Source organism: Meles meles, chromosome 11, assembly GCF_922984935.1.
Source record: "Meles meles chromosome 11, mMelMel3.1 paternal haplotype, whole genome shotgun sequence".
Taxonomy (NCBI): Eukaryota; Metazoa; Chordata; class Mammalia; order Carnivora; family Mustelidae; genus Meles; species Meles meles.
The window spans coordinates 43,550,017-43,610,964 of NC_060076.1; the positions used below are offsets into that span (position 1 = coordinate 43,550,017).

Consider the following 60,948-nt stretch of genomic DNA (forward strand, 5'->3'; position numbering starts at 1 on the left):
TTTTTTTTTTAAGATTTTATGTATTTGACCACACGAAAGAGAGAAAGAGAGATCACAAGTAGGCACAGAGGCAGGCAGAGAGAGAGGGGTGGGGAAGCAGTCTCCCCAGCTGAGCAGAGAGCCTAATGCAGGGCTTGATCCCAGGACCCCAAGATCACAACCTGAGCCGAAGGCAGGGGCTTAACCCACTGAGCCACCCAGGCACCCTGTACGTTTATTTCTTAAAATGCCATCCAACATACCCCAAAAGGCTCAAATCTAACAAAACAGAAGTAATATGGTAACTGGACCATAATGTAAGTATGGGGGAAAGAAGGGAAATTCCAAGCATGAGGAAGGTGTAGTGGAAGTAAATATGCTTAAGTGAATATTATTACAGTTACTTACACAGGGGTCACAGAAAAGAATGACATTACCAATCCATCAATAGGCAATTCCTAATAGCTTACTATACACTCAGGAATGAAGTGTGAAGACAGACAAAGTAGAAACACAGCCTTCCAACGTCAAGGAGTTGTTTGCAATTTGGTCCATGTGAAAAGATAAGAAAGACAAAAGTACATGTTTGAGAGCTAGAGAATGTGGTACAGACTCCAAACCCTCACTGTTTAATACAGTGTAGTCACTCACCACATTGAGCACTTGAAATGTGGCTAGCCCAAACTGGGATGGTTTGTAAGTATAAAACATAAACTAGATTTCTAAGGCCTAGAACAAAATAAAAATAACTCGTGAATAGTGTTAAAGTGACTATATGTAGAAATGAAAATATTTTGGAAATAGCAGATGAAATAAAATCTATCACAAAAACTCATTTTACTTTTTCTAGAAAATATAAAATTACATATATGTTTTGTATTTTGTTAGAGAACATGGCTTTAAAACTGTATTTCAGGGGCACCTGGGTGGCTCATTCATTGTCTGCCTTTGGCACAGGTCATGATCCCAGGGTCTTGGGATTTAGTCCTGCATTGGGCTCCTTGCTTAGTGGGAAGTCTGCTTTTCCCTCTCCCTCTCCCTCTGCTCCTCTACTTGTGCTCATTGTCTTTCTCTCGCAAATAAATAAATAAAAACTTTTGTTTTAAAAAATTGTATTTCAGATGAATGGGAGCTTAGTAGAGAATGGATCATCTGGGTTCCCTAGAACCTTAAACAGGTCTTGCTGAACTTGGAGACGCAGTGATAATAAAAGGCATGTCAAATCTGGGAAATGGATTTTGATGGGATGAAAGTGGGGAGAGAAGGTAAGAAAGGGAACAGAGGGAGGAGAAGATACAGTTTGGGGGGATTATAGAGGACAACTCGATGGGGATGGAGGAGGAGGAAGATAGAGGAATTATGAAGAGATTGGGTCTTTAAAGCCAGGCAGAGGTTTGGAGTATCTCAAAAGTAAGGCCAACCTTTAAAAGGGTTTGAGTAAGGGACGTTTTGGATAAAAGCTGAAATTAAAGAAGAAAACTCTAGCAGTGAGTAATATAAACCTCTCATCATATTAGAAGGTTCTTACATTGTCATTAAATTCAGATTCCCAAATAATAACACAAACCAATATCATAATAGCCAATTCAACATGAAATAACAGCACATTCTCACATTTCCAATTAACTATGCCCTTAAGTCTAAGTCTGTTTTTTGTTTTTGTGTTTGTATATGTGTTTTGGGGGGGTGTCATTTTCAAGTGCTATCACACAGAAGCTGCAATTTCTAACAGGGAGAAGAAAAGAAAGGAAAGTAAAGTAAGTAGGAGGCTTAGAAACACTTTCAGATGATGCCATCTGAATTAACAGTCCCCTTTCACTATCTATAAAAGAAGCTGTCTTTTCTTGAAAGCCCTTGGAAATGATGAAGTGTTCATCGATAAACATCAGTTCCTCTTAAATCATAATGTTTGCCAGTCTTCCTCTATCTCACTCTTTATGTTGGTCCAGAATGTGACTGTCGTAAATATCTGGGTGAACAAGATTGTGAAATGTGGTCATAAAATAAGCGATTATTTTTAAACTTATCTTTGTCACATTGTGATGCTCCACAAAGCACCTTTCCCTGGGCTACGATTCATTTTAATTGATCCCATCAGCACCATATCCATATCCTGAATGACTTCACAATACCCTCTATTTCCAGAGAAGCCCATCAGGTTATGGGTTTGTTAGTAATAAAAATTACCAAGGAGCGGCCTGTGGATGATAAGAGCAATACAAATACTAAAAGAGAAGTAATAAGGGAAGTAATGAGCATCCTGCTTGTTCCTTGGAAGTGAACAATTCTGAGCTCCCTGAAGCCACACTTAACCTACTGTATTAAAGAGTAATGGACAAATATTAGAAATGTTGATGTCAGGCTTTTAGAATTCGTTGGCATCAAAACATCATTTAAAAGTTAAGTTCTACTAAGTATTTTTCGTCAAGTTTCCTTCCATACTATTCCTTTCCTCGTAGGATAGAGCCTGAAACCCCAGAAGAATAATTTTCTTCCTGTTTTAATGGTTTACTGGTTCACTTCAGAGTGGAAAAAAGGGAAGTACATAAAGTCTTTTATCTACCATGATTTTCCACGATGTCACTATTGGTAGCACTTCCCATTGTGAAGACTATCTGCAGAGCTGAGTAAATGAGCATCCGGGACTCATTTGATGGGGACATCAACACCAGCCAGAGCGCAGGCCTCAGTTTCACCTTCACCCAGCCTCCCTGGGGTTGTACTTGCTAAACGTTTAAGCTAGATCACAGAGCAAGGAAAGTGATAGAACAGCCCCAATTATCTTGACAGCTCTTTTTCTCTCTCACAAGAATTAGTTGGACTGGAAGGTGAGTTATTCTGTGGGAGTGAGAAACAGGTGAGAAAATCAGAAGAGCCTGAGCGGGGCTTCATTTGAGGTGACTATTAAGTCAGTTGGAAAACTGACTTAATGAGTATAATTTACTTGAAGTGACTCTGAGGGGCTCTTTTTTTTTTTTTTTTAAGATTTTATTTATTTATTTGTCAGAGAGAGAGAGACAGAGAGAGAAAGATCACAAGTAGGCAGAGAGGTAGGCAGAGGCAGAGGGAGAAGCAGGCTCCCTGCCGAGCAAGGAGCCCGATATGGGACTCGATCCCAGGATGCTAGGATCATGACCTGAGCCGAAGGCAGTCGCTTAACCAACTGAGCCACCCAGGCGTCCCCTGAGGGGCTCTTTTAAGGAAGAAGTCCACCCTGAACTGGAGGCACCTTGCAAGAGGCAGATTCTGGCACGCTAAGAGGGCTTGGTGAAAAGGAGGCAGGAGTTAATGTTAAATAAGCAGTGCCCGCCTGCTGGCCTCCCAAGCTCGGGCCAACAGCCAGCATTACCCAATCACAGCACTGCTATCACAGCCCTTGTCAATAAAGGGGACCAGGCACCAACTACTGATGAATGGGCCTTGGCACTTAAGGTGAACTTCATGTATCATCCTTGCTTGACCTTAAGCTTAAAAGTGAAAGAGAGATCGTAAGTGTCATTTCTAATCCCTATATAACACTTTGCAGTGGGCATTATTATCATTTCCCCACCACCACCTCTTCTTTCTATGGAGGAAACTGGGATGCAAAGAAGCGACTTTCCCAAAACCAGAGCAGCAGAGCAGAGGAGAACACTGATGGTCTGGTTCCAAGTCCCAGAAAGACTCTTCTAAGCCATTTCCACAAGGGGGAGGTGGTTTTAAAGGTATGCACCTATTTGAGGCTCCTGGGTGGCTCACTCGGTTGGCATACAACTCTTGATTTTGGCTTGGGTTGTGATCTCACAGTCATGGGTTTGAGTCCTTCACTGGGCTCCACAATGAGCATGGGGCCTGCTTGGGATTCTCTCTCCCTCTGCCTCTGCCTCTACCGCACCCCTTGCTTGCATGCTTTCTCTCTTTCTCTCTCAAAAACAAACAAACAAAAAAATTAAAAACAAAGGTATGCACCTATTTAACATTTACCTTTTATTTATGGGAAGTGATAGTGGTTTTCTATTTACAGAAGTGATATAAAATCTTCCTTTAAAATAAATTACATTTCAAAAACTAACAATGATTTAAAGAAAAATATAAGAAAGTAATCTCAGATATTTCCAAGAATATGGCACTGTTAAATACATCCGTTTACTAGGAAGTCAAAGTGAAACAGCTTAAAATAGTGATTTTTACTGATCACTCCTTAAAGCTCACACCAAAGAGACAGTACTCAAATCTGGACATACAGGGTGAAGAAGGAGCTTACTAGCCTATTGGGCTTCCTCTTCTACATTCTTGGGAAACTCCCTCTATATTAATGAAGCATTCACAGGCCTGCAAGGAGTTTCTATTCTCAGTAAACTGAGCTTCCAGTCAAGAAATTACAGAACTGTCTGTTTTGCAATTTATTCCTGTAAAGTCAGGATCTGTGCTTGTAATAGTGACAACTGGCTAACATACACAAGGCATGAACTAAAGGAAAGCAAAGGGGGACACCCAGGAGCTAGTGTCCTTTTCTAGATATCTTATATAAGCAGTACTCAGAGACTGACCCAAAAGGTGTTTTCTTAAGGTAGCATGGGACAAATGCTTTGGAGGGAAGAAGAGTTTCTGTAGAACTCCTGAAATGACATGATGCACAAATGTCCCCATTACCTCTATAGGGTGACCTACCTGTTCTGACCTCCAATAATAGCTGAAGGACAGCAAGATAAATTTCCAGAGTGACTTCCTGATTTTTCCACTTTTTTTTTATTTTTAGAGAAAACTCTAACAACATCAAATCACCCCCAGCCAACACAATCTACGGAGATCATTAGCAAATGGCACTAATACAGTTCCTGAATCCTAAGATCCACTCCCCCCCCCCCCCACATTTCAACACTTCTGAAATTAGATTGTACCTGCACATCCAGTGTGGTCTTTATTTTTCCTTCTTCATTCCATCTTCCACCTGATTCCCCCTTAGAATTGAGTAAATACAATGCTCACATGTTCTAGTGCGAATTAGGATCAGTCATAATTTTAGAAGTATGTCACCAAATAGAAGCCTCACTACATATTATTGGCTTTGAAGTCATTTCTTTTTTAAAACCATTAAACACTGAAACATGTTGTTAGGGAAAGTGCATTTGAATAATAGACCAAGTGGTAGAAAGAAAAAAAAAAAAGAAAAACCATCAAAAGAATGCTACTGTGTCCCAAAGGTTAGAGTCCCCTTACTATCAAGAGAGAAAGTCTAGAGCAAAAAAAACCAGATAGTTCATAAATTGAAAAATCCAGTGCTCATTTATCTTTATTTTTAACAATTCCATTTGTGCACATGTGTTAGATCACAAGGTCACGATGTTACTCTTCCTGCTGGCTTCTCATGTAAATTACAAATAAGTTTTTATGGTAATGATTTATAGGGTTAGCTATTCATCTTTCCAACAAAGACTCACCTACAAAGAAACAATTATTCTGCCTCTGAGATGGGATGTCATGAAAGGAATGGTTTCCAGAAGCTTTGATTAAAAAAATTCCAACGCAGGCAAAACTCATCTTGTTAATAGTCAAAACAGTGGCTACTTTCGGTAAGAAGGAAGGGGGAAGTGATAGAGAAGGGGCCTGACAGTCCCTTCTGGGGCAGGGAGACTGACAATGTACTTTTTCCTGACCTAGCTGGTGATTACACAGGTGTGTTTTTTTGCACTGAGGTGTGCACCTATGAATTGTACATTCTTCTGTAGATGTGCTATGCTCCTTGAATGAAAAAGAAGTTTACAAAATAAATGCAACAGATACAGGATTTCCTGTAATATACTATTTGTTGACCAGAAAAAAAGGGGGAGGGGATGTATTCTCCCTTCAGGTAAACTGCACTAGGAGCTTTAATATTACATTTACTACGTGGTAAATGTTGACCCAAGGAGCATTAATCTTGATGTTCTCCCAAGTCATTATCTGTTCTCTAGCATTATCAGAATAGAATATATCTCTATGTAGGTAACAATTTCTGGTCAATCTCAAAGAATAACACTAAACATGAAAATCAGAAATATCAATCTTGTGTTTTTATAAAGATGTTTCTATTAAGGAAAACAGTTTCTGTAAAATTGTAGACTTGCTGTCCTAACACCCATAACTGGTCCTGGAATTATACTCTTCAGGAGATACCCACAAGTGAAAATGACCTCTTTCAGCAAGCAGGTTCCAACAGGATAATTTTAGGGTAGGGATGCTGGATTTCTCTATCTCAAGTTATCCAGGTTACTGAGGACTGAGAGAGACTCAATCTACCCTCTTCCTGCCCCCAGGAAGAGGGCAGGATTCCATGAATGGGTACAGCTTTGGACAAAGGTGATGAAAAAAGGATGAAGCAAAAGAGGACTATGTCCCTGGGAACCAGTCAAAAATGGGAGCACTCAAAACATCAGTCTGAAATTCTAACAACCAACAATATGTGTGGGACATTAAACTGACTCACATGCCAAATTTGCTTGTTCCATCACTAAATCTGGATGGTGCCTGTTGGAGAGCAAACAAAAGCATAGAGGTTCTAATATCTTTTCCCACTCCCAGGGTAGACACAGGTCAGAGGGTAAGGGCTGGTATTCCATTTTTCTTAATTAATTAATTTATTTATTTGACAGAGGGAGACACAGAGAGAGAGGGAATACAAGCAGGGGGAGTGGGAGACAGAGAAGCAGGCTTCTTGCCGAGCAGGGAGCCCGGCATGGGGCTGAATCCCAGGACTCTGGGACCATGACCTGAGCCGAAGACAGATGCTTAATGACCGAGCCACCCAGGCGCCCCAGGGCTAGTATTCCTCACAAAGCCTTTGCACTCCTGTTGAATAATGCCCCCGCAAAAGGTATGTCCATTAATAAATCTCTAGAAGCTATGAATGTCACACTATTTGAAAAAAGGGTCTTTGCAGACGTAATTAAATTAAGGATCTTGAAATGAGGTTATTCTGTACTCTGCCAGTGAATGCTAAATTCTTTGATAAATGTCCTAATGACAGAAACAGAGATGGCATGTGAGATTGGAGGAGCAGAGGTGGGAATAATGTGGCCAGGAGTCAAGGAAGCCAAGGAATGCCAACAGTCACTCAAAGCTGGAAGAGGCAGGAAAGGTTTGTTCCCTAGAGCCTTTGGAAAGAGTATAGCCCTGCCAACACCTTGATTTTTGTCTTCTGGCCTCCAGAACTGTGAGAAAATAAAGTTCCGTTACTGTAAGTCATCCAGTTTGTGGTAATTTGTTATAGCAGTCCTAGGAAGCTATTACAACTCCCAAATACACCCTTAGAGACACTGCTCATCAGGAAGCATTCCAATTCCCTACTGACTGAAAAATACTTGTCCTTTGGTAAATGCTAGGCATTTTTTTTTTCCTCTGGGTGGCAAGTGGTAGAATATCTCCCCAGGGGAATACAAGAGACAAAGTATACCAAAAATAAGTCATTGAGCCCACCCTCCTCATACCCAGACCTAACAGGACACACACTTGAACTTTTTTTTATGTCTAAACTATTTCACTGAATAATCATTCTAGAAGTCTGATAGATTCAAACACCCTAAAGTATATGACAACTGGTTTCTGACTGGTGAAAAGAGCCTAACTACTACTGGCAGTTACCAAGTAATGTCTTTCAACTCAGCTTTACTGAAAATATAACTAATTACCAGGAATTATGGTCCTTCCTTTGCCTTTCTTGTTCCTGTATCATTCTTACTCACTTATCTCAGGCAACATCTCCAGTCTCTGCCCCATTTCTTGGCTCACCCAGCTCACTCTAGTCCTTACCACTCACAGAAACCTCTGCATCTGCTGAGGACCTGGAAGGGTTCAGCCTTTTTCTCTCTTTTCTCCCTGCCTGACTAGGCCCATGTCTTTCCCACCCCCTCCTTCAACACTGCCCCGGTCCCACTCATCTCCCTAAGCTACGTTCACAACATAGAATCTTTTCAAAAAGATACATAATCAGCAGGGAAATGCAAATGCAAACAATGAGATATCACCTCACATCCATCAGAATAGCTGCTATCCCCCCAGAAAAACAAAACAAAAGAAAAAGAAAAAAAAAGAAACTAACAAGCCCTGGCAAAAATACAGAGAATTTGGAACCTTTGCCCATTATTAGTAGGACATGAAACAGTCATGGTAGAAAAATTTGACAGTTCCTAAAAACAAAACAAAACAAAAACGTGAAAACAGAATTAACATATGATGCAGCAATTCCACTCTTCCACTTCTGGTATATACCCAGGAGAATTGAAAGCAGGGTCTCAAAGAGATATTTGTACAGCCATGTTAATAGCAGCATTATTCACAGTAGCTCTAAAGAAACAACATCAGTGGATGAATGGATAGACAAGATGCAGTTTATACACACAATGGAGTACTATTCAGTCTTCAAAAGGAAAGGAATTCTACAGGCAACAACATACATCAACCTTGAAGACATGAGGCTAAGTACAATAAGCCAGTCATAAAAAGACAAATACTGTAAGTAGTATCTAGAGTAATAAAATTAATAGAAACAGAAAGTAGAATGGTGGTTTGCCAGGGCTGGGAAGAACAGGAAGTAGCAAGTTGTGGTTTAATGGGTTCGGAGTTGTTTTCAAGATGAAAGTAGTTTTCAAGATGAAGAGATCCTGGAATCTGGCTGCACAACTGTGTGAACAGACTTAATGATACTGTTCTATACACTTGACAAGGTACATTTTTTGGTGAATATTTTACCACAGTTAAAAATAAAAATTGAAGGGGCACCTGGGTGGCTCAGTGGGTTAAGCCTCTGTCTTCGGCTCGGGTCATGATCTCAGGGACCTGGGATTGAGCCCCACATCGGGCTCTCTGCTCAGCAGGAAGCCTGCTTTCCCCACCCCCTCTGCCTGCCTCTCTGCCTACTTGTGATCTATCTCTCTCTCTCTGTGTCAAGTAAATAAATAAATAATTTTTTAATTAAGAAAGACATAAAATATGGAAAATTAATTATTATATAAATATATAAAATATATATTATATAAATATATAAAAATATTAAAAATTAAGAAAGACATAAAATATTTCAAATACATAGAAAAGCACAGAGACTAATACAACCACCTACCCAGACTTAGAGCTTTTCTCCGGCTCTCTGGATCCCTAGCCCCCTCACCTCCCACAGTTGGTGTGCATCTGGGCCATCGTTATTTTTCTACTTTTACTTTCTTTCTGTCTACCCCCAAACAATATGTAGTATTAATCTGATATATCTCAAAAACACAATGTTGCATGGAAAATAGCAAGTTGCAAAATACTGTTAATGTACATTTTAAAGGCACACAAACACAAAAGGCAACTTCGAGAAGTGAGTGTCTTCACACCTATACACTAGGCTCAGCTAAAGTGAACTGTTCTCACATTTAACTTCCTAAAACATCTGAAGTAATCTGCCTGCTTCTTGGTGAGCAGTGTCTGTACCTAACATTTGAGGTTCTACTTATGTTCCCTTGGCTACTTGGTCAGACTGCTCACTGGATGCCGTTCCCATTCCGTCTGCCTAAGACCTTAGTCTTCCCAGTTGTGGCTTCACCTCCTGGCCTGGGCAACACAGTCATGGACAGCTTATTATAGATTCTGGATACCTGGCCCCGGGATTTTCCTGCCTGTGTTCACTGCCATGGGAGCCCCAATACCTGGCGGACAGGCCCCAGAGACTTCAGGGATTAACAGATAATTTTGAATAAATGCATTTTTATTCTAAGTTTATGTTAAAACATAGCTTTATGCATTATGGAAATACATGAACAATTCAACTATCAAAGAAAGAATCTAATAAAACACTAAAACTGAGACACAAACCTGGGATTTTGGACCCTTCTGTGTCAAGAAACTAGCAATTTATCTGGTCATAAATGTTATTTCACTTTTCATATTCATCCTCAAGTCAGTCAATGTGTGACTTGGATTACCCACTCCAGGTGATGGATTTCACTTTTGTATAGACTTGATCTTCAGGGGTTTGTTTGTTTTGGTTTGGGTTTTTTTAGATTTTATTTATTTATTTGACAGGGAGAGAGCACAAGTAAGCAGAGAGGCAGGCAGAGAGAGAGGAGGAAGCAGGCTCCCCGCCAAGCACAGAGCCCAATGCGGGACTCGATCCCAGGACCTTGAGATCATGACCTGAGCAGAAGGCAGAGGCTTCACCCACTGAGCCACCCAGGCGCCCGAGATCTTCAGTTTTTAATGAAGGCTTCATAGTCAAGTAATCTTACCTAAAAGTCAGCAGAAAGACAAAAAGATATGTGACAAGCTTAAATGCCTTTGCTTTTTACTCTTCTGCATTAGGAAAGTAATTTTTACAAGCAACTACAGTGGCAGTCTGTATATAGTCATTCTTAGTTTTATAATTGAACTACATGAATACAATGGCATTGATAAGCAGAAGCAAGGAGGACTATGGTTTTGCATGTGTCTAACAAATACATCATTTTCTTATCAGGTTTCCTTAGTCCCCTTACGTATAACTCAGACAATGAAATTTGCTATCTTCTGAAAATATAAAGACTTTTGACTTTATAACCTTATACCTGGATCAAAACTCTACTCCACCACTCTTTAGTAATGGCCTTGAGCAAACTGCTTCACTTCTTTGAGGCTCAGTCTCTCACGGGTCTAATGAGGTTAGTAAGACCCACCTGACTTGGACTGACTAGATGGGAGGTAACACAGTGCTAGGCATACTATAGTTATGACCAAGATATAACAGAACTCTTTAAACCATTTCATGAAGATCAAATAAAGGTTAAGGATAAACTCAAAGAGCCTGTTGATATGGTTTTTGTTATTTTTGTGTTTGTTCATTGGTTTGTTCCTGTTGTTGCTGATGTGATCAACTTTTTCTCTGGATTAACCAAATCAATCTACTGGTTTGGCTATTAACATGGTCATGGCCACTTACAGTCAATCCATATTTACTGTATAGGGATAGAAAAATTTTCCCTTCTTCCCTTTAAGTTCTTTGGCTGATCTAATAATTAAACTGACACAGACAGATTAACAGGACAAAGACAAATTTAATTTTGTATGTATAGGAGTCACAAAGACATGGGCTCAAGGGCAAATCGGGCAGTGGAGGCTTATATGCCTTCCTGAGCTGAGAAAGACAGGGGCCTGGGACTTCAAAAGGGAGAAGAGTAATTCACAGAACCATAAGAAGAGCAGATGTTTGGTAATTAGATGTTTGCCCTGCCATATAGATAGGTTATTCAGATAAAAATCTATCTCTGGTAATTTAAAAAAAAAAAATCTATCTCTGGTAATAGCTCTCTTTCTGGGTTAGCCCCCCCACCTAAATTCTTTTAGCTAGCTGAGGGAGAAGTCAAAGTTCTTCTGAAGTCTGCTGGCTCTTGGATGACTTCAGCTCAAGATAATCCATATGCCACAGTGGCATATTTTGGGGTGGCAAAACCGCTCCCCTTCAAAGAGTAATAACTGGGTCACTTTCTAGGGAAAAAAAGATGGAAGTTGGACCCCAATTCACACTATACACCAGGATAAACTCCACATGGATCAAACATTTAAAACAAAGCATAAGGGGTGCCTGGGTGGCTCAGTGGGTTAAAGCCTCTGCTTTCGGCTCAGGTCGTGGTCTTGGAGTCCCGAGATCGAGCCCCGGCATCGGGCTCTCTGCTTAGCGGGGAGCCTGTTTCCCCCACCTCTGCCTGCTTCTCTGCCTACTCGTGATCTTTCTCTCTGTGTGTGTCAAATAAATAAATAAATCTTAAAAAAATAAAACAAAACATGAAAACTGTTAAGAAATACGGAAAATTTTTTATAACCTTAGAGTAGGGAACACCTTTCCCACTATGACTCACAATTTAGGTGTCATAAAACGAACATGGGGTGCCTGGGTGGCTCAGTGGGTTACAGCCTCTGCCGTCAGCTCAGGTCATGATCTCAGGGTCCTGGAATCGAGCCCCGCATCAGGCTCTCTGCTTAGCAGGGAGCCTATCTCCCCCTCTCTCTCTGCCTGCCTCTCTGCCTACTTGTGATTTCGTTCTGTCAAATAAATAAATAAAATCTTAAAAATAAAAATTGACCAATACAACTTCACAAAAATAATACTAAAAAAAAAAACTGTGGCAAAATAAAAAATTAAATAAAATACTGGGAAATTAATTATAACTCATTCGGTAGACAAAAGACTAATCTGTACAGGACGCAGTAAGTAGTTAGAAATGTAAAAAAAAAAAAAACTCAGACCAAAAAATACAATAGTAAATAAATGGGCAAAATATAAAACGGGGAAAAGGAAATACAAATGATCTTGAAACATATGATAAGATTTCAATTGTGACCACAATAAAAGCAATGCAACAATATACCACACTAAGTTACAATATTTCACCTATCACATCTTCAGACATTGAAGTCTGATTAAACATAAGGTTGACAAATTTGTGGGCTCTTCATTCACTACCAGCGTGAATGAAATAATATAATACCTACAGAGGGAAATTTGGGAATATATTTTAAAACTGTAATTGGATTTATCCTAGCAATCCTACTTCTGGGAATTTATCTTAAGGATATAACCGTGCACTCGGAAAATCACGTATGTTATCCATTACAAAATAGTTTGTAATAGCATCAACCTGGAAGCAATCCACATGTCCATCGAAAGGTGACTGGTTATATAACTACAGTTCAGCCACATAATGGAATGTCTGGCAGCTCTTACAAATGAAGGAGGAAGACCTCTACACACTGATACAGAAGGAAAACAGATGATTGAATGAAAAAGTACAAAACTGGCCACAGAGTATGAGAATTTTATCTAAGAAGGGTGATATGGATACATACTTATATTTTCTTACATTTTCATAAAGACATACCAAAGAGACACAAAAACATCATCTCAGGAAGCTTTTCTCTTTGACAGCTTTCAGACATTTTCTCTGCATGGGTTGGCCAGAATCAAGAGAGGAATTATAAATTTCCGTTCCAGTCCTACACTTACAAAAGGGTTTCACTTTGTAAATTCTCTTCCCGCTGCAGCAATTAAAACAGGGAACACAAATTTGAAGGAGTCATTTTTCACCTCTCAGGACCGTACTGTCCATCTATTACTTGAATGGCCACTTTGGCACAGTTTATCTTGCCCCTGAATGGTTCCAGGAGGGGAACTCTCTACAACTGTTACCCTGATGCAATTCTTTCAGGAAGTTCTTATGTTGAGATGGAAAGTCTATCTTCAACCCATTGGTTCTACTGCTAGCCTCGGAACCCTGCAGACAAGACTAACTCATCTCACAGAAGTTAATTAAACTAGTCACTCCAGGAGAATCACCCTCCTTACATTAGTCTGGAATCAGGGTTTGGGGGTGAGGTGGGGTGGGGAAGGGAAGTAAATAATGTGTTGTTGTTGATGTTGCTGTTTGATTTTAAACAAGCCCTGACAGGGTTTGCAAAATAGGAATATTACAACATACTACATTGAAGATACAATTTAGTCATCTAGTTGACCAAATTCACTTCAGAAGTGCATCTTAAATGAAAATAAGTAGAATAATTGTCTTCTAACATGCACTCTGAAGTATTTCAGTAGCTCCCATTATTGTAGGTCCAAGGTGCTCAGAGTAACAATTCAAGAATTGATAATCGAGAGACAAGCCTACTTCTCTCCCACCAGAGTTACAGCCACAGAGAAATGAGGTCTTTGAACACATTGCTGGAGAATAAGACTTATTTTGAATAAAGTGCTGTCATCTAAGTTAGTAATACCCCAAGCAAGTTTTATGGCTCTCTGAAGAAAGAATTAGCCTACTCATTTGGGAATTGAGTGGTGTTTGGAATGCAGAAAGTGACAATGAGGTTGGAAATGGATTGGCTTTGGGGCTTGTTCTGCTATATAAATAATAATGAAACTTTTCCAACAGGAAGTAATGTGAAATGGAAAAAAAAAAATCTGTCCCTAGAGTATAAAATTACCTCATAAACCAATTTGCATTTCTCCACTCCAAGCATATTTTCTGGGAGTTCTACTTAGAGAGAGAAAGCTGCTGAATGATAATTAATTTTAACAACCACTTGGCAGACTGAGCTGGACAGTACACAAGCTGCCCTAGAGCAAGTATGAATTTGAACTCAACTTTCTAGCCTGTCTTTTTCCTACCATGACAATATGTAGGCATAAAAATGATCGGGATTTCAACTTCACTTTGTTTTTGTTTTTTTTTCTCTTCATTTGGATTTTTCTTTCTTTTAATTCAACTTCAATACACAAGCAGTTTGTAAACACAGTTAAGAAATGTGGGAGATAATTGGATCTTGGTGTAGCAACACCAGAAGGGTATTAGGTATTTGCTATTCATCAAAGGGACCACCTGTTTTTCTTTTCTTTTTCCCCCGTGTTGGGAAAAGAAATGTACACATCTCCTGGCTTATAATGCACAGTTCATTAGTGGGGAAAGTGCTTTAGAATGAGATCTTTATGTCATTTCCCATGCAGTATTTTCATTCTTTCTTTCTTTTTTTTAATTTGTTTATTTTCAGCATAACAGTGTTCATTATTTTTGCACCACACCCAGTGCTCCATGCAGTACGTGCCCTCCCTATTACCCACCAGCTGGTTCCTCAACCTTCCACCCCCCCCCTTCAAAACCCTCTGGTTGTTTTTCATTCTTTCTTAAAGCACGATTTGGTAAAAGCAAGTGAGAGTCTTGACATGTGATCAGCAATGTGCCAGCACTATTTCTCTTTTATATCCCTGCACATGGAATACAGGCAAGCAAATAATGAATCATTTCTGAAGAGGAAAATAAATTTTGAGAGAACTAATACTATGATTTGATAGTAATAACCTACCTCTCATCCATCCATCTGGTTTATTATTCTATACTAAATTATTTATGCATGTTTATAGCTTTAAAATGTATACAAAAAAGTGCAAAATCTTAATTATGGAAAAAAAAGACATTCTGTAAGTCCCCAGGCAAGCTACTAAAAAGATGAATATCTCTCTACGCATTTTCATATGAAAAACAATGACATGATAATCCATTCCTCCTTATATTTTTGAAAACAGACTTACAACCTGTGACTCAATCACGTGTTCTCACAAAGAACTAATTAACCTTCATGATTAACAACTCATCATATTCCATTACTTCTATAAAGACAATACTTTTTTTATCTTTCATAATCAAATTTAAGCTCATAATTAATGCCATGAGTAAAACTGCAGGTTAAAAATAATGTGTCTGAATTTCTTATCCTCTTCCTTTGGAAATATATGAAATGTTTACTCTATCTAGAAATCTTGATGCTTAAGTGGCCTGTTATTTTTGTCATCTACAAACACAATAATATTCAAATTAAGCTTTCCCTTGTCAGAATCTCTCTTGATCATGTGTCACATTTGGAGCTTAGCAAATTTCTACAAAGTCAAATCTATGTGCCCGCTAAAAGAATTTTCTTAATTTATTCTTGATTCTGATGGGAACTTTCTTAAATTAAATTGCACTCAACATTTACTGAGACTCTAACATATGCAAGGCGCTATGCCTAGAGGTAAGGGGCACACAGGTGAGTAAAATGAGGCCCTCAGGAAGCTTTTAACCTAGGGAGGACAGAAACTATATTTACATTATGTTGATAAAAGGCAAAGAGTTCTCACCTGGTTGCTAGCATACAAAGGTGTTAGTTACAGATCTGCCCCAAACTAAAAGTATAACCTTGAGAAAGCATCTTGTTCTTGCCCTCTCAATCTCTTCTTCATCTATAAACTAGGGATTAGGATTATATTTACTCAACAAACACCAACTGAGCATCTACCATGTCATAATAGTGGCTAACCCTAATGAGCAATTACCCTGGGGCAGGTACCAGGGTAAACATTTTACGTGCATTATCATTTAATCCTCAAAGCAATCCCATTTTCAAGAGGAGGAATGTGAACCTCAAAGATCTTAGGTTAACTTGCCCAAGGATACAAGGTAGCTGAGCCAGGATTCAGATCTAAGTTTAGGCAGACTCCAAAACTGACGCCATTGTTGTTGCTACCACCTCTAATAGTTTCAAATTTATTTACTGTAATGTTTTTTAATTTTAATCCCAGTGCAGTTAATATACAGTGTTATGGTAGTTTCAGGTGTACATATAGTGATTCAACAATTATATACATTACTCAGTGCTCATCATATGTGTATAATACTCAGTGTTCATCATGATATGTGTATAAATAGATTCTAATTTCAGTATTATATGATAATTTACATTATAAAATGTAAATACAGAGAGTTTTGTTTTTATATTAATAGCAGAGGGGTGGAGATTAAGGGTACATAACAAAATGTCACACTGATTCCAACCAGGGAAATTCAAGGAGACTTCCTGGAGGAGGAAGCATGTGGCTGCAGTTAATAAGTTTTCCTCACACACAGTTGGAGGGGTAAGGGCACTCCAGGCTTTGAGAGTGAGGTGAGTGGTCACAAAGCAGTAAACACTCACAGATCTGCAAGAAATTAGTGGAAAGGGCAATAAGAATGAGGTCTTGAAGATTCAGCTCAAGCCAGATTGTGGAGAGCCTTTAATTATGCTAAGGACCCTGCACACCCTGGGAAAGAGGCAGCTACTGGAAGTTGTACATGAAAGTGAAATGATTAGTACCTTTTTGTTTTGAGTTTATTTCTTTGTTTTGTTGTTTCTAATTATTTACAACCAGTGAAAACAGTTAGCAAAGCTGCCAAACACAAGATGAACACAGAAAACTAGTGATACTAAACAATAGCAACAAATAATTTAAATGTCATTTTCAGAAGAAACAATTATTAATAGCAACACAATTAAAATATAACTTGAAAAAATCTCAAAAAATATGTGAAGTGTCTTTTCCACGAAAATTATAAAATCTACAAGGTGCCTGAGTTGCTCAGTTGGTTAAGTGTCTGCCTTTGGCTTAGGTCATGATCCAGGATCTTGGGATCAAGCCCCTCATGGGCTCTTTGCTGAACGGGGAGCCTGTTTCTTCCCTGACCGCTGTTCCCCTGCTTATGCTTGCTCCCTCCCTCTCTTTCTCTTTGTCTGAAATAAATAAATAAAATCTTTTTTTTTAAAGAAGATTTTATTTATTTATTTGATAGAGAGAGAGAGAGAGATCACAAGTAGGCAGAGCAGCAGGCAGAGAGAGAGAGGGAAGCAGGCTCCCTGCTGAGCGGAGAGCCTGATGCGGGACTCCATCCCAGGACCCTGAGATCATGACCTGAGCTGAAGGCAGAGGCTTAACCCACTGAGCCACCCAGGCACTCCAATAAATAAAATCTTTTTAAAAATAATTATAAAACCTAATTTAAAAATACATGAGAAGTTGTAAGTGGAGAAATATGCCATTATAAATGGAAAGACAATAAATTGGCCTGTAAGTTCAATGCAACTCCAATGAAAACATCACAAAGCTTATTTGTGGTAGAGGCCAGTCAGTCCTTACAGTCACGTGGAAAAGAAAGGGTCAGGTTTGTCAAGATAATTTTGAAGAAGAAAAAGGACAGATGTCAAAACCCCACAGATGTTGGATTAAGAGGTACAAATTTTCACCTATAAAACAAGTAAGTCACGAAGATGAAAAGTGCAGCACTGGGAATATAGTCCATAATACTGTGATAACTGTGTGGCAACAGATGGTGACGACACTTACTGTGGTCAGTAAGAGTACTATACAGAATGTCCAATCACTATATTGTACACCTAAAACTAATTTAACATTGTATGTCAAATCTATTTCAATTAAAAAACAAACAAACAGATGTCAAACATTTTCAAACTAGGTGACCTGAGACAGCCCCAAGGACACTTACAATTTTCTATTTCTATTTTGGGCTAAAGAAATAGTGTGGAGAACGGGGTAGGAAAGATGATACTGATGACAAAAAGACAAGAGTTCCTCATCCACTTTAAATCAAAGTGACCCTGAATCTCAGACGCAGGGATTCTGACTCATGAAGTCAAAAGCTATTTTCAAAAGAAGCCCTCGCAAGACCGGGGCCTGGCTGAAGGGTAACAATTCTAAGTTTTTGGAATAAAGTTTCAATCAGCCAGCTGGCATGCACTAATCATCTGATAAGTGTCTTAACAAAAAGGAGTTAGATGATGAAAGTGTAAGCACACCAGCCCGGGTAGAGGCAGAAGTCACATACGAAGTAACGGAAGAACTACCTTTTAAAAGCAACAGATTATTAAGTGTAGTCAAGTACAAACTAGAAATAAACAAGAAAATGCTAAGAGCTGTTTGCGGGGCGGGGTTTGATAACCGCAGGCAGATAGGCTCAGGGACATAGTGTAAAATGGACCTGGGAAGCATGTGGCTATAAAAGGAGTCACTGTATTTGAATGCGGCCACCCTTCTGCCACAGGTCCGCTGTCACTCTCCCATTTTAGTAGGACAGCACCAGAACTATCACTCTGTGCTACCCATTGCATCTAAATTCCATCAAATTATGACAAACTTATCAAGATGTGTCTTCAAAATCTGTCTTCTGTAAGAAATTAGCTAATGATCTTGTCTAAGATTTAAGAAACTGGTAGGCCTGTCTTCCTACTTGTTCTCTTTCTTGTTGTGCATCTTATGATGCTGCAGTTGGCTAGGAATTTCCTTTCCCTGGGGACCCTTTATTCTGGGCCTTAGATCATTCATAACTGTTGCCTGTGAGGTCCCGAGCACCCATATGGAGGAAGAAACAGAGGTTAATACCTGGTGGAGGATGTGCTTCCTCTCAGTGAGAAGCTTGTTGTTTATAGAATGGTGAGTCCCAGAAGGACCTGAAAATATCCATGAGATCCTAATGTTCCCTCACAGGAGTGTTACCTACATTATGCATCATTAGAACAGACATGGACCCACTAGAGCTTTCTAAACCATTTATATCACACTGGCTCACAGAACTAACTTAATATAACCAGTGACCAAGATTCTAACTGCAAGCACCTCAGTTGGGTGCTGGCTCATGCATATTCCAACCAAGAGGTAATATACCATAAAATGCATATTGACAAGTCTCCAATGATTAAGGCAACCACAAAAAAAAGTCTCATTACTTAAAAGAAATTAAACTCACTGTGGTTTATATAGCAATATTCCTCATCCATGTCCAACTGACATCAGATAGTTCGCATGCCAATCACAGTTAAATTTAATTTGCTGTAATCCTGGTAAATGGGAGGTAATCAACGAGTCCTCAGCTCCAGCTCCGAAGCAGCACAGAAGACATTTCTAAAATACATTAATAAAAGGTAGATGGGGAGAAGGTTTCCTGACAATAACTAATATTTGTTATGTACCAATAATGCTTCCTGGGTTCTGGTATTCTATTTATTAGAATTAAAATATGTACACAGTTTAAGAGATCTGATGTTTGTTATTTCTTTTGTTATCCTTGCATAGTTACCAAAATTGAAATTAGAGCCATCATTTCTTGAATGTGCTATTCTAAATCCTTAGTTTACCACAGGCCAGCCTCACAACAACCCCATGAGAAATTATTCTGCTTGCCACTTTGTAGCTAAGGAAACTGAGGCAAAAGAAGTCACATGCTGTCCAAAGTCTCACAACTAATCAAAGGCAAAGATTCCAGAGCCCAACCTCTTACCTATTCACTGCTCCCATAGTTGTAGACACTTTTCATATGATTGTTCATTAATATGTGGATAGGTGGATAACTCAAAAATTGCTAAAGAAATTCTTGGGATTCTGGTTGGAAATGGAGGACTAGGACTCTTGTTTGAAGAAATATTTCAATAGCAAAATTTCTGTTTTCACTAGATGGCAAGTTACTATTTTCACTAGATGGCCTATTTGGGTGGACTGACAGAGTCTGGAGGAGATAAGGGTTAAATCCCTCCCAAGCCATCCTTTGGTGCTGCTAATATGGATCATATTACTATGTATTTAGTAATATGAACCAAATTTTTAGAACCAAATTTTTTCTTTGGTTCCCTGAAGAAGGGGTATCTGTCCTATTTCACACCTCAACTGTAAAATGTTATACATGTAAGTACTATGGATCATAGTACTAAGCCATAATTACTTTTGCCCTATTTTTTGTTTTTTGCTCTGATTCACTGAAAAACATACAAGCTACTGCTTGTGCACAATGCCTAAATAGATGGTTACACGTGCGGGGAAAAATTCACATCCACTAGCCACAAAACATCACATGTAGAGAACCACTTTAATTATTTATCTTATTTCTCATGGTCACACAGAATTTAGAAAACACAGTTGTTCTGAAGTTGATATTGCACAAAACCGAAAATCTGTTGGAAACTAAGGATATTATTCTGTATGTAGGCAAATTTTTGACATACAAAAAACTGTTTTTGGCACTTTACTCCTTTCCCAAGCACTTAACCCGAATCTCAGTTTTACTCTAAACCGGGTTTGTTAGTCTTATCTCCTATAGGTGTTATCTGAGAAGAGCTGTCATTAACTTAGCAGCAGCCTCAAGTCCTCAGGTGTGGGCTCTGAAACCGCACAGAACTGGAGGATGGTATCTGTACCCTAGATAGACTGGGAGAATTAAACACAATTCTTTACTTAGACTAAGGAGCACAGTACCAGACGTACAACAGAAACTAGATAAATGGTAGCTATTTGGTGCTGTAAGAGTATATGGCACTGACTGGGTAAGGTGTCTAATTCTGCAGAGGGTAGAGGTTTGAGGGAGTCATTTGTGTATTTATTCTTCTTTCTTTCCCTCAGTGAGTGATAAAGATGTGCTGTGTGATTTTTAATGTGAAAAATGTTAAGTGCCATTCATCTGCGGCGTGAATATACACCCTTGCAGACCGAAGGCTAAAAACCCCCCAACTCGTTCACACTGTGCAACTAACACGACGTTTGAAAGTCTGAAACTCAAGCTTACGAAAATGTCTACAAGGTAAAGACGACAGACTTGCGTTGACTACGTATTGTGGAAAAAGGAAATTACCTAACCAGACTCGGGGTGGAGTCACAGCCCACTTAATTGTGTCATAAGGAAAAAATAAATCCATTTATTCAACACACACTTGTTGAGCGCCCGCTGCCTGCCAAACACAAACAAAACCATCTCAACTACCAGCTGGGCTTTCTCAGAGCGGGCAGCCCTCGCCACCAAAAACAGCACTACCTCGGCTAACACCTTACTCCACACTTTCAGGAAGCACGTCATGGAACAAAGGGACGGAGCAAGTTTGGCCCGCCCCCTTTCACAGGCCTCGCGCGCTCACGTAACGGCAAATCAAAAACTCCAAGACCAAGCTACGGTGTCTCACGAGGAAACGAAAACAAAGCAGCAACTTCTTCCGCCCACGTAAAAGATGGCGCTTGACGCGTCAACCATCCCTGCTGCCCGGTTGCTTCCCTTCGGGGGCGGGGTCCAGAGAGAGCAAGGAGGCGTGTGCTTAGGAGGTGTGCGCTTTTGTTTTCCTCACTTTTTCTCCCCTCCCTTGCTTTCGTAGTATTCATTGAAGGTGATGGGCGAAAGATTGGGTAAAATGTACCCAGAAGAAGAGTACCAGGCGTGAAACCACCGAGGCGTGAAGCGGGTTCGGGGTCGGGCCGCGCGCTAGGGGTCGGGGCCGGGGGCGGGGCCAGGGGTGGGGCGGGGCGGTGGCCGGGCTGCGGTTGCGGTCCCTGCGCCCGCGGCGCCTGAGTCGCAGGCGGTGGCGACTGGGTGAGTGAGAAGCCGGCGGGCAGGCGACTGCTTGGGGTCGGGATACAGGGACCGTGCGAGAGCCGCGGCGGTGGCAGCAGCTCTCCCCAGGGCTCGGCTTGTGCTCTCAGACTGAAATCCGGCATCGGGTTTTCCAGCTGGTGACTAGTAGTTGTCTCCATCCGGGCCCCCGGCTTCCCGGCAGCGGCGGCACCGAGACCAGGGGCTGGGGACTGGGCCTCTGGCCCCCATTCCCGCCCGCGGTCTACGAGCCGGCCGCTTCCCGGGGACTCGGTGTGAGACCCAGACGGATCCGTCGGACCTCCTGTGCCGCGGGTTCAAGGGAAAGCGCCTCGAGCACTGAGAAGCCCTGGCTCTGGGGAAGGCCAGAGGGCGGGTGGGGCGCGGTGAACCCCAAGCCCGGGTCTGAGCGGAGATAAAGCGGGGTGTAATGGCACGGGGCGGGGGGAGATACACCACATGGCTACGCAGTTTGAATGCACGTTTCTGAAGATTGCCGATTCTCTGTGAATTTGAGGAGCAATTCTAGAGGGGTTGTACTCCCACTGTGTGGGTTCTGACTTGATTGCTTCACGGCAGCGAGGTTACACATAAAGGAAGTGACCATTATGACTTGAGCATCACTGGACTGATAGTATCTGCTGCAGAAAGAAGTGCACTGATTACATGTCTGACATGCCCACACGGCATGTGAGTCACCCCCTACCCCGCCAGGCTACAGTGTTCAGGAGACAGACAGAGGTCATGCACTTGCCCAAGATAGATGACCCTTTCAGAAACAATGGAGATTGCTAGGCCTTAGAAAAGTAATGGTGCTTGTGGCCAGTGGGTAAGTTCCGATAGACTGTCCCCATCCCTCACCTGTGATGAAAAGCAAGGGGACACAACACATCTGGCTGTACATTTAATTTGTACTTTTAATTTGAAAAATACTGTTTGACAGACTTTAGAAAACTTTTAATATATTGGGAACCTTACAGAAGCGAGAATATATGGAAGATTAATAATATGGAGTCAGATACTTGAAATATGATTGTTTTATGTGACATAGATACCTTTGGCCAGCACCTCCGCCAAACCCTGCCACTCTGGGAAAGCCCTGAATTAGTTGGAAGTCGCCTCATGATTGACTACTCTTTATACATCTAAAACAAAAATGAGAGACGTTCTAGACCACATTGCTTATGGTACACAAAACCAGCAGTAACCTGCTCCAGGAAAGTTACATAGGTGTTAAAAAGATTTTTTTCTCTCTTTATAAAGTTGATAAAATAGTCTCTTTATTTGGCTCGGTTAGGAGTCCAAAATTTGCTTTCGGAGAAAAAGCAAAAACAAAAAACAATGAGGACTCCTAGCTTTCAAGCCTGCCCTTGGGCTCTATGTTAATTAAGTAGTTCTAAGGAGTAGTGTGTGTTAGCCTGCCTATTATGTGAGAAACTTGGATCTGTGAGAGATAGACTAACAGTGATATAAATTTTCATCTGCAAATCTTGATAAAAACTTAGAAAATGTTGCAAACAGTCTAGTGTTAACAGTTCACTGTCATTAAAGTTGGCCTGGGCAGCATCTGTTTTTGGAAAGTGGGGTGGCTTAGGACCCTGCTGCTTTTAGGGCTGGGAGAAAATAAACAGAAAGCCTGGTTACAAGAATTGTGAGCCTTATGATGTCTGAATTCTGATTTACAACAGCAGTGGACCAATCAACTTTCTAAATACCAGTGGGAGAAGAGATGCTAGTTTTTAGCAAAGGTTTAAGAAAAAGCAAAGCTTTGAACCTTATACTCTGCTAACAGTTTTAACAGATAGTAATTAATACAATCTTTAATGTCTGCATATGTTGGATTATTTTCAGAAAGTATATTGGGTACATCCTCATGAACCCTATTCTTTGTTTACAGGAGTAGAAAGCCACCGTGTCACCCAGTTTGGATCCTGGCTTCCCTCAAAAGACTCTTATGGCTAATGTTTGATAACCTGGAGTAGCCAACTACTGTAGATATATAGATAAGACTATTGGTTTTGACCTGAATTTTTTCAGCCATATTTATGTATATGGATTTTCCTCACCAAAGATGATGAGTTTAAGTGTTAGTAAAATTATTTTTACAGCTCTTCTAATTATACTTCTCTGTAACATTTCATTTCTCAAAATTACTAATTTTGGAAGAATTTTAACCTAAGCAGTTCAACATGATAGTGTCTTTTGTTTTCTTTCTAATGTTAATAGCAATGAATATAAATGTAATTAATGGTCTGTAATAGTTTAATTTTCACAGTTTAAAGTTTTCCCATAATCCAACCAGATTTTGCTTTGGGACTTGGTTTGGTTTTAGGAAATGCTTTTAGTTCCAGCATAATGATGAAATGTTTGAGTTAAAATATTGTTCTTATGATTATTCACCTTTTTTGTCCAAAAAGGAAGAACAAAAGGAAAATGTTACAGTATAATTTTGTGGCTGTGTGTTAACTCATCTCCTGTCCCCCAGTTTGTTATTAATGATGACAATGGCATCATTACAGTTTGAATTCAAATTACATGCCGGTTTTCTATCTTGTAAACTGTTTAAATTTTATTCAAAACAGTGGATAATTAAATAAGCTAGAGAGTTTATGTCCAGTATAGTATTTTTAAGACTATTACATTGATATAACACATTAAAAAGTAAATATTCCCTAAATGAATTCTTGAACTAAAAAATACATACGTGAATTGCCTTTATGTTAAGTCATTTCAACACATGCATACTATAAAGTGTTTTGCCAAGTTCTGTATACCTATTCTTGACATGCATGATAAAAATGCTCATCTGATACTCTAAAAATAGAAGCCACTACTTTTCAGCAGTCTCTGAACTCTCTTGACAAGATGTAGATAAAATTCTTAAAGTAAATGAATTGTAGTTATAGAGCAAATGTTGCCTCCCAAAGCAATCCCATAGGCAAAGATAGGTATATCATAATTCACCTATAAATTGCTATTCTTTATCATTACAATGAATAGATTCCCAAATTTTAGACTTGTTTAAATGTAATCGTTATGGTTCTTTTCACTTTAGGCCTTTCAATACACGTATTCAGTTTTTTAAAACATTTTATTTTTAAGTAATCTCTACACCCAGTGGGGGGCTCAAACCCACAACCCCAGGGTCCAGTAACATGCTTCACTGACTGAGCCAGCCAGGCGCCCCTCAATTTTAACATTAGGCAAGAATGATACATTTTACACTAATATCACAGATATTATACAGATATATATATATTACACAGATAAATATATAGCTTTAGAGTGTTAAGATTTCAGTGGGTTAAAATTTATAGGAGACCTTGATTCTTGCTTGACTCTGTGACCTTGGGCAGTTAGCTTTTCTATTTTCTTAGCAGAGTGAAAGGCTTTGACCAGTATCCATTCAGTCACTTTGTTCTTTACATGTTCTAAATAACTGAAGCTTTTTAGTTTAGCCATTTAGTAAAGAACTCTTTGTAATGAACTTTGTACTGCTGCACTGCTTTCTTAAATTTAAGAAGCATATTAAACATTTTTATCTTCATCTTGATGTTTCAGTGTTTTTTCAGACACCTGTCTTGGGCTTTAGTGCCCTGAAATCCAGAGAGCTTGTTGAGACTAACAGTACTGTTAACCTCATTTTTTTTTTTAAGATTTTATTTCTTTATTTGACAGACAGAGATCACAAGTATGCAGAGAAGCAGGCAGAGAGAGAGGAGGAAGCAGGCTCCCTGCTGAGCAGAGAGCCCACTACAGGGCTCTATCCCAGGACCCTGGGATCATGACCTGAGCCGAAGGCAGAGGCTTTAACCCAGGCACCCCTGTTACCTCATTTTTTATTATGGCTCCAGCTTATTGTGTCTTTGCAATTTTTTGTCTTTTTTTCTTCCTGTCTTTCTTTCTCTCTTTTTCTTTTTTCTTTTCCTTTACTTTTTCTCCCCCCCACCCTTTTAACAGCTTTAAGGTGTTCCTACTGTCAGGTGTCTTTACTAGTTTCCTAGGACTGTCATAACAAAGGACCACAAATTGAGTGATGTAAAACAACAAATATTTGTTCTCTCATAGTTTTGAAAGCTAGAAGTCCAAAATGAGGTATCTGTAGGGACATGCTTCTCTGAAAGCTATAAGGAAGACTCTTCCTTATCTCTTAACTCATAGTAGTTATCGGCAGTGTTTGACTTTCCTTGGCTTGTAGTCCTATTGTTCTAATTCCTACCTCTGTCTTTACATAGACCTGTTTCCTCTTTGTCCATGTGTCTCTAAATCTTTCATAAGGACACCAGTCATTGAACTAGGATCCACCCTTATCCAGTATGACCCTATCTTAATTTGAATATACCTATTTTCAAATAAGGTCACATTCATAAAGGGTTAGAACTTGAGCATGTATTTAGTGGGGCCGGGGGGTGGGGGGAGTTCAACCCACAACAGGTATGGCGGTTTGTAGCTGAGATCTCCCTTTCCCAATTTGCTCTCTTTGTTGCTGTGGTTTAGGAACCAAATATCCAATCATTATATTGCACATAGACTGGATATTTTGGGACAGTGAGGGTCTATTCTATGAGCTTTAGTATATGATATTTCATATTAATGTTCAAGGGCCCTTTTTTGGATCATTATTACTTTGGATTTCCAAGTATATTCCCTGAATCTAGGTGACAAGTTACTATGTATCATAAGATTATGATTGTATTAACAAGCCTTTAGTGTGCACCTGCCATGGTAGTCAAATGTCTATTCTAGTATGGGACGTGTTTCCAAATCTTTTTTTTTTAATTTTTTTTATTTATCTGACACAGAGGGCAATCACAAGTAAGCAGAGCAGCAGGCAGAGAAGGGGGGGGGGGGGGAAGCTGGCTCCCCGCTGAGCAGAGAGCCCGATGCCAGGCTCAATCCCAGGACCCTGAGATCATGACCTGAGCTGAAGGCAGAGGCCTAACCCACTGAGCCACCAGGCACCCCCTAAATCCTTTTTGACTGAAAAAAAGAACCACATAGGCCCAAGTCATTTGAATTTCTGATGTATGGTTTTATAATTGCTGAACCTAATCATTGGTTTTGTATGTTATTGTTTAGATATCCCTGGAGCATTTGGATAATGTGGTAAATGGGATGCAGTGATGTCGAATCTCTGTCCACCACCATCTCCAGCTGTTGCCAAGACAGAGATTGCTCTAAGTGGTGAATCACCTTTATTAGCAGCTACTTTTGCCTACTGGGACAATATTCTTGGTCCTAGAGTTAGACACATTTGGGCTCCAAAGACAGAACAGCTACTTCTCAGCGATGGAGAAATAACTTTTCTTGCCAACCACACCTTAAATGGGGAAATCCTCCGAAATGCAGAGAGTGGGGCTATAGATGTGAAGTTTTTTGTCTTGTCTGAAAAAGGAGTAATTATTGTTTCGTTAATCTTTGATGGAAACTGGAATGGAGATAGGAGCACATACGGTCTATCAATTATACTTCCACAGACAGAACTTAGCTTCTACCTCCCACTTCACAGAGTATGTGTTGATAGATTAACACACATTATCAGGAAAGGAAGGATATGGATGCACAAGGTGAGTGATTTTTGAGCTTATTAATCACGCTAACCTAGCCATTGAAAATTTATCTTCTGATGCATTTGTATCTAATTTTTAGAAATTGCATGCGCTTAACTTCATACAGTAGCTCTTACTTGGATCTGCCCTATTAGATAGTTCTAGTAGTCTGATGTCAGTGATCTTCATAATAACCCTCGAAGGTGGGAGTTGATAGTTCTATGGTACAAGTAAAAGCTAAAGCTTAGAGAACTTGAGAACATCGTAGTAAACTTGAGAGTCTAGGTTTGTCTTGGAAATGTTTGACTATAAAACCTTTTCTCTTTTTGCATTGCATGACCCTGTTTTTCACTTGATACTGTGTGTAGGTACAAGCAGTTCAAAACAAGTGTTTCGTAAGCAGTTGGCCATGTAGCCTTTGGTCTCTTTAACTTCTTTGCCAAGTTCTGAAATTTGTAAAATGAGGAGGTTGCACGAAGTAGTTTCTAGGAGATATCCTTTTAATTTTGTAGGTCAAGCCAGAGGAAATTAGTCTCCTCCCCTAAATGCTGTAGTTTAATATTTAGTGATATTTATATTTTCATATACTTTTGGCAGACATGAAGAACAAATTTAACTCTCCTTTCTGCTTTACAGTTTTGATACTAGTATGGAAGTTGTTAAATAGCTATTTGTTTTGTAAGGCTTTTACTCCTAGTAAGGAGGAGTAGTATCTTTGAGAAGAAGAGTGTTTTACTATGTTTGCATACTGTTTTCTTTTTTTTTTTTTTTTTAAGTTTTTTTTATTTATTTGACAGACAGAGATTGCAAGTAGGCAGAGAGGCAGGCAGGGGGTTGGGGGGGAAGCAGGCTCCCTGTTGAGCAGAGAGTCCAATGCCCTATGCAGGGCTTGATCGCAGGACCCTGAGATCATGACCTGAGCCAAAGGCAGAGGCTTAACCCACTGAGCCAGCCAGGCCCCCTATGTTTTTTATTTTAAATGTTTATGAAAATCATTTTAAATCAGGAAGGCCTAGATACATATAACTTGATCTTCCTTAATTTGAAAAGTACAAACCATTAGTTTCCTTTGTGAAACCATGCACACATGTTACATTGACTGTTTTCTGATAAGTTATCTTTTTTTACCTGCAGAGAAAAGGGTGTTTTTATTTTATTTTGTATTGTTTATAAGAAAATGGATTTGTTGGATTAATTTCCTGCCCCCTCCCTTTTTTTTCCTGCCCTAATGTGGAAAATATTTTTCCCATGAACTGAATTACACAATAACATGTCTGCCACTTAACTACACTGTGAAAAATAAATATCAAAATGTTTTGTTTTGCTAATTTTAATGAATTTTCTTTTGCTCAGGAAAGGCAAGAAAATGTGCAGAAGATAGTCTTAGAAGGCACGGAAAGAATGGAAGATCAGGTAAGGTACAGACTGCGTACTATCAAACACCACCAAACTCATGTCAAGCATCTATATAAGAGTGAGGGCTACTTTTCTTACTGCCTTGAAGCTGTACCAATCCTATTTTGACAGAGTCAGTATGAAAATGACAGAACCTTTATGGAAATATATAGAATAAACTGGATGAAAATTTTCGTATCTTAGACATAGTTAAATAAGTGAATAATAGCAATTTTGTACCTTTTTTTCTGTTTGCACAGAGTATGTTTTAGATAACTGGTTCATAGTAAAAATTTTAAGTATTAAAAAACAAAAGTTTTAAGTTTTATGTGAGATTTTTTTTTAAGGCTTCTTAAACATTTCCGTAGACGTAGTTATAGTAGGAGGGAAGTGAGTATACTCCTCTAAGATAGCTGGGGAAACAGACAGTTCTAAACATGATATTTACTTGAAGTCTCATGCTGGATTTTTAAAACTCATGATTTATATTTTAGTTACTTTTTATCTATTTAATGTTGTAGTTTACCAGTGATATTCCTCACCTTTCTGATCAGCCTTCTGGTTATGTGAAGTCTCTAGGGAAATGTGCCATGTTTTCCCATGGCTTTATATCTCCTTAGGGCATGGGCACCAGTGTCTGAGATGCATGATTGCATGAATGTGTTTCCCTTGTGGAAATTAAATACGAACCATTTCACTGCAGGGCAGAGATGTTCTAAAGGGGAATCTCCAGTGGAGAAAGGGTTCTTTGCCTTAACTGCCATTGCCTCTGGCCACCCTTAGTATTTCTTGTGTTGAACTCTAGTCTAAGGATGACTGAGTTGTCTTTACTCTGGTTCTCCTATAGCATGCCCAAGACAAAATAGTACTTTAAACAGTAACTGTTCTAAAAATTTGTGAATATACGGAACTTAAACCAGGAAAATACAAAACCCTGTAAAATGACTTCCTTTACAAAATTGTTTTTTATATCTGTATTTTTGTAAATAAGTTTCCAGGCCAGAGGAGGTAATCCTGGGGAAAGGTCTAACACTTACCAGAAAAGGTTTCCCTTTACCCAGAGATGCCTGGCCTTGTTGGTCAATGAGCAGAGTGCCAAGCATTGGGGGCACTTTTACCAACCTCAAGATGTACCTACTAGTTATGGAGCAGTTAGTAGAATTACGTTACGATAAAGAAATTTAAGACCCAATAAAATTCTATCTTTCCTGGGACTTTTTTTTTTTCAAACCAGACCTGTACTTAAAAAATTTACCACTCTTAAGTTTTATTTCTGTTTTAAGGGCTCTTCTTGAAAATGTTATCCTCTTCCTTCTGTGTATTTAGACAAATTGGAGGTATTTAAAGGGGAAATTCTCCTGCTAAGAAGTTCAAGATAGAGAAGTCACAGGAGGAAAAGAAACCTGGATTTTCTTCTGAGTTTCTTCTGTGTTCAGGCTTGTAGTAGTTCTTTTGTTAAGCTTTGATGAGGATATGCATTCAGTTACAATAAATATCTGAGATACAGTTTATGGCACTATATATATATGCCTAAACCTAGGGGAAGATATTTTCCTACAGTTATCCTTTCTGCAAAGAAGCTGCCTGATAATTGAATCCTTGCAAATCTCACATCATGTGCTTAAAATGATTTTCTTTTGAACAAGTAAATACTATTTGGGGATGACACATTAGTCTGGAATCAGTCACTGACTTCATTCAGTGCAAGTTTTGGATGCTTGTAGCTATCACCTGATAAAATCACTTTATAAGGAAACACTTTATAGCTAGTCATTATTGCTGAATTGCATGTTTTGATTGTAATTGTAAGCAAGAATTTTAAAAATTCTTTTAAAGAGCAGAAACAGTGAGTGGTTATGTTTGGAGGTTACTACAGGATGAATTTTTTAAAATAATGAAACCTATATGATGCAAGGGGGCTTATGACGTGGCATAAAATTTGCACAGACAGCATCACATTTAAATTCCCAAGTTTCTGAAAAACTGGGTATAGTCACTCAAAAAATGACTCTAGGAATGACTGAGATTTAAAGACACATGTGAAAAGTTTGAACAAAATAGTTTCGTGAGAGATGAATAGGAAAAAAACTATTATTGGATTATTCTTAATATGTGATTTTAAAAACATGTTTAGCTAAAAATTAACAGATGTGACAAGAAGTTTGTCATCTGTCTCTAAAAGTTTACATATTCAGGATGGTTCAAAAATTTGGGGGTGGGGTGATAGTAATGACTAAATGAGAGATCACCATCTTTGAGACACTCTATATCTTTGATGTTTTATATGGAGGTTTCAGTTTCATTCTAGATACTACAAATTCCAAAATTGTATTTTTGATGTATGTTTTATTGATGCTTACGATATATGTGATTTTGATTTGCATCTGGGTACTAACGCTTATTGTGAATATATTGATTCAAGCTTTACTATTGAGTTATTTGCTGACTACTTCTAAGATTTTTTATGGTTGGTTTTCCTTATTTTTAAATATAAAATGCATCAATAAGAATTTTTTATATCAAATAATTATCAAAGCAAATCCTTTCTGAATTTGGCATGTTAATTTGGTTATTGTTGGATTGGTAAGTGATAAGCCAATGATTCCACTCTGACTAAAGAAAATCATTCATGGAAGAGTGAAAATTAGTTTTAAATAGTTTGTACATCCTTTAGAAACGTTTTGAAGTAGTAGACTTAATTTGGGGCTGTGTTTTAACAAGTTATCAGGTATTTCTATCAAAGGATGTTGTTCTTTGTTTTCAGCTCTTACTCTTTTATTGCACCATTTATCCTAGACAGGTTTTCCCCCTGCTATCCAAAAATAGAGCATTCCTATAAAAACTTGTTATACACTGAAATAGCCATAAAGAAGTGGTTACCATTAATTTATATGGAAAAGTTTTTGAGTGTTCCCAGACCCAAAAAATAACCCCCTCAGGCATCTCTGATATCTTAGAACACATCCTACTAATGGATGCACCAAAAAATCAAGCTAATGCACAGATGCTCACAGACAAGGTCCAAAGTCAAGGCAGCTTGATGCTGAGATGCTGAGTGGAGTTCCCGGGGCAGGAGCTCAGCCGGGCCACTCTTGGACTCAGGGTGTGGCCACCTTCTGTAATGGGTCCTTCAAAACAAATGCTCGACACTGTTTTAGCTTTTCACCTTTTTTTGGTAAAAGCAGAAATCCTCTTCAGATTTCTTTTGGTTACTGAAAACAGGTACTAATGTAAGTCTTCCCTAAAAGCAAAGTGGTATAACTCGAGCTTTCAGAAAACCAGGGATACCTTCATTGTGTAGTTTTCTTCACTTCATTTTGCTTTTTTGTACAGGGTCAGAGTATTATTCCAATGCTTACTGGCGAAGTAATTCCTGTAATGGAACTGCTTTCATCTATGAAATCACACAGTGTTCCTGAAGAAATAGATGTAAGTTCTTTCTTGTATTATTAAATAGGAATAATGGTACCTCTTATCACTTCCCTTGAGTTATATTACTGTTAGGTATGTTAGTAGTATTCTAATTTTAGTAGTATGCATTTTTCGTTGTATATACTGTTCATATGAAGTATTAGCCACTTTAGCAAACACATATAAAACCCTGAGTTTTATAGCCAAACAGAGGCTTTTTTTGGTCAGTGATAGTTGTGGCAGAATTACATTTATTTAGTTTTATTTCACTACTTTTGTATTTCTTAGAAGTAGGAGAATTCCAGACCTTATAGAAGCAATCAGTATTTAGTGCAATACTTTTTGTAACAAAACAGTATACTATTCAGTGGTGGTTAGCACAAGTTTATTGACATTCACTAATCCAGTTTTCTTAATCATTTGTTGGCATTTTGAATCACACACTCTGCGTGTGTAGAGAAATCTTTAGGAAAACTATTCTTGTTTTCTTTCTGACTTTGTCATTAAGATTGTCTCCTGATTCTGACAGCCCAGAAGAGGAAGTTCTTGTCAAAATTATTGCTTAACCTGCCTGACCGGTTTTCACATTTGTTCTTCTGAAAGTTTATAGAGTACACAGAGGTTGTTTTATTGGGATTCTTGATGCTTTAGAAATGAGGGCAATATGTCATATTAAACCTAGACTTCAGAAAACTTGTGTATTTAAGAGTGTTATTTCATGCTGTATTATAGCCAGAATAACTTTGTTGCTGTTGTTGTGTATTTTAGATAGCTGACACAGTTCTCAATGATGATGATATTGGTGACAGCTGTCATGAAGGCTTTCTTCTCAAGTAAGGATTTTGTTTCTTTTTGTAAGAGATAGATAAAGCAGATAGAACTCTTAGGCTCACCTATGACACGATTTGGAAGGATGAAAACAGTGAGAGACTAGCTACCCAAATTATTCTAGGAACAATGTTGCATATTTAAACTATTACTTAGCTTTGTGTTATTTTTTCATTTATTACATGTCTGTGATACATTTGATGTTACTCTTTTAATATTTAAGGAAACTGAGTTTCCAGTGTCCAAGCAAGAAATCTTGGTATCTTGTTTGGTTCTGGTTTCTTTCCTTACTTCTCATTAAAGCTGAAACTAAAACTGAAGGGAGTTCTTTGACTCATTTTCAGCGTCGGGGGGGTTCCCTACAAACAATGCTCTAGATACAAAGTGGGTGTCCTACAATTTAATTCAGTTCTGACACTCTCTGCCTGGAGATAGTGTCAGATTCCATAGATTAAGGGTTCAGTCCCATAAGACAGTGTCTCCTCTACCTCCCTGACACCAGTCTGACTGACTGGCAACAGACTGAACGTCTCAGCCATCCCCTCCTTGGACTTCAGACACCAGTAACAAGTCCAGCTTATTACCTGGACTTCTTACCAATTGGCTATAAATAAGGTTCCTACAGCCCCCTCCTTGGGTTCCATTCATTTGCTAGAGCAGCTCACAGGACTCAAACATTTCATTTACTTGATTATTATAAACGATAGAATCTAAGATGCAGATGAACATCCAGATGGAAGAGATGCATAGGACAAGGTCTGGGAAAGGAGTGAAGTGCTGCTTCCCTCCTCTCTCCAGTATTTTTACTGATCCTTCTCTCTTTCAGCAGATTTTAGTACTTTAGAGTGTGGGCTCTGAAACCAAACTCCCTGGGTTATTGCTCTGTGAACCTGAAGTCTCTGTGCCCCCATTTCCTCATGTGTAAAATAGGAATAATAATAGTACCTACTTCATATGATTTGTTGTAAGAATTGAGTGAGATAAATCATAAGCATAAAAGCAGCTCCTGTAACATATAAGTACATAATAGCGGACATTTTCTATTTCTCTTTCTTTGAAGGAAAATGTGGTAACAATAATAACAGCCAAAATTTATCAGGTGCCTGTGAGTCAGTCTCTATACTAAGGTGCTCTCTCTGCATGTATAATCTCATCTTCCATCTTAGTGTTTCTTTACAATTAAAGAATATTGTGAAATTTTATTCTTTTCAATGAGAAGTGAAAGGATAAAGTATTTGCTTCTTATGTCCATAGTGTTTTCCTCAGAGAATCTCAGAGACGTGAGTGTTTTTAACCTAGAAGCCTTACATAGCTTGACTCAGAAGCACTTCAGTGCTGATTCTGCTGGCTGTCAGCCATTCATATAATTACTTTTAATCCATTTGATTTTAAATAAATCACTTAACTTCTCTACACCTCAGGTTCTTTCACTATGAAATGGTAATATTTTACTAACTGGGTTTTAAGTTCAAATGGAAGAATCTCTGTGAAAGGCCTGAGGAAAATGTAAAGTACTATAGGAAATAAGAGATGGCATTTTTCTTGTAGCTTGGCATTCATCAAGCTAGTCTCAGTTGTTTGAAGTTCACTTGCCCTTTTTTGTTTGTTTGTTTTAGTTTGTGACTTTTTTACTGGCAGTGTTTTTGATCTTTGTCCTTCTCCTTGCAGTGCCATCAGTTCACACTTGCAAACCTGTGGCTGTTCTGTCGTTGTAGGTAGCAGTGCAGAAAAAGTAAATAAGGTAATTTATTTTATAATCTGGCCAATAATCTCACTTCTTAATGCTGCTAACATATCATGGATTGTAATTTAAAAGTTAGCTTGCAGTCAAGATCATCTAATAGTATAAGGAGGTAATACAGTCTGGCCAAATTACTGTGTGACACCCTGTGACAAAAATAAGTAGAACTGCTTAAATAGGAAATCATTTATCCATTTCATTTTGATAATTCATAAATATTATACAGTTCTCAGTATGGTATAGTTTTGAGAATTTCTTAAAATAAGGTATTTTTAGAAAATATTTGTCTTCTGTTTTCTGACATCACTTTTAATAAATAGGATAATAATCGTGTACCTTTTTTTTAATATCTATTTATTCACTTGGGGGTGCCTGAGTGGCTCAGTTGGTTGAGCAGCTGCCTTCGGCTCAGGTCATGATCCTGGAGTCCCAGGATTGAGTCCCACATCAGACTCCTTGCTCAGCAGAGTCTGCTTCCCCCTCGGACCTTCCCCCTTCTCATGCTCCTCTCTCATTCTTTCTCTCTCAAATAAATAAATAAATAAATTTTTAAAAAGGGGATTTTATTTATTCATTTGAGAGAGAGAGCCAGCACAAACAGGGGGAGGGGCAGAGGGAGAGGGAAGCAGAATCTTTCCAAGCATTAGGCAAAAACTAAGGGATTTTGTACTTTTCTTCACTGACTGTTAATAAGAAAGAGGTAAGTTGCACATATCTATCAATTTAAGCAAACCTGATTTTTTTTATGTTTTACACAGGAATTATCTTAGGAATGATTATGTCCTTGACCAAAACATTTGTATTTTTTCCTCTAATAAGCTACCCTGTATGCTTGCCTGATCCTTAATTTACATTAAATTACATTTTTCATACATCCATTTATGAGAGGTTAGTGTACCTCTTACTTTATTGGTCTAGCAATTTATTATATTTGTTACCCTAAGAAGGTAGGTTTCCATCTGTGTCACCCAGAGCCTTTGGATTTCACAGAAGGACTTCCCAGTAGCCTTTTGAAAGAAGGCGGCTCTGTGGTTGGGGCTCTCCGTTTTTATTTTTTTATTTTTTAACTTTTTTAAGATTTTATTTTTTTGAGACAGCCTGAGAGAGAGAGAGAGCACACAAGGAAGGGCAGAGGGAGAAGCAGACTCCTCGCTGTGCAGGGAGCCCGATGTGGGGCTCCATCGCAGGACCCTGGGATCATGACCTGAGCCGGCAGACACTTAAGAAGGCAGACGTTTAAGAAGGCAGACGCTTAACTGACTGAGCCACTCAGGCACCCTGAGGGGTTTTCTGTTTTTAAAACACTTTTTTCATCCACATCCTCTTCTGGCATAATTGCTTGTTTTTTATTTTTTTAATATGAAAAGGTTGCCATCACTCTATAATGAAAAACTGTCTGAACATAGTCTGAATTCCAACATACTTACATGGCTTTTTACTTTTCCTAATAAAGCTATAGATCAAATCCAGTTAGAATTATAGATTTCCAGGCCCTAACCAATGGCTTGCTTATTTTAAATGAAATTTGATAGAATTAATTCTAATTCTTTTGAAGGATTTGGAGACTCCTAATATTCATTATAATGGAATTTCACCATTCAACAGGAGCCATAATTCTGCCTAATTTAACTGCATTTAGTTTTCTTGTCCAGAATTGTTTGTTTATTTGAAAAATAGTTACTACTCTGTGGAGATAAAATCAATAATTAAGTCATTAGTTCTTAGTGAGATAAGGGTTCCGTGATCAAATATGTTGAATATAGTATGCATATTATATCAGTCATCTGGGAGGTCACAATACGTATTCAAACACTAAAGGTTTTGAAATATCATACAGTACATTTACCAGCATTTCCTGAACTTACTCGACCACAGAATTCCTATTTTAAGCAACAACTGTGATGTCCTATGGACTCCTGAAGGTGACTAAGGAATACTTTCTTCTCAGGATGTATTTTATTGACAATAATAGTTGAGGTTTCTCTTCACATTTCTTTCATAAGCAAACCAGTGGCCTTTAACTCCCTATTTTAATTCTAAAATATTTTCTTTTACAGATAGTGAGAACATTATGCCTTTTCCTGACTCCAGCAGAGAGAAAATGTTCCAGATTATGTGAAGCAGAATCATCATTTAAGTACGAGTCAGGGCTCTTTGTACAAGGCCTGCTAAAGGTATAGCTTCCATTTGTCAAACTGAAAGCAACTTTGTAAAATCATTTTTGACACTCTTTTTTTCTTTTTTTTTTTTTTTTTAAAGATTTTATTTATTTATTTGACAGAGAGAGAGATCACAAGTAGGCAGAGAGGCAGGCAGAGAGAGAGGAGGAAGCAGGCTCCCTGCAGAGCAGAGAGCCCGATGCGGGGCTCGATCCCAGGACCCTGAGATCATGACCTGAGCCGAAGGCAGCGGCTTAATCCACTGAGCCACCCAGGCGCCCCTATTTTTGACACTCTTTATAAATAATATTTTGAGTATTAGCATGTAGTACATCTCATGTTTATATGCCAAGAAACTGAGCATTGAGTATATGTCTTACAGATTTATAATTAGTATGAGTAAAACATTTTAGAGTATCTTTTTGTGTGTTTCTCTTTGGTTTCCTATAGCTGCCTGTCTGACCTCAGGATTATTTGTTTTTTAATTTTTGCTTGAATCAAGTGCACATCCAAAATGGGTACTTTTTTTTTTAACTGAAAAGAATTTGAATTTTCATTAGCATTTTTTGTTTATGTACTGTATTCATTTATTGAAAGAAAATTTTAAACTGCTTCCTGTCTTCAGGAACTGTGTATAGAATTTGAACAATTCACATATATATTCACATGTGTGTATTTTTTAATTATTTAAAAAATTTTTTTATTTACTTGAGTCTGCTTTTCTTTTTCTTTTTCTTTTTTTTTTTTTTTTTTTTTAATGCCAGTATAGGTAACATACAGCATTATATTAATTTCAGGTATACAATATAGTGATCCTACAATTCTATACATTACTCAGTGCTCATCATGATTAGTGTACTCTTTAATCCTCAGCCCTATCTTATCCCGCCACACACCTCCCCTCTAGTAACTATCATTTTATTCTCTGTAGTTAAGAGTCTGTTTTTAGGGGCACCTGGGTGGCTCAGTTGGTTAAGCTTCTGCCTTTGGCTCAGGTCATGATCTCAGGGTCCTGGGATCGAGCCCCATGTCAGGCTCTCTGCTCAGTGGGGAGCCTGCTTCCCCCCTCTCTCTCTGCCTGCCTCTCTGCCTACTTGTGATATCTCTCTCTCTCTCTCTCTCTGTCAAATAAATAAATAATATCTTTTAAAATAAAGATTTAAGAGAAGAGTCTGCTTTTAGGTATGTCTGGATTTGGGGGGGGTGTTTATTTTTCTTAAATTCCACATATGGGTGAAATCATATGGTACTTGTCTTTCTCTGACTAATTGAGTCCACTTTTCAGGGAGCAAAGCAGATATGTGTAAATTAGCAATTATTTTCAGTAATTACAGGGAAGACTCTTTACTGAATCTATCATTGATATTTCAATTATAGTCAAAAGATGTGAGAAAGTAGATTTCCTAATGGTTATGTGATTCATCGTAAATGCTTTCTTGAGGATCTAATCTAAGCACAGCAAAGTGAAAAAAAATATTAAAAAGTGTTGCAAATAAAAATTATATTCAGCTTTTGCATTTTCAGCAGTGTGCATGCTCTGAGCTTAGAATAATGTTTAAATATTTAAATATAGAAACTATTTAAGGGAAACTCATTTCCAATTTGAATTGCACAAATATGAAAATTAGAATTTCTTTTTATCAAAGACATAATAAAGTACTTAGTACTTTTATTTCCTTAGCACCCTCTTATTTAATTATGTAATTTTATCCATGAAAAGGACCTCTACGAGATGCATAGAGGAAGACTTGAAACTATAATTTAATGAAAAAATATTTAGCCGTTTTCTGTACATGTATAAATTGTTAAGCCTTTCAGAAAATACTTTACCATTATATGTCAGGAGCCTTAAAAATGTTCAGACATTTAACCTAGTATCTCTACTTCTGGAAATCCATCCTAGGGAAACAACTGTGTAAGGGGAAAGACTGACTTATAAAGATATCTATTACAGCGTTAGAAGAGTAAAAAATTGAAACTAGTCTCTATTGTATTCGTAACCAATACCACCATGGTTTGTACACAGTAGATACTTCTTACATGGTATTTAATTACGTAAATGACAATACCTGGAAAGAAGTCCATTTTTTACTTATAAAAATACATACTCATTGAGATTTTTAAAAACGTGTGAATAATCAAGAAGAAAATAAAAAGTTCCCCATAATCTCATAGTCCAATGAATAACCACTGTTGGCATGTATTTGGCATATATCTTTCTCATCTTTCTATTCTGTATGTATCTTTGACACAGCTCCCTGCCCCCTCCACATATATTAACCTCCATTTTCCACAATATGTTATGAAAATCTTTCTTTATCAACACATAAACTTCAAATTAATTTTTAGCAAGTAAACAAAAAACATTTTAATTTATTTAAGCACTTTTTTTTTTTGGCTGCTTAGCTTATTTTCTAGTGTTTTACTGTTTAAACCAATGCCGTAGTGCACATATCACTAAAACTTTGGCACACGATCGTGACTAATTTCCTGGAATAAACTTCTAGAGATGGACTTGGGAAAGCCAGTTTTTCTAATTAAAAAATAATTCTTCATATCTTTTAGCATAAGAGAGTAAATTTTCTTTTCATTATGACAGGATTCAACTGGAAGCTTTGTGCTCCCCTTCCGGCAAGTCATGTATGCTCCCTATCCCACCACACACATAGATGTGGACGTCAATACTGTCAAGCAGATGCCACCATGTCACGAACATATTTATAATCAGCGTAGGTACATGAGGTCTGAGCTGACAGCGTTCTGGAGAGCCACTTCAGAAGAAGACATGGCTCAGGATACTATCATCTGTACAGACGAAAGCTTCACTCCAGATCTGTATGTAATGATACTGTTGTTAAACTGTGTTATGAAATTGTACCTTTTATGAGTAAAAACAAAAGCCTGTGTTTAAAAGGAAGGAAATACTACTAAGAGAATTATGCTCGAAGAAATAATTTGGTTAAGCATGCCTTTTTTTCCTTAGATGTCTATTTTTCTTAATATAATTATGTTTTGCAGAGATAGGTAAGATTAGTCCTTAAAGTAAATATTCAAGTAGTTACATAACAAATATACATTGAGGCCCTAGGCATGTAATAGGTGCTAGTAAGGTTGGACTCTCTAATACAGAGACCCAACCCTTACATTGCCTACAGTCTAATATATAAGAGCCATTAAAAGGCTGTTATCTAAACCAAAGAAATAATTCTGAGTCTTCTTTTTCTTGATATGTGAATACAAAATACAACAGAACTGTGAAAATACATTTTTAGAGCATTCTTTTATTTGCATTTTATATTGTTTTTCATTTTTTTATTCATAAAGTCTGATCAGTAAATTAAAGAACAAGTAATGATAAAATGTTGAAAGTGGACCCAATTAGGGGGAGGGGGGAATCATAAAAAGAATTATAAAACCCAAACCAAATACTTAGGTTCTAAATCAGTAGAAGAAATGCAGTATATCCTGATGGTTCTCTTTAATCAATTTAGAGTGCCCAGCACAAATAATGTGCTCAATAAATGTTAACTATGCTAATCCTTGTTTGAGTGTATCAAGCAGCAATAAAATTGGATCAAGTAACCCTGTCCTGTATTTGTAAGAAACATGGGAAGCTGAGCCAGGGGACATGCAGAGCACCAACAGTCACACAGATGTTGACCGAAAGCATAGAAAAGGAACACCCCGTCCACCAGATCCCCAGCCTCACGTGTCTCTAAGTCAAGAAAGAACGCATCGTTAGGACCATCATTTTCCAGCTTTCCACTGTTTTTGTGTGTTCCATGGAAAGTGTGAAGGGAATTAGTTTAGGAAATGAATTAGTCAAAACCGGAATTCTGGTTTGTATCTGGGTGACAAATTTTTCAAGTATTAGTAATTGTGGCACATGAGTAGGAATTCTCAAAATTAATCCATGCTTTCAAGCATTTTCTTCTTTCCTGAAGTGTTGAGTATTTTCTCCCCTTTTTGTGGTTACTTCAGAGCTCATTCTTAGGGAATTTAGTGAACTCTAGAATGGATTTATCATCTAGTAATTTTATTTTTATTTTTTTAGAGGAGCTATGTGTATGCTTTAGCATTTCTTACTCATTTTAACCAGTTGTGTTTGATTGCTTCACTGATTCGACAGACTTTGATTAGCCAGCTAGTCTTCTTTAACTGATGATAAAAAGAAAATAATGTCATTAATTTTTAAAATTTATTTACAACTCCAAAGTAAATTTTCTGAACATGAAATTGTCCAAAAATAATATTCTACCATTAGATTGTATATTAAATTTACATATTACAGATCTATTTTACTTTTTAGTTTTCTTTAAGCAATATTATTTATTTTTAAGATAGTTTTAACTTTAATTTCTAAAAATAATTTCACTCACTGCCACTACATGAAAAGTGAGTCACTAGAAATAAACTTTTTTAACGCTTCACTTCATCTGATTCACTGATGACAGAGACAGTGAAAAGGAGTGCTGCCAGCAAGTAATCATGCATTGCTGAATTTTTTTTTCATCAGTTTCCTTCTTCTGTAATTTGGTACACCCATCTCCTAGAGTAGGAAATTTTAGGTACTTTCCTATTTCTCTATGCACATACCCCTCTTTGTTTGCCTTTCTTGTCAGTTCAGTGATGATCCCTACCATTTTCAGTGAAAAATTGCTTACCTTATGGTGTGTTAGAGATACATTATCTCTAGGGTGTATTGTCTTAATTTCTTATTCTGATCATTGCCAAGGTAGATAACGCTTTCCTGAGTAGTTAGTTCATGTTACTTGCCTGGTGATAGGTTTGTTGATACAACTCAGTGGTCACGATGTTCCTTAATCCCACTTGAATATTTCTTAGCATTTGGCCTTTTACCTTTTTCTTCCTGAACAGTGTATTACAAGTTACTATAACATAAAGTTAACCTTTTGTTTTGGGTTTTGGTGGTAATGGTAAGTGTTTATTTTTCTTGTTGTTTTATTTTTATGTGCCATTCTTGGGACTGTATATCTTTAAGAGAAAAATAATGACATAGTGACTTGACAAACTCTAGTAATACACAAGTGTATCCTTGAGTTAAAATGAGTATATATTTATTATTTCCAAATATATTTAGATTTATATACATATATATACACACAATACAATTTTCATAAATATGTTTATATATAATATTTCATTTCTAAGAATTTAATTTATTGGCTGGAGTGAGGGATTTTGGAAAGTAGCCATTTCAACATTTGGGCTGTTTTCTTCATAGGAATATTTTTCAAGATGTCTTACACAGAGACACCTTAGTAAAAGCCTTCCTGGATCAGGTAAATGTTAAACCTGAGATTGTCAAAATGAATGATATGATATGATATGTTTTCTAATGTATACTACATTGCATTTCTACATTGCTAATGTATACTACATTATATATGTAACATAATAGAATTAAGTCATTATTTTTTTAAGTCATTATCTTTTTGTAATGTTTCAGGTCTTTCTAAAGTGTCTACATGCTGTTTCTTTTGAATTGTTAATGGGTGTAGCCTATATATTAACAATGAAAGTTGCAATATATCCTAGTCAAATAATTTTTTTAATTCCAACCACTAACTTATCGCTCTTTTGGGGAAGGGAGAATATTTTTTATTTACCTTAAACAGTATACTTAAACAGTATACTCATACTGAAATAATAACATCGCTATTATCTCATTCTTTTGAAAAATATCTAACACTTGAAGAAAATTATACATTATAAGGGACTTATTTCTTAATATAACAGCTTTGTCATAATATTCTGGGAACCAGGCCAGGAAGCAGTATAATCGAGGTAGCTTTGAAATTTTTACCCCCAATAGTAGAGAGAGAAGAATATCTCAAATCCTTGGTCTGTAAGCATGGTTCAACTTTTGGGAGCTTCAGTTTTATTTGGAGATGTGGGCAGAAAAAGTTAAATATGAAATGAAACAAATGAAAATAAATAACAATGATTTTTTTTAAGATTTTATTTATTTATTTGACGGGGAGAGACAGCGAGAGGGGGAACACAAACAGGGGTGGGGATGTAGGAGAGGGAGAAGCAGGCTTCCAGCTGAGCAGGGAGCCCAATGCAGGGCTTGATCCCAGGACCCCGGAATCATGACCTGAGCCGAAGGCAGATGCTTAATGACTGAGCCACCTGAGCACCCCTACATCATGATTTTTTTTTTAATATTTTGTTTATTTATTTGAGAGATACGGAGATCGCACAAGCCAAGGGAGGGGCAGAGGGAGAAGCAGGGGACCCAGCATGGGGCTCAATCTGGGACCCTGGGATCATGACCTGAGTGGAAGGCAGCTTCTTAACCAGCTGAGCCACCCAGGTGCCCTATGTCATGATTCTTTTTTTTTTTTAAGATTTTTTATGTATTTATTTGACAAAGATCACAAATAGGCAGAGAGGCAGGCAGAGAGAGAGGGAATCAGGCTTCCCGCTGAGCAGAGAGCCTGATGCAGGGCTCCATCCCAGGACCCTGGGACCATGACCTGAGCCGAAGGCAGAGGCTAACCCATGAGCCACCCAGGTGCCCCCCCCATGTCATGGTTTTAATAATAAAGTAAATAGGGATGTGTTCTGAGGTAGAATGCAAAATTTGAGTTCATTTTCAAAGATAAAATAGAAGACTTCAGAAAAACATGATTGCTCTAGATAGACTCTACTTCCTGTTGGGGCATCAGGGCAAATGGTTGTGGAGAACTACTCTAATGTGTGTGATCTGCCAGACATTGTCAACACTGTGATGAAAACATGCTGTATAAGAAGAATTGGAGCAAATAATTTATTAAAGTGCTTCATTTTCCTGTAGATTTTTCATTTGAAACCTGGTTTATCGCTCAGGAGTACTTTCCTTGCACAGTTTCTACTCGTCCTTCACAGAAAAGCCTTGACGCTCATAAAATATATAGAAGATGATACGTAAGTAAAACGAAATGGAATGAAAACCTTTGTGCATTGTGTTTTGTTATGTTCCTTTTGGACATTTTCTATATTTTTAAATATAAATTTTTTTTCTTCATTTATAGGCAGAAGGGGAAAAAGCCCTTTAAATCTCTACGGAATCTGAAGATAGACCTTGATTTAACAGCAGAGGGCGACCTTAACATAATAATGGCTCTAGCTGAGAAAATTAAACCAGGCCTACACTCGTTTATTTTTGGAAGACCTTTCTATACTAGTGTACAAGAACGAGATGTTCTAATGACTTTTTAAGTGTGTAACTTGTTAAGTATATTTCGTCACAGTCATGACTGCTGCTAAAGTAGCTTGGTGGTGTGGGAAACATCATTCCCTTGGGTCATGCCCTAGAGCCCTGCTCAGCAATGCAGTTAAAGTTAGTTACACTACAGTTGTCACAAGCCTGTAAGGGGATGTCAGGTGTGTTGTTATAATGGATGCATCTTTTCCTAGATATGCTATCCTGGGATACAGACTTAGGTTTACAGTTATAGTAAATGTTACTGCTATCTTTTAAAGATATAATAATGGAGTATGAACTTGACCACAACTACTGTTGTTTGAAACTTATAATTCATGGTTTACATGTACCACAGTGAAATCTGAGTTAGTTTTCACAGATAAAATACTCGTTGACTTTTCATCTCTTGGTGTTCCTTGAACATAGGTTAAGTTTTAGGAAGAATATATTGATCAAGCAGATGTTTAATTCAAATCAATTATTAGATCCTACTTTATAGACTTAGTAGTCCTTAGGGTTCAGTGTTTGTAAAAACGTCATGCTATACCTGTCGTCTGGATTGTTGAACATAGCCAGCGTGTGTATGTGTTTGTTTGTGCACTTGTTTGTTGAGCTCTGTCAAAGAAAAGAGAGGAAATTGGATTTTATGTTTTAGTAGTTATTACCAACTATTTAAATTAATTTTTATTATTTTTGAGCCAAATTGAAATGTGTACCTCCTGTGCCTTTCTTTTTCTTGAAAAATATAATGACTTAGAAGAAGTTCAGATTACACTAGTCAGTCATTTTAATCTTATTTTCCTCTTGTAGATTCTCACCCTGATTTGGCAGTTGTGACTCCCGAGATTATAGAATGCAATAGAGAATGTACTAACTAGTAAGATCCTTTTTTCAGGAACAGAGAATAATATCTTGTCCTTTTCCTTCTTCTTTTTCTGCCCATATTTTTTAAGTTGGCAGGTTTCTTTGCCTGCATCATGTGAGGAAAGCAGGAAAACTTTACTGATGTGCTATTTTACTAGGTGCTACTTGGGCAAAAACTAAGTGATCAATTTCTTTTGTTTCCTTAATGTGTTGGACCATTTTGCTAGCTATAAAATAACTGATTAATATAATTCTGCACTAGAATAGTTTTGACAGAATAGTATATACAAGCATCAAAAATATTTTTATTTAAAACTGTGGAAGCTACACAAAAGGGAAAAATATTTATAAGAAAGGGATGAAAGTGACAGAGCCCCTCTGCTGTTGCTCACCAGATTGAACCAAAACCAACATGTTCTTTTCTGAAAGGTCCTAATTAGCCTTTCACATCACTGATTGGAAAGGTATAGACATCTTGATTTATAGACACAAATGGTATTGGATGACTGGCCCTCTGTGGCTTAGTCTGAAAGAATTTACAGATAGCACCTTGTTGTACCCCTTACTCAGTGCTTTCTAGGTGAGGTGATATTAAGGAGTACTGATTGATTACTCTCCTTTGCTGGTTTATTGTACTGTGATATAGAATGCAAGTTGTACAGTGAAATAAGTTATTAAAGCATGTGTAAACATCGATATATGTCTTTCTCCTAGATGGAGAATTTTGAATAAAATATCTTCAAAATTTTGTCTCTTAGCAATTATTTGTTCAGAAAAGCAGTGTTAGGATAATGAAAGACTGACAGTCTATGTTGTATCTAAACTATTTTACTTTTTTTTTTTAAAGATGTATTTGAAGGTTCCTTATAATGCCTGGAATCTTTATAATGCTCATTGTTTTTATTATATTTTTAACTTAATTAATGCTTAACTCAGGATTGCAATTTGATTTTTAAATTAAATATTAACATTTCAAATGTAAGCTAATGCTTGGGTAATTTTTTTTTATTTCTGTTATAAAATATTACCATAACCTAAGTTGAAGTTAATTCCTTCAGGTATCCAGTACAGGTGTCCAAAATGAAAGTGCAAAGTGCAAGGACTCTAAACCTTATAATCTGGAAAACAAATAAGATTGCCATTTTTACTCCAGGAAAAAAAATGTAATTCATAAATATAATAGTTGAGTTGAAAGGTTTCTTTAAGACTGATTCATCACATGCTAAGATTTTTTTTTTTTTCTCTGAAGATTTTATTTATTTGACAGAGATCACAAGTAGGTAGAGCAGCAGGCAGAGAGGGGGGGCAAGGGAGCAGGCTCCCCGCTGAGCAGAGAGCCGGACACAGGACACAGAGCTCACTCCCAGAACCCTGAGATCATGGCCTGAGCTGAAGGCAGAGGTTTAACCCACTGAGCCACCCAGGCGCCCCACATGCTAAGATTCTTTAAAAAAATAAAACACTAAAACTTCCTATAATGCTGTAAAGTAAAAGTGAGACAGTGATTCCTGTGGTCTGTTTCCATAATGTTGCAGGTTAAACAGGAGGGTAGAGATTGTTACTCTCATGTAACACTGTTTTGGTCTTGAAGTGGAATTGCACAATTGACGTTTCTCCTATGATCTGCAGGGTATAGCCTAAAGTACCCCCAATTACTTCATAGCCCACTGGACTTTCTCAATCCAACACCACAACATTATGAGGCTGGTATTATCATCTCCAATGTTAACAAATGCAAAAACTAAAGCTTAAAGAAATATAATGTGCAGTCCATGGTCACTCAGCTAGTTAGGCTGGATTTCATCCCAGAAAGTATAATAGTTGCCATGTAGCACAGCACCTAGTACAGTTGCCTCATGTAGTAGGTACTCCATTGTTGAAATGAAGGGGAAAAGAAGGGAGGAATCCGCCCACTAGTCCTCTGCAGTGCCCAAGTGTGATTTCCCACTGGGTTGCTTGGAGAAGTTACTTAACCTGAGGCTCATGTTTTAAATATTTGAAATGAGGATATGATGATACCTCATGATTGTTAAAAGAGGCTTGCATAACTATCTGACGAGAGCTTCATACCTGCTTTTTTATCCAATCTGAAAATAACCACCTTCTAATCAGGGTATTTTAGAACACTTATATTTAATGTGATTATTGATCTGGTTTGGGTTAAACTTACCATCTTGCTAGTTGTTTTCCCTTTATTTTTTCTTTAGAGTTTTTTCTTGTATGTTTTTCTTTTGTGTTGAGTATTTTTTATGATTCCATTTTATCTCTTGTTGGCGGCTTATAACTTATTCAGTGATTGCTAGTTTGGTAGACTCTATATGTACACACACAGAAGTATATAAAGATCTGTACTATACTATATATACATCTTTACCTTCTCAGTCTACATTCAAGTGATATACTACTTGACATATAGTTGAAGAACTTTATAATAGTATACTTCCATTTCTCCCTTCTTAGCTTTGTGCTACTGTGGCCTCACATTTTACCTCTGCATCTGCTACAAGCTCCATACTTTGTTGTTATGATTTTTACTTAATTATCGTTTTAAAGGATTTAAGTATAAATATTCCAAATCAAAAGGTAGAAAGTGTTCTATTGAATAAAAAAACAAGACCTAACTATATGGTACCAACAAGACACACCCTAAAAATAAAGGACATTGTGCCTGGGTGGCTCAGTGGATTAAAACCTCTGCCTTCTGCTCAGGTCATGATCCCAGAGTCCTGGGATTGAGCCCCACATCAGACTCTGCTCCGCGGGGAGCCTGCTTCCTCCTCTCTCTCTGCCTGCCTCTCTGCCTACTTGTGATCTCTGTCTGTCAAATAAATAAAATCTTTTTTAAAAAATAAATAAAGAACAAACATGAAAAGGATGAAAAAATACACACCATACCAACACTAATCAAAAAAGAGCAGGAATGACTATGTTAATAGAAAAGCAGATTTCAGAGCAAAAAATATTACCAGGGATAAAGATCATTTTGTAATGCAAAGGGGTCAGTTCAGCAAGAGGACATAACAACCCTAAGTGCTTGTTTACCTAGTAACAGTTTCAAAATACACAAAGCAAGAACTGTAAGGAGAAGTAGACAAATGTACAATTAGAGTTGGCGATCTGAAGATCCTTCTCTCAGTGCTTCATGGAACAGGAAGACAAATATTAGAGCTACATCAATTTTAATGAAGGATTTTAGAGGAAAAAAATCTATCCAAATCAGCAAGGACATAAAAGACTTGAACAAGACTGTCAACCTATTTGGTGTGACATTTATAGAACACAGCAATAGTCCACAGTGGATTACACATTCTTTTCAGGAGCACACGGAACACATACAAAGATAGACCATATTCTGGGCCATTAACAAGTGTCAATAAATTTAAAGGATTCAAGTCATACAAAATAAGTTCTCTGATCACAATGGAATTACTACTTGGAAACTAGCACTGATAAAGGATTAGGGGACAAGGGGAAGTGGAATGGAAAGCAGAAAGGGAGGTATCAATGTTTGTGGAATCATTTTTATGAATAGTGGAACACAGGAAGTATGTTGGAGAAGATATATACAATGCATAGATCTGAGATAGATCTTGTATCCAGAATATAAAAAGAATTCCTACTTATTAAGAAGACAACACAATGTTTTAAATGTGCAAAGATTTTAACATCACACAAATGCATAAATAACCAATCATCACATAAAATCATGCCCGATATTAATCATCAGGGTATGACAATCAGAACTGCATTGGGTATCACTGCACAGCTAAGAATAGCTAGTTAAAATAAAGGTTAATAAGTATTGGTGAAACTGTGGAGCAACTGGAATTCTCATACATTGCTGATAAGAGTATAAAGTAGTACAACCACTTTCAAAAATAATTGGGCAGTCTTGTCAATTTCAGTACTTACTTGCCATATGATGCAGCACTTCCACTCCTAAATACTTCCCCAAGAGAAAGGAAAACATGTCAACACACAACTGTTCATAGAAACTTTATTCATGGAAGTGCCAAAATGGAAACAGTCCAAATGTCCCATCAATGAAAGAATGGATAAATTATAATATATAACAATAAGTACCCAGGAGTAAAAAGGAATGACCTATTGAGATCCTTGGGTGGGTCAGGTCATGATCCCGGGGTCCTGGGATCAAGTCCTGCATTGGGCTCCCTGGTCAGTGGGAAGCCAGCTTCTCCCTCTGCCTGTCATTTACCCTGCTTGTGCGCTCGCTCTCTCACTCTCTTTCACAAATAAAATCTAAAAAAAAAACAAACTACTGAAATACATAACAAAATCTCAAAAACAGTACACTGAGAAAAAGAAATACAAAAGAACATGGTCCAGGGTACATTGTAGGGTCAACACTAGCATGAAACTGAGAGTGAATGTCTGCTCCATTTTGCAACATAGGGCCTTCCTAGTCCCAGTCTGAAAGTACTTACTGTATCATTCCTTTCAAGTGAAACTACAACAGGCAAAACTAATCTATTGTGACAGCTTATCAGTGGCTGCCTTGGACCAAGAGTGGATGGTGTTTTAAAGACACTAAAACTCATGGAGCTCACAGCAGTGATAAAAATATTAAGTATTTTGATTGGGGTGATGGTTAGGTAGGTGGAAACATTTATCAAAATTCAATAAACTAAAAAAAAAAAAAAAAAATGGAACTCAACCCGCCTTGATGTCTCTTCACATTGATAACAAGCCATTACTATAATCATTCTTCACATCGATAACAGCATGACCCTTGTACAATCTCATGATCACTCTGTTAACTGCATTATTTACAAAATTAAATCCGAAATCTTTGCAACACAGTTCCTGTTCAACTCTAACCTCACTTCGCACTTGCTAGTGCATTCTTCTTTTGTCAGATCTATTACACTATTCCTTTGTTTGTCTGTCTTCATGGCTAGGCTACAGAACGAGATCTTTATCTTTTTTGTTTTTGTATCTTAATGCATAGCATGGTATCAGGCACAAGGCATGCTTCCCAAAAAATGTTAGTTAAATAAATGTAATGAGTGTATGAAATACGATTTTCTTTGTTCTCTCCAAAGAAAATCAGTTCCTGTAAATGGAGGAAATTGCTTTCATTATAAAATCAGAAACATTTTTATCCCAGAAAGTCCTTCATTAAAATTGAGCCTATGCACAATGTAGCTCTAAAACTTCAAAGACCTAAGGCAGTGATTTTCAAGCTTTTCAAAGTAGTAATACCCTATCATTTGCTGTTTCTGCATTTCTGCCTCACTATCTCATCTCTTGCTGAAATGTTCTTTTTGAATTAATAGCTTGATAAATGGCTAAGTAGTTTTTATCAGACCAATTAGGACAAGACTAGGTATCCATTTGTGGAGTGTGGACATTCAAGAAATCTGATCCATTATTTAGAAAATCATTCCTGAGCTCAGAGTTGGCTCAAATTGGCACCTTCTGGCATTTGCTTGTGGGTGGGGAATGTGGAATGCTTTGAAAGCTGAATGGATTTGTCAAGTTTTAAAACTCCCTTATGGTTAGAGGAAAACAACATTCATTGTTTAAAAACACCATTGTTTGTTTTTTCTTCTTTTCTGTTCTTTGGAGCCTGAATCTGCAAAAACATTCACGCCCAGCATTTTGCTTCATGTAAGGCTCCTAATGTTTCTGGAGTCATGAGTGATGTGAAAAACTTTTTATTGTGATTGTTTAGAATGTTCAGGAAAAATCGAAAAGGTCTATTTTAATGCTCTTACTGTATTTTATGGAGAAAGACCAGATTTCTGTCACTGTAGGAGGAGGGTAGAGTTGATAGGCGTATCGGTCCTGGAGCCAAGACTTCCAAGGCTCAAATCCCTGTTTTTCCACTTCATGGCTGTGTGACCTTGGACAAGGTATTTAACCCCTCTGTCCTGCTTCAATATCCTCATTTATTCAATAGGCATGAGAATAGATTAGGTTCAGGGTAGCCACTATGCTACACTATGCTGTCACAATAGATTAGTTTTGCTAGAGTTTCACGTGAATGGAATTATATAGGAAGCTTCCAGGCTGGACTAGGGAGATCCTAAGACGCAAACTGGAACAGATGTTCACTCTCAGTTGTTTGAGAATGAGTGGGTTAATACATGCAGAATGCTTGAAAGGGCAACAGGCACAAAGTGGTCAATAAAATTGAGTTGTGGGTGTTATCATTGTTACCACCATTATCCTCAGCATTACGCAACTGAATGTAGAGTTCCCATATTTTTAAACCACACCTCGCAGCTGAGATTCCAGGAGATACCACTTCAGTAGCAAGATTGTTTTATTAGGAAGACCCTAGCACTACCTCCTTGCACAGAACAGAGAGCAATGCCTGAGAAGAAGGTCATTCTAGGGCATGAATGGAGTGCACGTGAGGTACTAACCAGAAGCCTCATGACGTTCTTCCACTCTGTCCACTCCATGGCTGCTGTGACTACCAGGACCTCTCCTGTCTCATTCACATTAACTCATCACCTTCCTCCCTTTTGTCTTTTCACGGAGACCCCACCCTCCCCCTCCCACTGACCCACCCCGGATCAATGCATTTCTCCACAGAAGGCAGAGTGATCTTTCTAATAGAATCTCTTCCTTGATCTCACTTGCTTTTAAAAACCCTCAGTGATAACCTTGGACACAATATAACGGCCATACCCCGTGAAGCGCAGGGCCTTTCGGATCCGACCCGGTGGACCTCTCCACTCTTTGCCCTCACTACTCATCCTCTCTTTGTCTCCATCCTTGGGTGGTGCATGTGTTGCTCCCACTGCCTGGCATACGCACCCCTTCCCCTGGATGAACTTTACTTGCCAATCTGGATTCGCCTACAGTTGAGGCAGAGACTGAGTCTGTGCACTAGCTCATTCCCTCATCCTCATTGCCTGGCACACACTATGTTTATTAAATATTCTGTTGAATTAATTACCGTCTGTTCAGGACTCTTGGAGGTTTCTCTACTTGGGGTTCTTAGCACGACACTTAGCTCATTATTATGCATCATTATTATGGATTTGTTTGTCTCCCATTGGGCTGAGCTTCACAAGGCTGGTCCTTGTCTTACACATCTTGCATCCCCAGCTTCCAGAACAGAGCCTGCTGTGAAACAGGAACTTAGTAAGTTCTGAAACAACGAACACTATCCACATACCTTGAATCTCAGGTTTAAAGTACACTCAAATTCTGAAGCAAGGGGATGCATGGACCCCCTCGGCGGTTCTTGGATGTTATCCCAATGAAACTACTGATATTTTAAGCAAGTTTGCATCTATGTGCATTTTTCTGGGTAGTGAGCCCATAGCCTTCATCCGATTCGCAGAGGGGTTTCTAATTACCTGAAAGGTAAGAATGTATGTCCTTAAGAGTTGTTTGTAAGGGTGCCTGGGTGGCTCGGTCAGTTAAGTGCCGGACTTTTGATTTCGGCTCAGGTCGTGATCTCAGGATGGTGGTGTCGAGCCCCACATCAGGTTTGTTTTAATTTTGTTTATTTTTAAGATTTTATTAATGTATTCAATAGAGAGAGACACAGCGAGAGAGGGAACACAAGCAGGGGGAGTGGGAGAGGGAGAAGCAGGCTTTCTGCCAAGCAGGGAGCCCGATGGGGGGCTTGACCCCAGGACCTTGGGATCATGACGTAAGCCGAAGGCAGATGTTTAAGGACTAAGCCACCCTGGCGGCGCACCCCCCTTGCTCCATCAGGTTTTGCAATCATCGTGGGGTCTGCTTGAGAGTCTCTCTCCCTCTCTCTCTCTGCCCCTCTCCCCGCTCACTCTCTTGCTCTCAAATAAGTAAATATATAACATCTTTATTTTTAAAAAAGAAAAAAAAGTGTTTTTAAAAACCAACTGTGAAATAAAAAGTTTGCAAGGTAGTTTGATGAGTCAGTCCATTTGACTCAGATGAGGTAGAGGGTTTGTCCCTCTACAGAATGTCTCCAGCAGTCTTTCTGCTACTGAGATACGTGGTATTTCCAACTGACTGCAGTGGGTGTTCTCCTGGATGAATATCCATTTGTGGTTTCCCCTCCCACACACACCTGTAGCAGCAGTTTGAGACTCATTTGCATGGCCTACTTGGTTCTAGAAGCATCAAGCATTTCAATCCCTGGGACCAACCCCAGAGTATTTTAACTCAGCTTCCAGGCTGTAGAGGCTGTTTTGCTCAAGAACCTTCTTCGATCCACTTCGACTAAACATTTAATCAGGTTTCTATCAATAGATAGGCAGTTTTTTTCTGACCCAGACCCACACAATCAAGAGACTAAAGCTTCTCTAAGAAGCTAAGAAAAAACACATTTTAAAAATAACTTGAGCAAATGAATGCATTCTGGCAAAAGCAAACCAGCTCTGTAAAATAAACTTCTTTAGAGTTTCTCAAAAGCAGGTCCTGAAAATGTAAACAACCCCAGGGTGCACATGAGCTGAGTCACTAAGTGAACAGAAAGCTTGTCGACCAAATTCTGTCAAAATAAAGAACACCTTATAAAACTAGAAGTCCATGACCATCAGGTAAGGACAAGATCCGGGGGGTGGTGTGGGGTGACCCAGCCCAAGGACAATGAGAAAGTCTCATGACTAGATCCTCAAAATGCTGGCTTTCCAGCCCAAAGCCAAGATGTTGAGGGACAGGGGCTACAGCTTATGCCTCAGACCCTTGCTTGGACCCTACCAAGCCCCTGCCTTCCCCAAGGAGAACCAGAGTCTACTCACTCTCGTGAAATCAGAGGCAGGCACTGCGAGTTTCACCAGTGTTCTGTTGACAAGGTAAAGGACCCAGTGAGACTGAATAACATGCTTGGCCAAAGGAGCCCAGACCATAAAGTTAGGATAACTTCATGCCCAGCCATAGTCTTTCAAGTGTGATAATAATATGTTTCTTCTGATGAGACCCATACTATTCCAATGAGCTTATGCTGAGTTTATCTGTGCAAGAATTATAACTTGTTATAAATAATAAATACACTGATTCTCATTTTCTATTTGTGTAACTTCCTCAAAACAAAGTATTTGCTCTTTGCGTGGTCGTGGTCTGATCCTTTCTATGTGGGGAGTGTTGTGCCAGAATCCATATCTTAGAATGGACAGAACTTAGAGAAATTCAGTGAAAAGGCACAGGGTTAATTTTTTTTAAAAACAAGAAAATGCAACTTACAGAGGAGCATTAAGAAAAACTTGCTATTATTTAATCATTGAGATGTGGGAAATATTGGGATAAACCTGAACATCATAGTTCAGGTGTCCCAAGAATCATGGCCCACTTAGCAATGTGTATTTAGTCATGGCTACATGCCAGTTGCTTTATGAGCAATTTCGCATTTAATCCTCACAATGACCCCATGAAATGAATGTCCCCTCGTACATGAGGAGAACACTGAAACATAGGTTAAGTGATTATCCAAACGTGGATAGACATTTTTCACAAATTGTCTGCTATTCTCTCTCTCTCTCTCTTCTCACCTGGAAGTTAAGTTGTACTTCCTCTTTCCATGGAACCCATGCACAAGACCACACAACTCTCTTTAGCCAATGAAGTTTGAACAAGCAACATGTGCTGTTCCCAGGCGGAAGGCTGGAGAGCCTCTGTGAGCTTTGCCTTCTTCCCCTGTGCCACAGAGAGTACCAACATTCTGGAAAGTGGCTGCTCCACAGCCTCGGTCCTTCAGTGGGGGGTACAGGAGCAGAGCCCCCTCTCTCGTTCCCATCAACCCAAGATGAGTGTTCTGCACGAGTAAGACATTAATTAACCTTTGCAGTTTTGAGCCACTGAACTTCAGGATTGTGTCTATAGCAAAACCTGAGTGATGACACTAAGCCAGCTGATCAGAACTTGACCTGCCTCTGTCACCCACAGCTTATTCTGGGCCAGCATGCTGGTCTGCCTTCCAGGTAGAGAATGATGACTAAGTATATTATTCTGCCCAGTTTGAGGAGCAGGGGGAAATGGTCATTACCTCCGGTGACAGGAATTGAGATTCCCCAGGGGGCAGTCAGGACATAAATATGAGAACTGAGGTGGATCAGGGGAACTTCCATGGAAGATTTACTCACAAGAGAAAAAACAGTTTATATCTTGATGCATTTCCTTCCAGGCATGTTTAATGGACCCTTAGCATATATTTTCTCAAACAGTCCTACTTAAAGGAAAATTTTTTGGAGTTCTGGGCTTGGAATTGTGTCTTCTACCTCTGGGTCCCTCTCTGATTTAGTCTGACTTCCTTTCCTATAGGACTCGTGACAAGGACCTTCCCCTTTATTGGTCAGTACACAGGTGGTCTTCATTTCCAGTCTACCAGGAACCCAAATATGGCTTTGGATTCCCTCCAAATCAGAGCCTGAGATGTGGACTTGAGTGCGGTTAGTTTACTTGGGAGGTGAGTCTGGGAAGCAGGAGTGAGAGCAGGATGTCTGGGACAAGAAGGAGGAAAAGCCAATATAAGGATAAATGGTCAAGGGCCACTTCAGGTTGGGATCTCTAAGTCATGCGAAGAATGCCTCCCATCATTGTCTATCTCAAGGATAAGAGGCTGGAGCATTTATTCACTGGCTCTCCTTCCCTGTTGGTTGAGCCTAGGGGCTTGACCTAGCCTCCCTGAGCTCAGCCACTGTGCTTACTCCAGGGCTGGGCAAGCTCCCGAAGCTATGAAGCATCTTGAGGCAGACAGTGGAATGATGCCTGATGTGTGCTTGAGATCTGAGAAACCAGCCACCGTAAGGGCACTGGAACCAGGGATGTTTTCTATACCAAACCCCATCCCCAAACACTAATCTCAGTTCTTGCAGAGCTAATGGATACAAGAGAAGACCATAGGCAGCCTGTGTGAACCCTGGACAAGCTGCCTAATGTCTATAATGGGGGTAATCCTACCTACCATCCACGGTCATTGTAAATATTTGGTGAGCAAACATGTGAAAATGCCCAGCACGGGTCCTAGCACATTATAGGTGCTTGACAAATGTGAGTCCTCTGCGCTCCCTCTCTAGTAAATGCCATAGGACTGTCCTAGCTGCTGAGGCAAAGGTCCTAAGGGTCCTTCTAACCCTTCACTTGTGCTTTCCTTCTGGCTTTTGACGCTGACTACAATTTGAGCATCAATGAGCAGCAACTTCAAATGGAAACCCAGTTTAGGGGTGCCTGGGTGGCTCAGTGCCTTTGGCACCCGTCATGATCCCAGGGCCCTGGGATCGAGCCCCACATCAGGCTCTCTGCTCAGCGGGGAGCCCGCTTCCCCCCCCCACCCCACCTACTTGTGATCTCTGTCTGTCAAATAAATAAATAAAATCTTTTTTAAAAAATGGAAACCCAGTTTAGCCTCTGCTGAGATAAACAGAAAAGAACACAGGAAAGCAAACAGGCAAGGAATAGGAATGAAAGTGTAATGGAATTTCATAGAAAAGGAGAATTGTTCTTCTAGGACATTGGGTAGAAATCTTGATGAGGTACCTAGCTGTCATAAATCCTCTTTGGTACAAAGTTCACAAAAGGGAAGAGAAAGAAAGGAGGAAGGGAAGAGGGAGGGTAAAAAGAATAATTAAAAGGAAGGAGGGAAATTATCCGTCAGAGACTCTCCTGAGCATTAGGCAATAGGACTTGGGAAAAATTGTAACTGAAACTTTTCTAAAAACCTTTCAGAGAGGTGTTTTCTTCAGAAAAGCATCATCAGAGCTGTTCAATATCCAGGGCAAGTCTTTCATATTACTAGACATGAAACACTATCATATCTGAAACTGGCCAGAGGCCATTTAGAAATTCAATAATTATTCAACCCAAGGGGCTCTCCAAATGGTGAAGCAGCATCTTAGGAGGAAATGAATACTGAATAGTGTATCAAATCTAATTGGAATCTTGAGGAAATGGGGTCCTGAGTAGGTAAAACAGCCGGAAGCTAAAGTAGGTCAGGACGAGTGATCCCCTCATTTTTGTGTCTTGCCTTAATTATGATGTGAAAAGGAGAATCTTGTTTATTTTTTATGCCAGGAGGCAGGGGGTGGTTTGGAGATGCTCCTTGTTCATTCACAGCCACCTTCAGTCAGACAATAGAACAGCTTACTTCTTTGTTTCCACAGATACTCAAGGAGAGCTGAGAAGGCACAAGAGACTTTTTTTGTTTTGCAAACATGGCAACTGGGAGTTAAGAACTGACGTATTGGCCCTGGTAGTGGACATAGATCACAAAGACAGTGAAGCTGTGGGTTTTTTTCCCCTTCTGGAGAAAGTCCATGTGAGAGCTTCCTTATTTTCTTATTTGGAGGGGGAGGAGATGCAATCAAGTTGGAACCATCCATGACACACCAGCCTCTTCTCTGGCTTCCTGTCCCCTCCTGTATGAATCACTTTGAGAACACGACTTCTCGACCCCCATTGAGCACACAGTGGGTCTGATTCCCCATCTTAGAAAGACTCACTCTTAAATTAATTTGGGGGATCTATGCTGTCTTTACATGAGACTACCTTAGAGTCCAATTCTCCTGGCAACTAACTCTCCTTAGATCCTATCTACTGACCTACTTTAGGAGAATTCCTAGAGGACGATTCTCCGTTATTCAGAGTCTGAGGCAGACCACAAGTTGTACTACCCCTGGTGTGTGTCAGGCCAGCACAAAAACACTGGGATTCTCTCAAGAGAATAGTCATTTATTAAAGACTCAAATGATTTAAAAAACAAACAAAACTGGAAAAAACACAATCTGGTAGGGAGATCTGAAGGGACATTGGGTCACTATGAAAAATACAAATAGATCCAGAGAGCATGAGGGAAGATCACAATCTCATTTAAATAAAACAAATTTTTAAAAAAATAAGTAAGGAAAGAACACTCAGGCAATTTTCTAGAATGGTTCCAAAGTTCCCCATCTTGTTTAGCTGCTCTGGTACAAATTTGAACTGTGTCACGGGTTTTTTTCCCCAGCCCTCAAACCCCGTGACCTTTCCATGCCTCATTTCCACTTCCACAAGATGGGATTGATATAATGTGGATTTCAGAGGACATGATTATAGACATCTAGTGTCATTATAAATGGTAAGAATTATGCTAGCAGGAAACGGGCTTTATTTAACATGTGGATTCTTTTCATGGTTTGAAATTGTTTAAAAAGTTTTACATATATACGTACTAGATATGAATAAAAGATTTATATGAGTATCTTTATATATACCATATATATTTACATATTATGCATATCTTTTATACACGTACACACACACACACATCTCTCTTGTTTAAATTGCCGTGATTTCAGTGCTTATGGGGAGGCATGCCCATTCATTTCCGGGACCCAGAGATGCCCCATACAACATTGAGACAATCTCTCCAGGATTATGATCAGTTGGGGTTTTGAAAGCAAAATCAAAGTAGGTAAGGAGGAAGTGTGCCTTACTGTTCAAGATTTGTTAAGTAGACACTTGCGTTAACTCTTGTTGCTTGGTATGAAAAGAAGGACTCTGAGAATGTCTGTTCTTTGTTAGTAAGCTGCCTGTAATCATTATGGTTAGCAGACAATGCCAAAGGGTAATCAGACTACCAAAATTAATAGGAATGCCCTCTCACAAATCCAATTTGAGTGAGCATTGCTCTCCTGAGCAACATGATTGTGAGTCTGTGTTTGTCAAGGACGACGCAAACATGTTTTCTCCGCTTTACTCTATTGCAGTGTGTTATGATGTTACTATGGTGACGCTCTTACGATATCCCTTTGCTCTTTTGGTGCCCTCTCAGTGGAAGCTGTAATGAGGTGGTTTGGCAACAGACTCTTTCTGGGATTTTTCTCCTTCACCATTGAAGACCAGCATGGCTTTCCTCTTACAGGAAATGCATAAAGCATGAACTGAAAAATGACAGAAAGTAATTTACACTGACTTGGGCAAAAAAGGTGAATGTTATTAATTCTGTACCTAACTACCCAGAAATATTCTCTTTTTGTTTCCAATTCTAGGATATGACATCCCAAGAGGCGGTAAGACTTCTAGATTGAGTGTGGACTGTCACAGGGGCTGGGGCTAGGGTGTCTTGCCCTCCTGAGGGAGGAGCTATGGGAGGGCGATGTAGAACTATGTGCTGGAAAGAAAAAGAGATGGAGTTTCTGGAGCACATACCATGTGGCAAGCTCTGTGCTAAGCGCATTACATGCATCCCTTGACAGAATCCATACAACCACTTAGGTTATTTACCGCATTTTATAAAATGAGGCAATAGACACAATGAATATGGGTCTTTCAGACTCTGACGCCCATTCTATTAATTACTATGCCACTTTGTCTCCCTAAAATGCATCTTTCAGATGATCTGTCTTCTCTCTTTTCCCTGCAAAAGCTTGGAAGTGAGAATCAGGAGTGCCTCCATCCATATTCCTTAGCCTTATCCCATCGCTACCTGGAGAGGTTTATCGGAGACAGCTTGAAATCTGACAGCTTTATCTCGGACAAGCACACTCTTGGGGCCTTCTCCACTGCTATCAGGACACACAGCAGTAATGGTCATAAGACTTAAAACCAACATCCCAGTCATATTAGTTGTGTAATCTGGGACGAGTCAAATCTTCCAGACTTTTATTTCACCTATAAAATGGAAATGGTGAAAATTATACTTGTCTAAAGGTCAGGAATAACCTAGTTGCTTTCATTATCTGTTTTTGCTCACTTGAGAACCTTTTGGTTCTAGTATATGGGAGGCTGTGCTCTGGACCTAGAATGACAGATCCATGATTGCCCTTTTATAATGTGGCAAACAGAGCAGCCTCTCAAAACATTTTACCAGCAAGAAGTTCATTTTTGTCTTCCACTAACTGTCTTTTGAGTTATAGTTTCAGACATTGCTTTGGCGGCTCTTTCATTAACTTTCTCCATTAATAACTTAGATGAAAATCATTGCATTTCCTTTGATCTCTAGCCTAGCATTGGGGTCCCAGCCTTTATCATCGGACAGCACGCGTAGTCCCCATACCAACTAGATTAATCTTGGTTTCTAGGACACATTTAGCATTTTGCTACCTTCTTGTATCATTACAGTCTTTTCTGTACCTGAAACAACTTTTCTAACTCCCAACAATGTCCACCTCATTTATTTATAGATTTGATTCGTTTATTTGAGAGAAAGACTGAGAGAGAGAGAGAGAGAACATGAGCAGGGTGAGGGGAAGAGGGAGAAGCAGAATCCCCGCTGAGCAGGGAGCCTGATGCAGGGCTTGATCCCAGGACTCTGGGATCGTGACTTGAGCTGACAGCAGATGCTGAGCCACCAACTGAGCCACCCAGGTGCCCCAGTGACTGCCATCTTTAGGTCCAGCTCAAATGCCACATCCTCCCTGAAACTCCCCCCAGTCAACTCCATCCAGAATTAATCTTGTGTCTGTTTTCCACACAAATGTATCGGCCTCTTCTATATGCCCCTCCCCGCTTCTTAGTCGTATTTCTCTAACTAGGTTGTAAGCATCTTGAGGGCAAGATCCCAGGCAGCCTATTGCTGTATGATAGTGGCAGAGGAGTGTAGGGTTCCACTATGGGTTTAAGTCATGCTGCCAAATCTAAAACCTACCTACCTGATGTACTAGCTGCATGACCTTGGGCAGGTTCCCTCGGATGGGGGAAATTTCTGGTCTGTAATTTCTTCTCCTGTATTTACTGCATAGGGACCTTGTGAGAATTAACTGAGACATTCCATTGTAAAGTACTTAGCGGATACCTGACGTATGATAGGTGCTTAATAGTTACTAAGTATTTGCAACACCCATAATGAGTTCTCTTCATTAACCAATTCAACACATATTTGAGTGCCATATTAGCATGTCCAGGTGGTATAACAAAATACCATAGACCGGATGGCTTAAATATGAGACACTTATTTCTCTCAGTTTTGGGCACTGGGAAGTCCAAGATCATGATGCTGGCTCATTTGGTTCCTGCTAAGAGTCTTGTTGGCTTATGGATGACTTCCTTCTCACTGTGTCCTGACATGGCACAGAGACAACAATCTCTCTTTTCTCGTTTCTCCTCATAAAGCCACTAATCTCATCATGAGCCACTACCCTTATCACTTCATCTAACTGTAATTACCTCTTGATCTTAGGCAAAAGGCCAAGAACCGGATAACTGTAATTACGTCTTAAAGTCTCCATCTCCAAATACCATCACATTGAGGGTTAGGGCTTCAACATAT

At 38.7% G+C, this 60,948-nt stretch overlaps 1 protein-coding gene across 3 annotated transcripts; it reads left to right on the forward strand.

Moving 5' to 3' along the window:
- The first annotated feature begins 21,448 nt into the window (after positions 1 to 21,448).
- On the forward strand, positions 21,449 to 43,948 carry C9orf72 (C9orf72-SMCR8 complex subunit). Of its 3 annotated transcripts, none has more exons than XM_046023365.1 (12): positions 21,449 to 21,536; positions 23,536 to 23,724; positions 26,718 to 27,205; positions 28,541 to 28,600; positions 31,916 to 32,011; positions 32,762 to 32,826; positions 34,490 to 34,562; positions 36,620 to 36,736; positions 39,321 to 39,556; positions 41,967 to 42,024; positions 43,545 to 43,654; positions 43,762 to 43,948. In XM_046023365.1, exons 3-12 carry the CDS (start codon positions 26,762 to 26,764, stop codon positions 43,946 to 43,948), a joined length of 1,446 nt encoding a protein of 481 aa, XP_045879321.1. In that variant the 5' UTR covers positions 21,449 to 21,536; positions 23,536 to 23,724; positions 26,718 to 26,761. The 3 variants fall into 3 exon arrangements, with proteins under 3 accessions (XP_045879321.1, XP_045879320.1, XP_045879322.1); XM_046023364.1 differs by lacking the exon at positions 21,449 to 21,536 and adding an exon at positions 21,574 to 21,638; XM_046023366.1 differs by lacking the exons at positions 21,449 to 21,536; positions 23,536 to 23,724 and adding an exon at positions 21,578 to 21,638.
- The last annotated feature ends 17,000 nt before the right edge of the window (positions 43,949 to 60,948 follow it).

Excerpts from the sequence above, each read along its gene's own strand:
- C9orf72 (XM_046023365.1), top strand. The coding sequence starts at position 26,762 with ATGTCGAATCTCTGTCCACCACCATCTCCAGCTGTTGCCAAGACAGAG. Across the intron at positions 27,206-28,540 it reads GAAGGATATGGATGCACAAG|GAAAGGCAAGAAAATGTGCA; the intron begins GTGAGTGATTTT and ends TCTTTTGCTCAG. Across the intron at positions 39,557-41,966 it reads GAAAGCTTCACTCCAGATCT|GAATATTTTTCAAGATGTCT; the intron begins GTATGTAATGAT and ends TTTTCTTCATAG.